Raw genomic sequence first — 72,089 nt, forward strand, 5'->3', positions numbered from 1 at the left:
TACAAGAAAATGCTGCTACATTGGCTATTGCTATGCCTGAGTAAGGAAGTCCTCTGTCTCTGATCCAGGATACTCCTGTCTTTTACTAGCATTCATGCAACCAGGGCAAGCTACCTTGGTAGATTGTATTCTGAGTATATATCCAGGACATTTCACCATTCTTGACAATTACTCACCTTGCTGCTCAGCTCACTGATGGATGTCTATGAAGCTACAGCTAAATGTTACATCTTATTTACCTACTTTCAGAGATTCAGATGTTTTGCAGAGAGCTTCTTCCAAGAATACATACCCTTATTACATGATGTGAATCCGTGTACCAGCACCACTTATCTAGTCCACAAAGAGGCCCATCCATCATTGGACAACATAAGATATCAAGATAGAGGAGATCATTAGCATCATCACTTTCCTAGTCTGCCTGATGTTCTTTTATATTTGAGACCTGATCCCAAGTCATCTGTAGTGACCACTGGGGTCCCAGAGCAGACGCTCTCAATAAATATGAGGACTTTTCAGATCTCCCAAATACCAGCCCTAAGGCTTTCAGGTCAGGTCTTCTGACCATGACCTCTGCCACAATACAACAATATTATTCTGAAGTCCATCAATGCCTACCCACACACCCCCACACTGTGAAGTACTTTTTTTTTTGAACTTCAAGTATAAATTTTAATTTTTAAAGAAAAGAGTTTTAAAAAATTCTAGCTATTATAGATAAGACTAGCTTCTTTTAATATTTCTCTTTTTATTACTATGTTTAAGTAACTATAATTATTACTATGTTTAAGTAACTATAATTTACATTTTGCTTTTATGATTTTAAACAGTTGAAATAAATGTTCTGGTTAATTTTATTTATATCTGGTATCTTTGCTCCTGTACCCTTGGTGGTCTTTGAGCATAAGTTTGGAAATTTTATTTTTGCCAAAATTAAAAATGGTATGGTTTTCATGATCACTTCACCAGAGCTTATTTTAAAGCTTTTTTGAACTTGAACCTTTTCCCTCATCCTACAACTACAATCCAGTACATGCTGAATCTCAGTCATTCAAAAAGGAAAAACTAGAGACTGAGAATCAAGGTTTGTATATTTAAGGAAGGCCTTCTCCTTTCTTTCTGTATGTTTCACTTGTTTGAAATAAATCTTTTTTTTAACATATTTATTGGAGTATATTGCTTTACAATGGTGTGTTAGTTTCCGCTTTATAACAAAGTGAATCAGTTATACATATACATATATCCCCATATCTCTTCCCTCTTGTATCTCCCTCCCTCCCACGCTCCCTATCCCACCCCTCTAGGTGGTCACAAAGCACCTAGCTTATCTCCCTGTGCTATGCGGCTACTTCCCACTAGCTATCTATTTTACGTTTGGTAGTGTACATATGTCCATGCCACTCTCTCGCTTTGTCCCAGCTTACCCTTCCCCCTGCCCGTATCCACAAGTCCATTCTCTAGTAGGTCTGTGTGTTTATTCCCGTCTTGCCCCTAGGTTCTTCATGACCTTTTTTTTTTTTTTAGATTCCATATATATGTGTTAGCATACGGTATTTCTTTTTCTCTTTCTGACTTACTTCACTCTGTATGACAGACTCTAGATCCATCCACCTCACTACAAATAATTCAATTTCATTTCTTTTTATGGCTAATATTCCATTGTATATATGTGCCACATCTTCTTTATCCATTCATCTGTTAATGGACACTTAGGTTGCTTCCATGTCCTGGCTATTGTGAATAGAGCTGCAGTGAAAATTGGGGTGCATGTGTCTTTTTGAAGTATGGTTTTCTCAGGGTATATGCCCAGTAGTGGGATTGCTGGGTCATATGGTAGTTCTATTTTTAGTTTTATAAGGAACCTCCATACTGTTCTCCATAGTAGCTGTATAAATTTACATTCCCAATAACAGTGCAAGAGGTTTCCCTTTTCTCCACACCCTCTCCAGCATTTACTGTTTGTAGATTTTTTGATGATGGCCATTCTGACTGGTGTGACATGATACTTGCATTTCTCTAATGATTAATGATGTTGAGCATTCTTTCATGTGTTTGTTGGCAATCTGTATATCTTCTTTGGAGAAATGTCTATTTAGGTCTTCTGCCCATTATTGGATTGGTTGTTTGTTGTTTTGATACTGAGCTGCCTGAGCTGCTTGTAAATTTTGGAGATTAATCCTTTGTCGGTTGCTTCATTTGCAAATATTTTCTCCCATTCTGAGGGCTGTCTTTTGGTCTTGTTTATGGTTTCCTTTGCTGTGCAAAAGCTTTTAAGTTTCATTAGGTCCCATTTGTTTATTTTTGTTTTTACTTCCATTTCTCTAGGAGGTGGGTCAAAAAGGATCTTGCTGTGATTTATGTCATAGAGTGTTCTGCCTATGTTTTCCTCTAAGAGTTTGATGGTGTCCGGCCTTCCATTTAGGTCTTTACTCCATTTTGAGTTTATTTTTGTGTATGGTGTTAGGGAGTGTTCTAATTTCATTCTTTTACATGTAGCTGTCCAGTTTTCCCAGCACCACTTATTGAAGAGGCTGTCTTTTCTCTACTGTATATTCTTGCCTCCTTTATCAAAGATAAGGTGACCATATGTGTGTGGATACCATACTGTCTTAATTACTGTAGCTTTGTAGTATAGTGTGAAGTCAGGGAGCCTGATTTCTCCAGCTTCATTTTTCTTTCTCAAGATTGCTTTGAATATTCAGGGTCTTTTGTGTTTCCATACAAATTGTGAAATTTTTTATTCTAGTTCTGTGAAAAATGCCAGTGGTAGTTTGATAGGGATTGCGTTGAATCTGTAGATTGCTTTGGGTAGTAGAGTCATTTTCACAATGTTGATTCTTCCAATCCAAGAACATGGTATATCTCTCCATTTATTTGTATCATCTTTAATTTATTTCATCAGTGTCTTATAATTTTCTTCATACAGGTCTTTCATCTCCTTATATAGGTTTATTCCTAAATATTTTATTCTTTTTGTTGCAATGGTAAGTGGGAATGTTTTCTTGATTTCACTTTCAGATTTTTCATCATTAGTGTATAGGAATGCAAGAGATTTCTGTGCAGTAATTTTGTATCCTGCTACTTTACCAAATTCATTGATTAGCTCTAGTAGTTTTCTGGTAGCATCTTTAGGATTCTCTATGTATAGTATCATGTCATCTGCAAACAGTGACAGCTTTACTTCTTCTTTTCCGATTTGGATTCCTTTTATTTCTTTTTCTTCTCTTAATACTGTGGCTAAAACTTCCAAAACTATGTTGAATAATAATGGTGAGAGTGGGCAACCTTGTCTTGTTCCTGATCTTAGTGGAAATGGTTTCAATTTTTCACCATTGAGGACGATGTTGGCTGTGGGTTTGTCATATATGGCCTTTATTATGTTGAGGAAAGTTCCCTCTATTCCTACTTTCTGGAAGGTTTTTATCATAAATGGGTGTTGAATTTTGTCAAAAGCTTTCTCTGCATCTAATGAGATGATCATATGATTTTTCTCCTTCAATTTGTTAATATGGTGTATCACATAGATTGATTTGCATATATTGAAGAATCCTTGCATTCCTGGGATAAACCCCACTTGATCATATTGTATGATCCTTTTAATGTGCTGTTGGATTCTGTTTGCTAGTATTTTGTTGAGGATTTTTGCATCTATGTTCCTCAGTGATATTGGCCTGTAGTTTTCTTTCTTTGTGACACCTTTGTCTGTTTTTGCTATCAGGGTGATGGTGGCCTTGTAGAATGAGTTTGGGAGTGTTCCTCCCTCTGCTATATTTTGGAAGAGTTTGAGAAGGATAGGTGTTAGCTCTTCTCTAAATGTTTGATACAATTGGCCTGTGAAGCCATCTGGTCCTGAGCTTTTGTTTGTTGGAAGATTCTTTTTTTTTTTTTTTTTTTTTTTTGCGGTACACGGGCCTCTCACTGTTGTGGCCTCTACCGTTGCGGAGCACAGGCTCCGGACAAGCAGGCTCAGCGGCCATGGCTTACGGGCCCAGCCGCTCCGCGGCATGTGGGGTCTTCCCGGACTGGGGCACGAACCTGTGTCCCCTGCATCGGCAGGCGGACTCAACCACAGCACCACCACAGAAGCCCTGTTGGAAGATTTTTAATCACAGTTTCAAATTCAGTGCTTGTGATTGGTCTGTTCATATTTTCTATTTCTTCCTGGTTCAGTCTCGGAAGGTTGTGCATTTCTACTTATTTGTGCATTTCTTCCAGGTTGTCCATTTTATTGGCATATAGTTGTTTATCTCATGATCCTTTGTATTTCTGCTGTGTCAGTTGCTACTTCTCCTTTTTCATTTCTAATTCTACTGATTTGAGTCTTCTCCTTTTTTTCTTCATGAGTCTAGCTAATGGTTTATCAATTTTGTTCATCTTCTCAGAATACCAGCTTTTAGTTTTATTGATCTTTGCTATCATTTCTTTTTTATTTATTTCTGATCTGATCTTTATGATTTCTTTCCTTCCGCTTACTTTGGGTTTTTTTCTGTTCTTTCTCTAATTGCTTTAGTTGTAAGGTTAGGTTGTTTATTTGAGATGTTTCTTGTTTCTTAAGGTAGGATTGCATTTCTATAAACTTCCCTTTTAGAACTGCTTTTGCTGCATCTCATATGTTTTGGGTCATCGTGTTTTTCATTGTCATTTGTTTCTAGGTATTTTTTGATTTTTTCAGTGATCTCTTGGTTATTAAGTAGTGTGTTGTTTAGCCTCCATGTGTTTGTATTATTTACAGATTTTTTCCTACATTTGCTATCTAGTCTCATAGCGTTGTGGTTGGAAAAGATACTTGATATGATTTCAATTTTCTTAAATTTACCAAGGCTTGATTTGTGACCCAAGATATGATCTATCCTGGAGAATGTTCCATGAGCACTTGAGAAGAATGTGTATTCTGTTGTTGGATGGAATGTCCTATAAATATCAATTAAGTCCATCTTGTTTAATGTATCATTTAAAGCTTGTGTTTCCTTACTTATTTTCATTTTGGATGATCTGTCCATTGGAGAAAGTGGGGTTTTAAAGTCCCCTACTGTGATTGTGTTACTTTTTATTTCCTCTTTTATGGTTGTTAGTATTTGCCTTATGTATTGAGGTGCTCCTATGTTGAGTGCATAAATATTTACAATTGTTATATCTTCTTCTTGGATTGATCCCTTGATCATTATGTTATGTCCTTCTTCATCTCTTGTAATAGTCTTCATTTTAAAGTCTGTTTTGTCTGATATGAGAATTGCTACTCCAGCTTTCTTTTGATTTCCATTTGCATGGAATATCTTTTTCCATCCCCGCACTTTCAGTCTGTATGTGTCCCTATGTCTGAAGTGGGTCTCTTGTAGACAGCATATATAGGGGTCTTGTTTTTGTATCCATTCAGCAAGCCTGTTTCTTTTGGTTGGAGCATTTAATCTATTTACATTTAAGGTAATTATTGATATGTATGTTCCTATTACCATTTTCTTAATTCTTTTGGGTTTGTTATTGTAAGTCTTTTCCTTCACATGTGTTTCCTGCCTAGAGAAGTTTCTTTAGCATTTGTTGTAAAGCTAGTTTGGTGGTGCTGAACTCTTTCAGCTTTTGCTTTTCTGTAAAGGTTTTAATTTCTCTCTCATATCTGAATGAGATCCTTGCTGTTTAGAGTAATCTTGGTTGCAGGTTTTTCTCCGTCATCACTTTAAATATGTCCTGCCACTCCCTTCTGGCTTGCAGAGTTTTGCTGAAAGATCAGCTGTTAAACTTATGGGGATTCCCTTGTGTGTTATTTGTTGTTTTTCCCTTGCTGCTTTTAATATGTTTTCTTTGTATTTAATTTTTTGTAGTTTGATTAATATGTGTCTTGGCATGTTTCTCCTTGGATTTATCCTGTATGGGACTCTCTGTGCCTCCTGTACTTGATTAACCATATTAGGGAAGTTTTAACTATAATCTCTTCAAATATTTTCTCAGTCCCTTTCTTTTTCTCTTCTTCTTCTGGGACCCCTATAATTCAAATGTTTGTGCATTTTATGTTGTCCCAGAGGTCTTTGAGACTGTCCTCAGTTCTTTTCATTCTTTTTTCTTTATTCTGCTCTGCAATAATTATTTCCATTATTTTATCTTCCAGGTCACTTATCTGTTCTTCTGCCTCAGTTATTCTGCTATTGATCCCTTCTAGAGAATTTTTAATTTCATTTATTTTGTTGTTCATCTCTGTTTGTTTGCTCTTTAGTTCTTCTAGGTCCCTTTTAAATGTTTCTTGTATTTTCTCCATTCTATTTCCAAGATTTTGAATCATCTTTACTATCATTTTTCTGAATTCCTTTTCAGGTAGACTGCCTATTTCCTCTTCATTTGTTAGGTCTGGTGGGTTTTTACTTTGCTTCTTCATTTGCTGTGTGTTTCTCTGTCTTCTAATTTTCCTTAACTTACTGTGTTTGGGGTCTCGTTTTCCCAAGCTGCAGGTTCGTAGTTCCCGTTGTTTTTGGTGTCTGTCCCGAGTGGCTAAGGTTGGTTCAATGGGTTTTGTAAGCTTCCTTGTCAAGCAGAGTAGTGCCTGTGTTCTTGTGGATGAGGCTGGATCTTGTCTCTCTGGTGGGCTGGTCCACATCTGGTGGTGTATTTTCGGGTGTCTATGACCTTATTATGATTTTAGGCAGCCTCTCTGCTAATGGATGGCATTGTGTTCCTGTCTTGCTAGTTGTTTAGCATATGGTGTCCAGCATTGTAGCTTGCTGGTCATTGAGTGGGGCTGGGTCTTGGCGTTGAGATGGAGATCTCTGGGAGATTTTCACCATTTGATATTACGTGCAGCTGGGAGGTCTGTTGTGGACCAGTGTCCTGAACTTGGATCTCCCCCCTCAAAGGCACAGCCTTGATGCCTGGCTGGAGCACCAAGAGCCTGTCATTCACACGGCTCAGAATAAAAGGGAGAAAAGAAAGAAAGAAAGAAAGGAAAAGATAAAATAAAATAATTTAAATTAAAATTAATTATTAAAAAATTTTTTTAAGTAATAAAAATAAAAAAGAAAGAGAGAGGAACCAAACCAAAAAACAAATCCACCAATGATAACAAGTGCTAAAAACTGTACTAAAAAACAAACAAACAAAAAACAGACAGAGAGCACCTTAATACAAATGGTAAAAGCAGAGCTATACAGACAAAATCACACACAGAAGCATACACATACACCCTCAAAAAAAGAGAAAAAGTGGAAAAAAAATATATCGTTGTTCCCAAAGTCCACCTCCTCAATTTGGTATGATTCCTTGTCTATTCAGTTATTCCACAGATGCAGGCTATATCAAGCTGATTGTGGAGATTTAATCTGCTGCTCCTGAGGCTCCTTGGAGAGATTTCCCTTCCTCTTCTTTGTTCGCACAGCTCCTGGGGTTCAACTTTGGATTTGGATCCGTCTCTAAGTGTAGGTCACCTGAGGGCATCTGTTCTTCACTCACACAGGATGGGGTTAAAGGAGCAGCTGATTCGGGAGCTCTGGCTCAGTCAGGCCGTGGGGAGGAAGGGGTACAGAATGCAGGGCGAGCCTGCGGCAGCAGAGGCTGGCATGACATTGCACAGCCTGAGGTGTGCTGTGCGTTCTCCCGGGGACGTTGTCCCTGGATCACGGGACTGTGGTAGTGGCGGGATGCACAGGCTCCCAGGAGGGGATGTGTGCATACTAACCTGTGCTTGCACACAGACTTCTTGGTGGCGGCAGCAGCAGCCTTAGCATCTCATGCCCGTCTCTGGGGTTCACGCTGTTAGCCGCAGCTCGCGCCCATCTCTGGAGCTCCTTTAAGCAGCGCTCTTATTCCCCTCTCCTCACGCACCAGGAAACAAAGAGGCAAGAAAAAGTCTCTTGCCTCTTCATCAGTTCCAGACTTTTTCCCGGACTCCCTCCCGGCTAGCCTTGGTGCACTAACCCCCTGCAGGCTGTGTTCACGCTGCCAACCCCAGTCCTCTCCCTGCATCCGACCAAAGACCAAGCCTCAGCTCCCAGCCCCGCCCACCCCAGCTGGTGAGCAGACAAGCCTCTTGGGCTGGTGAGTGCTGGTCGGCACCGATCTTTTGTGTGGGAATCTCTCCGCTGTGCCCTGAGCACCCCTGTTGCTGCGCTCTCCTCCATGGCTCCGAAGCTTGCCCCCTCTGCCACCCGCAGTCTCCGCCTGCGAAGGGGCTTCTAGTGTGTGGAAACATTTCCTCCTTCACAGCTCCCTCCCACTGGTGCAGGTCCCGTTCCTATTATTTTGTCTCTGTTTTTTTTTAATCTTTTTCCCTTCCCAGGTACCTGGGGTGTTTCTTCCCTTTTGGGAGGTCTGAGGTCTTCTGCCAGCATTCAGTAGGTGTTCTGTAGGAGCTGTTGCACATGTAGATGCATTTCTGGTGTATTTGTGGGGAGGAAGGTGATCTCTGCCTCTTACTCTTCTGCCATCTTGAAGCTAACTATCTGAAGTACTTCTTATTGCAAACCCAAGAGCAAAGAAGACCTTGGGGTCCAGAGGAGCATCCGCCACTCAATCTTCTGAGAAATTTTCTGCAGTAGAACCCACCTTTAGCCACCTCATTCCTATTAATATCTGGATCAAGCTAGAAACTTCCTAAGGCAGTTGAAATGCTCCTGCCATCTGCCACATCTTTGAACAGTCTAGGCTTTAAATTATTTTAATCCCTTCCTGCTAAGGTCCTAGTTGCCTCTCTCATCCTTAAGGGCTGAGCCGAGGATATAGTGACTATTTCCAAGGAGCATGCTGCTGGGAAGATACTGACAGTGAGGTTTTCTCTAAAATGGAATGTGCTATTCTGATGAGGTAGCAAGTGACCTCACTCCTACAGTTCATCAGCCAAATGACCATCCCCATGATATTGTGTAGAATACGGCTTTGGTGGGAGATCGGACTGGGAAGGTACCTGAGGCTTCTTCCGTTGCTCCTGGTTCCTGATGGCCCTCATATATACTCTCTCCCACACACAGATGCATGCACATGAACATGTACAGTCACAAAATCCAAACTGATTGTTTTTACAAGTAATGTATATGCACACACGTGTCCTTGAACATAGGTGTGCACTGATTTTCTAAGCCCAGTAGTTTGAGATTTAGGTCTTAGAATATTCTGGCAATTTTTGAAAGTTACAGTCTTAATCACTAGTACTGGCATCACTTATCAGTTGTCATGGAATTGATATAAATGCTTCACTTTACCAAACAGTTCACCGAAACTGTTTTGTTGAACATAGTATTTATTTTGTTAGACATAGAAAATGGGGTCATTTTTCTTGTAAGGATCTTAAAAGCAATAAACTATATATAATTTATATTATGTTTCAGATCATCTAGAAATATCAATGGAACATAGTAGGCTTGTTCATGTCTACCAAATTAATAGAAAGTAGATTGACAAAAAGAAAAATTTGTGTTTAAAAATGGAAAATAAGACAAAGCAACAATAACAACAAACAATCAAAATAAAGAATATTCTTTCAGTTCTTTCATATATTAACTATAATATTAGTAAAATATAGTTATTATAGTTTAGAACATTGAGAGTTAATTATCTTTTTAAAATTATCTTTATCTTTAAAACAGTCATTAATAACTAGTTTCACCAAAAAGGAGACTTAAAGATCTAAAAGTCAATTATGCCATATTGAATAGTGTCCCCTCAAAATTCATGTCCACCAGGAACCTCAGAATATGATTTTATTTTGAAATAGGGTCTTTGCAGGTATAATTAGCTAAGATTAGATCATATTGGATTTGGGTGGGCACAAAATCCAATGACTGGTGTTTTTATAAGAAAACTGTGGGAAGACACAGATATACACACAGGGCGAGTGCCATGGGGGGATGGAGGCAGAGATTGCAGTAATGAGTCTGCAATTCAAGGAAAGCCAAGATTGCTAGCCATCATCAGAAGCTAAAAGTGAGACATGAAACAAATTCTCTCTAGAACATGTAGAAAGAATCAACCCTGCTGATACCTTGATTTCAGAATTTTGGCCTCCTGAATTGTGAGAGAATAAATTTATTTTAAGCCATCCCATTTGTACTTTGTTTGAACAGCCCTAGGAAACGAATACACAAACTAAGGAAATCAGAATTGGCATTTTGGAAAAATTAGTCATTATATTTGACAAACTGACACAAACTCTAAATAGTAAGAAATCTACACATAGAATCTGGGTTTTCAAATCTAGACAGAACCATATAATATTGCTATGTTTTCTGTTAGTTATAAAGCTTATCATTGAGGAAAGAGTTCTCCCTCCTGTTTGAGTTTGCCATTTATCCTTGTTGTTGTCATCATCATCGTTATCATTGTTATTATCATTATATCCATTATGGTTATCTTCAACAACACTATAAACAAATATCAAACTGCTTAATCACTTCACTTAGCTTATCATAGTTTTAGATGTATGATCCCTGTCATAAAGGGCATCAGGAGCAACTAAGTATTGAACAAGCACATAAATAATTAAGAGTGCACTTCCTTTCTTAAACCCATTTGTAGCAAACATCATTACAAAGAAATGTTCTTTTTAACCATGTTATTTCTACCATGGGCAGATGGCCAGTACTGAGTAAACTCCACTAATGTGATTGAATTGAACCCTCAATGATGAATCAGATTACATTGTGGATGATTCCTATGGTCCTAACCCAGCAACAGCCATTTTCAAAACCAAATATAAGTGTAATTTGCATTACCAGAGTAAGTCCAGTGGGTCCAAGCTCAGAATATTTGAGACAAAAAAAGTTGAAGCAAAGATTACATTAACAATTTCTTAACTGTCCTTTACCCAAATTCACATTATATACCCTTGAAACTCAAATATTTCCAATTCATCACCCAAAGGCCTCCTACAAGCTTAAACCATCCACACACACTAAATGTTTAGGGTCCTTCCAGAAGAGAGAGGAAGAGAAAGTGGGAAGAGGAGAAAGGGGGAAATAGGAAAAGACGGAAGGGGCATGAGAAGGAAACACTGGCAAGAAGAGGGTTCTCTCCCCAGTTCACTGAATACGAATGGCAGTTAATATTTCTCTTTTTCCTCCCCTGAGTTCAAAGCTTTTTTTTTTTCTATGCTAATGAATTAGAGAGACTGGGCATCAATTCAAGTTTTACTGTAATTCTGCTGACTGGAAATTTGATACCAAATAAAAGATTTATTATAAGATAAGCTTATAACAGCAAAACAGTGTGGAAATACTGCATTTCATCATAATGGAATTTTACCTCTAAAAGCTTCCTCACACTAATGAATTGCAAAATAAAAGTACAAGTATTTGAAGTTCAGAGAAAATTTTGTTCAAAATGATGTGATGATTACACATTTGGATTAGACAGTGGGTACTTATTTTATTCATTATTATAAGTAGACTGCACTACCATGATATATAATGTAATTACCATGAATTATTTTTTAATGTGAAACATACATTCACTAGTCTAATGTAAGATAATTAATGCATTGGTGTTAAAAGCAATGGGCATAGATTTAGTTTTTTCCAAGATAAGAAATGAGAAGTTTCAGAACACATAATGGTCTTTACCATTGAAAGGGCAATTTTATTGTCTTGTTGTGTTTTACACAAAACAATACTACACAAAATTTACATTTTATCAGAGTTCTCAAAATTCTTCTTATGAGATTTTTTTTTCTCCCTGGATGTCTGAGCAGGTCCAGATTGCTGACATATTTTTGGTGGCAGACCCAAAGGGTCTCCCTTGGTACCTTTTGGAGAAGTGGGTGGCATCCTAGACTTCCTACCAGCTCTGCTAGGGCACAGAAGGTTAGAAATAAAGTCCATCTAATATGATTAATTAATATGTATGTTTTTTTCTGGTTTTGTCGGAACAAAGATCTTTCACAGGAATTTTGAAAATTGTACTTGTCTTATTTCTTACAAAAATGTGCAGTTCACTTTTCTGAAATAGATGCAAAAGGATATTAATGTGACTTCATGAAAATAATTATAAAAAGTCATAGTTTCTTATTTCTATGTTTATCTGAAAAGAAGGGGGTGACATTAAATACAGAGCAAAAGGAAGCTTCGGGACTAACAATTTGAGCAACTGTCTCCTACACTATTTAATAACCTGTGTCTTAGCCTTGACCTAATACGACACCTTAATAATAATCATAACCATGCATAATTATGTAACCTTACAGTTCACAGTGACCTTTCAAATCTATCATTTTATCAATATAGCACTACTGCTGAAGTAGGCATTGTAACCTATTTTTTTACTTGCCAGAAAACTGACACTAATTCTCCCGTGTAAGTAAATAAGACTCATCGTTTGGATTTAGGAATCCTCAGACCAAGTTCTGTGCTGAATAAAAAAGTGAAAAATAGTAAAGTCCACAGTAGTAACATCTGTCCTATTGCAGACTGTGGGAGGGCCACTGAATATTGAGCATTAAAAAAAAAAAAAAAATGACCTGCCATTGCAGTGGGATTTCAGAGAAAAACCCTTCTGTTGTTTTTCTTTCCCTCCCCATACTGAAAGAGATTCTCAGCCACTGATCGTGCAATTGCTCAGAGATTTAAAAGCAATGTCATTGTTGTGCTTCATGGACAGACGTTCCTCAAAATCCTATTTCCTCTTCTTTCATTCCCTAGTGTTACTTGTATACATACACCCTCTTCCAATCAGATAAGCCCTGATTTCAGACTCTGTTTAATTTTTCTTATATACTTGCATCAGTGCCTAGGCTGATATAAATTTTAAGAGGTCTTCTGAGAACAGTATGGGTACTTTCTCTAAGGGATCATTCCCTCTTTGTCATAATAAGCTCAGGCTGCTATAACAGAACATCATAGACTGGGTGAGTTAACTAACACCTAAAATCAAGGTACCAGCTGATTTGGTTCCCGATGAGGACACACTTGCTGGCCTGCAGATGGCTACCTTTTGGTTGTGTCCTCACATTGCAGATTTATATAAAGAGACCTCTGGCCTCTCTTCTCTTTTTATAAAGGAACTAATACCCTCATGTAGGCCTCACCTTATGACCTCATCTAAACCCGATTACCTCCTAAAGACCTCACCACTAAATACCACCACCTTGGGAATTTAGATTCAACATAAGAATTTTGGAGGGACACAAACGTTCATTCTATAATACTCTTTAACCTAAGTCTTCACATTTTGAGAAATAAAACATATAACTTTTTTTTCCTACATGTTTCAGTACCAGATCCTTGGACAATGATCAGGTATTTCTAAAAGGAGATCTCTGTCTGGCGGGCATAGTGGTAGAAAAGGTTACTGACAATGAAGAAAGGTAATTTCTGTTTGCCAAGCATGTCCAGGAGGCAGAAATAAGATAGGCATATCCCATTCTTTATATGGTTTAATCCTTACAGCAATTCTATAAAGTATATTATCTTACCTCAGTTTTGTATATGAAGATATCACTGTTTATGAAGTTTGAGTAAATCTTCCAAATTACTCATCTTTTAAGTAGCACAGACCAGACTAGAAATATACATCTATATATATTTAAGTATCTGCTTTTATCATTTGTTGCATACTATATAAAGTGGGACTCAACTTAGGGTTTTGGCTTCTATGAGTATAGTTTATAGTTTTCAGGTCACAGCAATCTCTCTAATGCAGCCATGTCTTAGTAGCAGTAGGAATTTGTACAGGGTACAATGGACAGAGTGGAACTGATGAGTTATCAGAGTAGACTTTTTGGAGAAGGCTGACTCTGAGATGGAATTTAAGCAAAAAATGGAGGGACTCCATTCCACATTGTAAGTGGAAGTAATGTCGTGAGCAGAGGCATAGAACTTTCTAGCATATTTTCTAACAAAACAAGCACATTTTTCATAATGATGGGGGTAGTGCTGACAAAAGAAAAATTTCAGAAAGTTACCAAGTTCCAGTGATTATACTTCTATAGCAAAAGGGGGAATATATATCTGGGAGAAAAACAAAAAACAGAAAAAGAGATGAAACAAATCCTGGAAATGCAGTCATGACGTCCGTGTCAGGATAGTATCTTATTAGTGTTATCACAGGAAGAAGCAATAATCACAAGTGGTTTTTCATATTTTTTAAAAATAAAATAAGATGAATAAAATATTAAGATTTAAACTAATTAAGCACAAAGTGTTAATAGGTTTTGTTAGCATTTTTTCTCAGATTTTTATAAATTTAAATACATGCAGAAATAGATTTTGCTTTTGTAATTTTAATATGTTTAGGAAATGAAGGTTTAAAATGCATAAAGAAATAGAAACTAATTTTCTTAACAGTTCATCATCTAGAATGGCCAAATATTCATTTGGTCGTTTTACTTGCAACTTCTTTTTCTTACTAAAAGAATAAATATGATGGGTAACTCTTTGTTCCTTTTTTCTACTCTTCTATACCATTTCTCCATGGCCCTTAAGGGCAGTTCTCAAACTGACACATATATGGGTTTTTTCAGTCTTTGTTTCTAAATTTTATAGTCTTACTACTTATATGTATTAATAAAAACATTTGATACAATATTGCTTGAAATGTAGATAGGTGATAAATACAGGAAATTTCCTTTCTTCCCTCCTTTCCATCTCTTTTCTTTTCTACCCAAAACCCTAAAACTAAAGCCTCTCCTTTGATTCTCTTTGGAGTAAAAAGAGAAATGAAAGACAGAGATTTTCTGACAGCAAAGAGACCTATCTAATAAAGGAGTAAGAGCAAAATATCTAAAAGAAAAAAAAAAATGGATGGAAACATCTTAAATTTACAATGGCCTGGTAAGAAATATTCAGATGACTATCCATCCATATGTAAGATAGTAAAGGCCAAATTATGAGACACTCAAGATGAGTCAGGATGAATAGGTCAAGGCGAAAATGAGGTAACTTTTTTTTTTAACATCTTTATTGGGGTATAATTGCTTTACAATGGTGTGTTAGTTTCTGCTTTATAACAAAGTGAATCAGTTATACATATACATATGTTCCCATATCTCTTCCCGAGGTAACTCTTTTTGAAGTCTAATTCAGGTAGTTAATTTATTCAAATGTATTATAAGGGACCTTATAAACACCAAATTCTTTTGAATTTAGAAAAGCCCATTTTTCAGTGAAGTGCCTGGGTCTTCCTGGCATATGTTGCAGTTAATAAAAGGCTACAAAATTGAGAAATACTTTTATAACTTGGCTGCGACCTACTGAAATCAATATTCCCTTGTCGAAAACATGGCATTTAATTTCTTCATTGTTTTGTAAAAAGAGTTCTATATTGTTGTTTAAATCCCATAATAAATACTGTTTAAGAAAATGAAGAGGGTACATAAAATACCTGGAACTCTAGATATCTGAGCCATAACAACTTAGAGACACAATTCAATAAAACTTGTGTGGATACACGTTTCTTCTGACTTATTGAAACAGCATTTGCAACTAATTAAGAAATTATTAACACTCATTAGTGTAGCCTATGATATGTCTTTTAGGGCTAATTCCTATGGAATTAATTTACTTCACAAATACTTATTGAGTGCTCTCTAGGTACTAGGCACCATTTAAGGTGTTGATCACACCACAGAAAATAATAATAACACAACAATGGTAATAAATATATTTCAATCCTTGTGCAAGTCTATTGTTGCATAATAGGTTTGCAAATTCAAATACTTTCATACTTCCATAAAGGTTAGTGCATTTGTACAGATTTCACCTAACTAAAATGTAATGTTGAATGATTGAAAGAGCAGTTCCTCTACCGTATGTCCAGTACTAAGATATATGAATATAGGAACAAATAAGTCATTGTTATTTGGGCATTATTAAAGTAAAATAAATTTATTGCAATATTTCCTAATATATTTTCTTAAACACTGTTTTTTTAATGCTCCTACAAAATTTTTTCTCAAGGAAATACTGCCACAATATCATTCTCTAAAGGTTACATTGCACAATAGTAGACTAAATCCTTAAAGGAAACATGCAGGAAAAAATGTACATTTTTTTTCTTTATACCAGTATTTCCCAAATATCTTACCCTGGGATCTTTTGCGTACGTATCAGCAATCTCAGGATATCACTAATCCACAAAAATTTTGAAGACTGTTTCTCCAAACTAAACCAAACTTTGGGATCCTTATAGCTTTAGTAACAAATGTCATTTGCATGGACCCTACTAATATCCACAATATGCATTCTTGCCATTAAAAAAAAAATTCCTTGAGTTTTACCTAGAAGCTTGGATGCTCAGCCAGGATGCACATTTCTCAGCATTCCTTGCAGCATTTTATTGCCATATGCAGTAACTAAATTTGGGCCATGTGACTGAGGTTGGGCCAATAGGATTTATTTTAAAAAGTAACGGGTACAGTTTCATGACATATGTTTAAAGACAACACTGCTTATCCTAGACTTTCTCCTTTTATTCCTGCTGGTTGTGAAGTGGTAGCGAGAATAGCCTCTAGCTGCAGAGAGGATGATAAAATTGTCTAACTAGACCGAGTCCATTGATGAACTTGTGGAAGAACTTGCTCTTGATGCACTGTGATGAAAGAAAGAAGTATATTAACATCAATGTTATGTGAGCCATTATATTTTTATGTATCATTGTTTTAGCAATTTTGTATTTAACCTAAATATTATAGTAATAATCTTTGATTCTTTATTTTCAACATTTTTTTTCACTTTGACATTAAGCCCAGTCTTTCATTCCCATGTGGGTTAGCTTGTTTAAAAAATTGGCTACTGGGCTTCCCTGGTGGTGCAGTGGTTCAGAGTCCGCCTGCCAATGCAGGGGACACGGGTTCGTGCCCCGGTCTGGGAAGATCCCACATGCCGCGGAGCGGCTGGCCCCATGAGCCATGGCCGCTGAGCCTGCGCGTCCGGAGCCTGTGCTCCGCAACGGGAGAGGCCACAACAGTAAGAGGCCCGCGTACAGCAAAAAAAAAAAAAAAAAATGTGAGTGGGAAAACATTAATTTGGATGAGTTTATTAGCAGTGGTAAAAGTTAGCTAAAGTTATAAAGAAAGAGAATATATAAATGATTAGAAACAATGAGAGTGCATCAGTGTACAATAGGAAAGGATTATTAGAGAGATGCCAGCAGACATGATAAGAGGATACTAATTCCTGTACTGGAGCAAAACTAGGTAAGAATTCAGCCACATGAAGATGGCTCTACATAACAGGAATTCTGACAGTATTGTCAGTCAGAGGCGATCTTTCTTGACTCCAGTCCCCATGGTATCCATCCTGCTGATAATGATGCCACCTAATTGGGTTAAGGATTTTGATTTTGTTAGGTTTTGTTGAGAAATTACATTTTCTATTTGCATAGAATAAGTCCCTCCTCACCCTTCAAAATGGTTCTGGAGATTTGGGTTAGGTTCCTACTTCCCATGATGTGCACTAATGTGGCCCAGAGTATGCTATGTTCTTACTTAGAGACTGGTCCATTTCCAATGTCACTAGCAATTGCAGAAGTTACGCCATTCTAAGTTTATTCCTAAAATAAGCCTTAGCATTATTGTAGATTCCATCCAGCAGGTTTAGAGCAGGATCCGTTTAGTAGGTTTAGGTTGTTTGTTTGTTCTTTAAAAATTAACTATAACAAATCAGGCACAAGTCAAACATCACTACTACAGTTACTTCTTGAATGGCTCAACTAAGAAAATGTAGCATACTGGACTTCCCTGGTGGTGCAGTGGTTAAGAATCCTCCTGCCAATGCAGGGGACACAGGTTTGAGCCCTGATCCAGGAAGATCCCACATGCCGCGGAGAAACTAAGCACGTGCGCCACAACTACTGAGGCTGTGTTCTAGAGCCCACAAGCCACAACTACTGAGCCTGTGCTCCACAACAAGAAGCCACCACAGTGAGAAGCCCGCACACTGCAACGAAGAGAAGCCCCACTCACTGCAACTAGAGAAAGCCTGCACGCAGCAATGAAGACCCAATGCAGCCAAAGATTAATTAATTAAAAAAAGAAAATGTAGCATATTAAGTAAACCAGTCTGTATATAATAAGTCCCTTTTTAATCCTTAGTTCAAGAATATTGGGATGACTCCAAAATATACAGAGAGTAATAATACTGCTCAGCATCATATCAACATCAATTATCTACCTAGAAAACCAAAATTCTCAGTAAGGGAATGATATGCACTAGCAGGCATATACAATTAACAGAAAATAGCAGTGAAAGGGACAAGATATTAAAATACAAGCATTTGATATTTGCCTACATTCTCCTATTATATGTATTTATCTCTTTATTTTTAAACACGGGCAACAAGGGTTTTTTTTTTTTTTTTAACAGTTTTTACTTTTATTTTTTAATTCTATTTATTTATCCTTTTTTTTTTTGGCTGTGCCACGTGGCATGTGGGATGTTAGTTCCCAAACCAGTGATCAAACCCACACCCCCGCACTGGAAGCGCAGAGTCTTAACCATTGCACCACTGGGGAAATCCCCAAACTTTTTTTTTTTTTTTTTACAGATTTTAAAAGCCTTTGGATAAATGTGATATTAATATCTATTATACCATTCCAAATTTCTAAAAGTTTATTGAGAAGACAGAAAAGTACAACATTACTGTCAGGAATCATCATAGATCTTTAAGACAATCCATAAATTTCAAGTGGAATATTTTCTATCTATATTTTAAAAAGATTTTCTGGGATTCTATAAGCACCAAGGCTCAAAGTCCAAGTTTCAGGTTGGATTATCACAAGTTCTAGGTGCACATTTTATTCCTCTTGCATTTATATAGTGCCCTCATACTTTAAAAATTAACATCTAGCTATATCATATCCATTTTCATAAGTTTTGTTCTAACACAAAACATAATTCAGCAAGTGATTACTATAAAGTGTTTCAGAGTAAATAACTCTTGAGGTCAATTAAAGGTAAGCTCTAGAGTCTTTATAGATTCTTGGACTTTCCTGTCATTGACATTTGGAGGATGGGGGTGCTAAATTCCCCTCTCTACCCCTTTTCTTTCCTATGTCAGAAACCATAGTTTTAAATCAACTTGCATTTATTCCTTAAGGCCTAGATGTGCTATTTTGGAGCAGCTAAACTGGACAGTTATTTCAATAACTTCTCTTATTATTTCACTTGGCTTTAGCTCAGGAAGGAATAAAGACAATCTCCATAAAAAAATAATGGTTGTTGTAGCAATCTTCACAGTTGTAAGGATGATAGTGAGGTGATGACAGATATGTTCAGTGCAAAGAACTCAACAGTAACAAAGGACACATGTTCCTTTACTGTAAGAAAATGATAAAAAATTACTTAATTGTATGAAAATGGTTCTGCATATTACTAAAAATTTACAAATTAGAAAGTAGCCTCTCTGATCTTTAAATTCTATTAACACACCCAGTTATGGAAGTATAATAGCAATCAAATACTTCAGGAACCTTCCTTTGCAATGTTTACCCTCTTGGTTCTATCAGACTATCCTGAGGGCTAAACAGAATATTGGCTCTAGAATACAGGCCCTGCAGACTCCTGTATTACTTTGCTTGTATTTGGAATGCCTTTGTCTGGATCTGTATAAATGTGTCAGTGCTCCAGGATAAATTTCAGTAAAAGTTTTGGACAACTGTGTGAACATATCTTAATCCCTTCTTTTCTTTTTTTAAGTAAAATGATCAAAAACTATAAAACAAGGAAAATCTTACATCAGTAATGAACTTGAGACACAAAATGTTGCTATCTGCCTCTCTGAAACAGTAAAAAAATTATCTTGATAAAATGCAGATGGAATCTGATAGAAGGGGATATTTAAAGCTGACACCAAGTTCTTCCTGCAGCTGAAAGATGAGTGTACCTCAGCAATAAATAGATGACACATCTGCCACATAGCACTAGTACTTCTAACACCAGAAGCTGATATGGCAGAGGACTTATTCCAGGAAAATCCTGTGAAAAGCAAGCAGACTCTTCCTGAAGTGACAGTCTCAATAATTGGACAAAATTGGCTCGAAATAGTATCTTAAGCTTTAAGTGGAAAAAAACTCAGTATCCCTTATCTGAACCATATAGTGTCTGACATAACATAGATGCACAAAAAATATCTACTGACTATATGTATTGAATAAACTCTATTCAAAATGGTATGCCAAAAGTTTGAAATCCCATATTGTGGAACATTTTTTAACATCGTAATAGGAGGATGTAAACTAAATAAACTGTCATAATTTTAACAGAAAATAGTGTGGTTAGGAAAAATTTCACAGTATGAAATGAGAGACAGCATTTTTGTTTTGAATACTGAAATAAACAAGTTCCACTGTCCAAAACATATAATTTGATAGGAAATATCACTAAAAGTCTCATGGTAAATTTGAAAGTACTGCAATCATCCACCATCTGGTGATTGTTTATAAGATTAGCTGTACAGGGAGCTAGGCATTTCTATTGGGATTCAATGAGTTAGTTAGAAGGAATAAGAAAGCACAGAATATTTTCTACAAATATTATAATGAGGTGGTGTACCAGTTTCACACAATAAATGTTACTTGCATGTGGATAAAATGATACAATACTATTCGACTTTGTTTCAGCTTTGTAATATGTATGGCTATTACATCATTCATGTTTCAGACCCCAATGCCTTTACAGAAGTTTGTGTTTGTGAAAGGGTTGAGTGGGTGGGATATTCAGAGAAATATTTAAGGACTGTGAAATTCCACTTTGAAAAATCCTGGTCAAGATTAAGTAACAATCATGCCATAAAATTAAATAATTTTGTTCTGGCAAAATGATAAAGATGGGTTTTCAATATTGAAAATTTTCAATGTTGAAACATTAATTTATTGAAATTTACATTTTGTCTATTTTTCCTTTTCTCTGCTAGAAAAGAATTCTCCATGTTCTCTAATTAAATCATTAAAAAAATAGCAGTAAATTTGACTGCTTCTATGAATAACTTGAGCCTCTTTAACTTTATGCTTTTCAGTTAATGTTAGAGTCAGAAATTATGTTTACCCAGAGGATAGCTGGAAAAATTAACATTGCTCTCTTTCACTACCATTGTGAATTTATCAGTGATTATAGAATGAAAAAAAATACATAAACATTTTGGCAAGTGTCTCCAGGCATCTGATGATAACTGACATAAGATGTATTAAGTTTTGTCTCCAATTTATCAGTCAAATCATGCCAACTTTAATATCCTTTATTAACTTCTCTGAGCAAACATAATGTAAGAATGGGGTTATACCTAAGGTAAAAATTATTCCGTTTAAAATTCTTTGCCTCTTTTACAAACTTAGCTATTTATACCAACATAACTAATTTTACAGGAAAATGAGGGAACATGCATATAGGTTACAAGAAGAAAATGATTATTAAAAATAGTAGATACAGTAGAATCAAGACGTGTAGAGAAGGAATAAATCTATTATGAACTAATTAGCAATGTGAAAATATTAAATATCACTGTGTGTATGTATTCTGTCGACATCATGATTATTTATTAATTAAATCTTAATATTTGGCGTATGGCCTATTCTCTTCCCCTCAGGAATTTCTTCCATTTGAATGAATATGAATTAAAATGGAATTGCGTTGAGTAGCACTGAGACAAAATATTACATTGTGGGGCCTTGTGGGTCTGGAATGAAGCTCTACTTTGGGACCATGGGAGTGACAGTGCTAGGACTACTTGTCTGACAGTGGAAGATATTATCAACTGAGCTTTATCACCTCAGATGTTGCATAGTCTACATAAATGGGCCTAGTAGAGAATTTTCCTCTGTATTATTTTACAAGCCATTGTTGCTTCCTAAGTCTATGTCTAAGGATGTTGATAATGATATTATAACTATTTAAATATACCTAACAAATTTGTTTTATATTTAAACAGGGAATAAAGCTATTTCAATTTGTTCTTTTTTTGGAGACAAAATGTGATTATGCCTTCCCAATTTATTTCAGATAAATTTTACGCCTTGCTGAGCATCTATGTTTCCAGTAAGCTGCACATGTGCAAAACAAACAAATCTCTGTGTACTGTTACACTTGTCTGATTTTAGAATTACAGATAAACAGAGTCAGCCTAAGGCAAATTTGTGATGAAAGAGATGAAAGTCTACATCTACTGATCCATTTCCTTCTGTTTGCTTCCAGAATGAAACATCTCTCTTTCTAAGCTTTGACACCCCTCTTTCTCTTTTCTATGCTCCCTATCATGAGACGGATTGACATACTTGTGAATCCCACAGTTTAATATTTGAAATGAAAGAACATAAATAGAATAATTAATGGAGAACACCTGTTGCTTTGTTCTGTAGCCTTAGGTGTACTTACTATGCAATTAATAAAGTTAAGAAATACTACGTCAAAAATCTGTCTTGGGAATTAGAGGTCATGAGAGTGGTCTCACAGAGTCCTGGATTGTAGTAAAGTTTGTATGTGTACGTGAGAAGGACTTAATAGACCTGAACTTTACCTTCTCCTAGCCTCTTCAAAATTGCCCTATGTTATGAAGTACAATAACTTTATCACTATTAGTATATAACCTAAACACCTTTATTTACTAAAGAGTTTCTTAAAGTGGGATTTGCATAGGACTGGTGGGCCTAGAGATCTTTGTCAAGATGTCCACAAGCTCAAAGCTATTTTTATAGTAATACTAACAGGTTGTCTTTTCTACTCTGTTAACATCTCCACTGATGGTGCAAAAACAATGGTGCATAAAACTACCAGTGGCTTAGTACAAATCAAGGTAGTGGCCCCAAACCACTTGTAACATATTCTTCACTGTCAGGAACTTGCTGTAAAAGAAAAATAGTTCAGTTTAAGACTATCCTTGTTGAAAAAGAAAAATTACTAAGTGTATTTAACCACAATTTCCTTAATATAGGAAATTTGATTATTAATTAAAATAAAGTGGGTTTTTTCATAATATACACGGTGAAGATTTTATGGATTACTCAGTATTGCCAAGTAATAGAAGGGCAACCTAACAGAAGGCAATAAGATATTGCATCAAGTGTTTTTGAAAAAAGATATTTATAAGTTATACATGGATTAACCCCCAAGCTGTATGAATCTACTGTATATATTGTGAGTAGGAATTTGTATTCATCAATCAATGTGTTTTCAATTGTCTAAATAATTCATGTTATTTTTTAAATAAATAGTACCATTAAAATAAAAAGAAGTTTAGTAGGCCTCGGTTCTTCAAGAGAGTAGAAGAAATAACACAAATATGGATAATATATGCACAAAAATGTGCAATGCATCCACCTTACATGGTGAAGAGATGAAGAGTTCTCATTGTAAATGCATTTTTCCCCCATTGGCTTCCCCTGCATAAAAGGTACAAAAGACCATTTTATGTCAAACTGAAATAAAGCAAAAAGTTTTTAATTTATAGTCATTTTTCTCATGTATCTCTGACGCTTTCTCCTTGTAAAGGACACAGAGTAACGCTTTGTATTGGGTCACATTGTTGTAAAAATTTAAAAAGTGATGGTAACAGATAGGATATTTTGTGCCTGATTAATTCTGCTTCCATCATGTAGGTACAGGCTTACTGTGTCGATCAATTGTGCGGCAAACTAGGTGAGGTGCAACTTATTCTGCCCCCTACAGGGATGCAACATCAGTCCCTCAAGTTAAACCCAACAGAGAACCTAGTACCCCCTTTTTAATCTGGGGTGCAATTATTTGTCTTTCCGTAATACAGTGTTTCTCAACTGGGAAGATTTTGCTTAAATAATGCCTATAGACATTTTTGGATGTCTCAGTTGAAGGTAGGGGTGTTGCTACCAGCATCTAATGGGTAGAGGCCAGGAATGCGGCAGAGGACAGCCTATAGTGCACAGGACAGCCCTCCCAACAGAGAATGACATGTTCCACAATGTTAACAGTGACGAGGTTTGGGAAATGCTGCCCTAGTAGGCTGTGAGTTGTCTGTAGGAATTTGAGATGTTTCTTGTTGCATCTACAGAACCTAGTGCAATATCTGCCATGGCTAGTGCATCTAAAAACACCTGTTGATTTTTGATGTTTCTCTGCAGACAGTTTAGAAAGAGGCCTTCTGGTACATATGAAGCTAAAGGGATTATTCCCATTATACTCTAAAAGCTCTTCTTTAAATAGATTGCTTTATTCAAAATCTCAATCCCTATCAAACCATGATTAAAAGTGTTCAGCAGTTTCCTTTAACCTCGGGATAAAAAATGTTCCAATATACTCCCTCTTTCACCTCATCTTTTACTACTGTCTGCTATTCTGTCTCCACTTCATGTACGCTAACCTTCTTTCAACTCCTCAAATGCTCAAACTGAATCTAGAAAGACTGATATAAGCAGTCCATGCACAATTAATAATGTACGATTTTTCATTAGTCCCATGTGTTAAGTAGCACTTTAAACACACGCACACATTTGTGTGAAGTCATAGTTAATAACTGCAAAAATCGGATATGATGGTGCATTATTATCTCCATGCCTAGAATTAGTAAACAGCAGCATAGAAAATTTGAAAGTGACTTGCCTGAGGATACTCACAGAATGTAAACAAAGAAGCTCTTAAAGCACGGGAGGAGATTAATGCATTCCAGTTTGAGGGGAGACACAAGGAAAGACAGAATGACACAGGGAACATAGTCAATTTGAAAAACTGCATGTAATGAATATGACTGAAGTAAAATAGGACCCACTGGAGCATGTATCACAAATAATTATAGAATGATACACATGCTCACTTCATTGTAGACTGTCCTGTCCAATACCTACTCCCTTGACTATCAAGACCCAAATAACCAAAGATAGACAATATAATATATCATATTATATACAGGCATCTTTCTTCATTTCGAAATACATGTCCTAAAATGTTTAAAGATTATAGAAAAAGATTTTCTGAAAATTTGCTCACATGCAACCAATGTTGAACTAACTGGAATTCTCAGCTATCACTGAGAATTATCACTGAAATTATCCCTATATTTAGTAATGTCTATTTCAACTCTGAATAGCCATGCCAGTTTTTTGCTGTTGGGTCCAATTGTTTTATGAATGAGATAGTGTCAATAAATAAAACATCACTGATAGCCATTTTAGGCCTTTTGAGGAATGAGGTAATTTATATTTATAATTGAATGCATTAAATGAAATCCAACAAGTATACGATTTTATAATTTAGTCATGATGATAACACATTCTGAGAACTGACCAAAAATGGTTAGTCTGAGAAAATGGATTGTTTATGGGTGAGAAATTTTATTAAGTTCCTAATGTAATGAAATTTATACTGTCTTTTAGTGTATGACTGTAATGATACTGTGTGAAAATTAATTGTGTAGATGAAATGAAGTGATTCCATGTAATTTATTAAATTAGAAATATATAAGTAAAATCTTAGAATAGCAACATAAATTTCTTTGAAGTTATTTTTCTGATTTTCACTGAATGGATGTTCAGCTTGAATATGATAACTTCCCAGTACAAATTAAATAAGATATCATAGAAATGAAAAATCAATCCGAGTAAGCTTTACAGCTGTTTCCTTTTGAACCATATTTACTGTTCACATACAGTAAGCTTGCACTTAATGTGATCAATTGATTAAAATATTTTGGACATAAACTTCACAATTGTGGGAACTTAAAAATTAGTAATATTCTTGGGAGAGGAAAACTAAAAATAGTTATTCAGAAAATACCAGACTACTCTGAAAACAATGTAGTTTCTCAGAGTTGTCTCTTTCATCTTATGTGTGATGAAAATTTGCTGAGTGCCTACCTAGCATCTATTTCCTCTTTCATATACACATAAGAGTATCCAGATATTTTCCTTGGGTTGCCTTCTCTTCCAGCACTGTCCTCATGCTGGCTGACCCCAGTTCTGGGGATGAGCCTTGATTAGCCTAAGCCAACTGGTAATTCAACCTTAAGTGTTACACTCAGTGTGATTTCAGATTCTTTTTTTTTTTTAAATTAATTTTTATTGGAGTATAGTTGCTTTACAATGCCATGTTAGTTTCTGCTGTACAGCACAGTGAATCAGTTATATGTATACATATATTCCCTCTTTTTTAGATTTCCTTCCCATTTAGGTCACCACAGAGCACTGAGTAGAGTTCCCTGTGTTATACAGCAAGTTCTCATTAGTTATCTGTTTTATACATAGTACAGTATATATGTCCATCCCAATCTCCCAATTCATTCCTCCCCTCCCCCCTTGGTATTCATAAATTTGTTCTCTCCATCTGTGTCTAAATTTCTGCTTTGCAAATAAGTTCATCTGTACCATTTTTCTAGATTCCACATATAAGCGATATTATATATTTGTTTTTTCTTTCTGACTTACTTCACTCTGTTATGATAGTCCTAAATAGACATTTCTCCAAAGAACACATACAGATAGCCAACAAACACATGAAAAAGATGCTCAACATCACTAATTATTAGAGAAATGCAAATCAAAACTACAATGAAGTATCACCTCACACCAGTCAGAATGGCTATCATCAAAAAATCTACAAACAATAAATTGCTGGAGAGGGTGTGGAGAAAAGGGAACCTCCTACACTGTTGGTGGGATAGCACTATGGAGAACAGCATGGAGGTTCCTCAAAAAACTAAAAATAGAGCTACCATATGACCCAGAAATCCCACTCCTGGGCATATACCTGGAGAAAACCATAAATCAAAAATATACATGCAAAAAAAAAAAAAAGAAAAAGATACATGCACCTCAATGTTCACTGCAACACTATTTACAATAGCCAGGATATGGAAGCAAATAATGTCCATCAGTAGAGGAATGGATTAAGAAGATGTAGTACATATATACATGGAATATTACTCAGCCATAAAAAGGAACAAAATAGTGCCATTTGCAGAGGCATGCATAGACCTAGAGGCTGCCATATAGAGTGAAGTAAGTCAGAAAGAGATTTCAAGACTATTGCTTGGGTATTTCATTTTAGTTGTTTTGTATGTGTTGATAGGAAGCCTGAATGAAACTATTTTGCCAATATGAAGGAAAGGTAGCTTAAGACAAGCTAACACTGAGGAGGGCAGACATGGCAGATGAAAAGAAATTTGGTCCTTGAAGACACTGAGCTGCTGAAACAAAGCAAATTAATTTTCAGACTTTTTGGTTTTTCAGCCAATAGCAGCTCACCACCCCCCACCACCACCCTGTTTTCTGTTTCTTGACACAGATCTTCCTGACTGATATATAATATAATGATAAAATAATGCTTGTGGTATTGGGATTTTAGAAATGAATTTGTGCATGTACAAGTGATGAACTGTGAGAATAATTAATTATATGATCAAGAAATAGAAAAGGTAAATTTCACAAAGACAGAGTGGTTCTTGAACAATCTAGAAAGATAGCCCACCTCTATAGCATAATTTTACCCATCAGGTGGGCTGCAAATTATGCAAGAATCAAGATGATAAAATTAGGGAATCCAAATCGTAAGAGATAAATTCCACTTAGGCAATGAGAGATACTAACATGTAATGTAAAGGTAGAATAAGGTAAACAATAAATTATAATGAATTCCTTCTGTTGTCCTAGAATAATGACTAAGTGATACATACATGGTAGTACACACACAGATAAAGTAAGGTCACACGGATAGGAGGTTACCAAATAAGTCTGTTGTGCTTTGAATTGCTCCTATTCTATTTTCAATTAATCTGGGACACTCAGGTAAACAACCAGTACGTGTTTGGTAAATCAGAGATGAGCACGTAGAGTACATGTTTACTAAAATCTTTAGTATTATTGTGTGTCAACAATGTGCACAACTGATTATGAGTACTCTGATTTTACTCTAGATAGAACATGTATAGAGCATTATAATGCTTTATTTTCCCATTATCATCATTATTATATATGTTTTCTGATTAAATGGCACTAAATAAATTGGGAATAGTTTGGTATTGGGGACAATAATGCTTGAATTCATACTGTCCTTAGGAAGTGGGAAATCTAATGGCAAGTTTAACAAGTTAAAATCTAGAGGTAAATCATGTGAGATTATTCTCTTAGGTAAGAAATACATTATCTACAAATAAATCAGATATTATCTATACTAGGATTTACTGTGATTTTCTCATTTCAAATACACGTAGCTTATGCTACTTGAAGAAAAGCCAGCACAGCCTTGCTTTTTTGTTTTCTTTCCCTGAATAGAGGGCAAATTAATTAAAGTGTTTACTTCTATTTTTTGTTATCAGATACAGGCGTGGAGAAGAATTCATACGCATAAATCAATATATTTGGAAATGTGAGCCATAAATATATATTTAATGGAAATTTTAATCATAGAATCATAAATTCAATTATTCAAAAATCTTGCAGCAGAGAGTTGAAGCTTTAGACCAAGGAAAGGCAACCGGGTCTGCTCTACTTGGTTAGGTACAGTCAAAAAAAAAAAGAAAAAAAATTCAGAAGCCCCAAAAAATAGTCTTGCAGCAAACAGAGGTGCAGAGAAATCTTCTGAATTCTGGTCATTGTGCATTTCTGCATGGGACCTTGTTGTATAGAAAGGTTTTCATATACACATATAAGGATTGTCTTCATCTGCATGAGATATTTCAGTATCTATCTATATATATATGTCTTTCTGTAGCTGTTGCATTTAAAGACTTCTTCTATTGAAAGACCTGTAGCCAAGTTGTAATTCTCCTACTTACTGATAAAATGATTTTATCGTCAATCTCCCTTTAACAATGATCCAGTGGGATAGTAAATGTGACTCTAATTTCCCTGGACTTTTAACCACAAATGATAGCTTCAAGATCATTTGCATAAGACAATCTAAGAAATTACGAAACCTACTGTGTGGCTCTTAGTTTATCACCCATTTCTAAAGATTATAAAATAACTGAGAAGATTGATTAAGAAATAACAGTAGTGGGGATTCCTTACAGGGAATGCTCAAAATAACTAGGGTGAGCTTCAGAAAAATTTCAAGGCAGCTTGACATTTGTTTCCTTGAATTTGAGTGAATCATATGAACTGGCTCTTAGTCAAATTTTCAAAAGGCTAAAGATCAAGGGCTGGCTAAAGCTATCCATGATTTCAGTGAGAAGGAAGAAGACTAGAATGAAAGTACAGCCATCATAACAGCATGACAAAGACTTCTATTTCCTATAGGCAGTATATAGATACCAAGGATGAATGCTGAATTGAGTTGTTTTGAAAAGGACTTTCAACCAAGGGTATAAAGGAGATATAAGTGACAGTAAAAAGAAAGTTTGTGTGGTATGATTAGCCAGATTGTTGGGTGTTTGGGGGGGTGAGGTTGGGGGAGGGAGGAGTAGTAAATAGTCAGCAGTGAGAATAATCAACTGCACGACCAAGAAGTAGAATATGCAAGTTTCTCAAAGACAGGGTTTCTTTTTTTTTTTGCGGTACACGGGCCTCTCACTGTTGTGGCCTCTCCTGTTGCGGAGCACAGGCTCTGCAGCCTCCACGGCATGTGAGATCTTCCCGGACCAGGGCACGAACCCGTGTCCCCTGCATCAGCAGGCAGACTCTCAACCACTGCGCCACCAGAGAAGCCCAAAGACTGGGTTTCTTAATAATCCACAAAAGCTTTTGGGGTGAGGAAAAAGATTGCACTTGAAGAGCTACCGTATCTGAGGGTGTTTGACTGCCAAGAGAGAACCATTGACATGTTGCAACATAGTGAATTGTTTTTTTTTTTTTGCTCTTTCCCCCTTTTTTGTACCTATCCATTCTTTGACAGCACAGAGAATGGGGGTAAACGGTAAAGTCAAAAAAAGAAAGAAAGGAAAAAGAAAGGGAGCACACCCATTTTCTGTCTATCCCCTGTAGCCTTTGGAGCCTGGTTAAGCCTGAACTTGAAGGGAGAAAATACTTAAAATAGATAAGAGGTAGATATTAGATTGTACTAGACTTTTAGGAAGTGAAAAAAAAACGCAAGTTGGTATTACTGTGAACTTATTCGAAAGTCTTGCTTAGATACAGCTATCAGCAGTGATAAGAAAGACTAATGTTGCTTTGTAGTTTATACATAATAAAATAGTACAGTATTTCTCCCACACATACTCTCCTCTTGAAAGATTTAGTCCGTTGGTTTTGATAATAATAACAAAACAGACCTTTATTAATTGTTTTCTGTTGCTTATTAACATAAATGCTTTATTATATGTATATTGATCTTTCAAAAATCATAAAGAGGTGAATATGATTAATATCGCATTTGACAGAAGTACAGACTGAGACTTGGAGTGATTAAGTAATACTTCTGAAGGTGTACAGCCAGCAACAGAGAGTGCCTGCATTTTAATCAAAGTCCATTTGACTCCAAAGTATCGATGACTATACTCCATTAGGTCATTTCTCAGTCTCACTTAATGTACTCTCTATCCAAATACACTACTAGCCAAACTTTACAACTAGAATAATTTATACTATTCTAACCTGACTCCAGAGTAAAATTTTAAAAGGGGCACAATCTTACTGGCATCACTTTTATGCATGCCTTTCTCCAGGGCTGACTTACAAGCTTATTATAGGGAAGAGATACGGGGTGGGACACGATAAATGTCAGCTGGGAACCTCCATATCAGTGCAACATAAAAATTCTACTGAGGAACTTCTTTTAGAAGCAGAGCCAAGAGGACAATGTGGAAATATTTATGTTAATAGATCATGGTTTAGGAAAAATATCAACCCATGCAGCAGGTTTGGAAAGTTGTATTAGTCTATATTTCTACTTGATCCAGTATTGCTGTAAATAAAATCTCAGACTTCATCACTGAAACTTAGTAAATGATAATTAGGTTTTGAAGCAATTTTCTCAGTTTACTCTCTTACCCATCATTGACATAAAACCAACATGGTGCAGTATTTCACCTTTCTAGTGTACTTTTGCCAAAGATGACTTCAAATGGAACTAAGTTCATTTCAATATTCAAGGGATATTTTAATTGAAGTAATCAGACAGTCTTTTCCAAACTTTTACAGCAGGTATCCTTCAGAGTATTGTGCAATCAAGACATATTGTTACAACATAAATTTCTGAAATAATACCACTAAAAGTCTAATTTACAAACCTGCACGATACTTTAAAAATTTTTCTTTTTAAGGATTTCAGGTGCACAGAATTGGCTTAATCAAAATCCTTTCTTCCTGAAAGATATACTCATTTTCCATGAACGGTGTTATTTCATTTCATTGTGTTTTATTTTATTTTTTTAGTTATAGAATGAATACCTATGTATCCCAAACCAGAACAGAACTGATAATTTGTATACACTTGTGTGCTCATTTTACCATCTCCTTGCATCTCTCTCATGCTAACCATTAGTCTAAAATTTGCTTTTATCATTTCCTTGCTTTGTTCCTTTTTCAGATTTATCTCACATGCATGCATGTTTATATGATATATGTAGTTATTGCTTTTTGTTGTTTTTAAACTATATATAAAGTCTCTAAAACTGAGTCCTGTCCACAGGACTCCTTTTCACTAAATATTATGCTATAAAATTTGATCACTGCTATCATGTGTCATTTAAAATCACTGATTTTCATGGCTGTGTAATAGTTCATTATATACATATAATTTTGTAATTAAATTTTCTGATTTTTAAAAATATTTATTTTTGCCTGCATTGGGTCTTCGTTGCTGCATGTGGGCTTTCTCTAGTTGCAGTGCGTGGGGGCTACTCTTCTTTGTGGTGCATGGGCTTCTCAATGCAATGGCTTCTCTTGTAGCAGAGCATGGGCTTTAGGCACATGGTCTTCAGTAGTTATGGCATGTGGGCTCAGTAGTTGTGGCACGCGGGCTCTAGAGCGCAAGCTCAGTAGTTGTGGCACACGGGCTTAGTTGTTCCGCAGCATGTGGGATCTTCCCGGACAAAGGATTGAACCCATGTCACCTATGGTGATTCTTAACCACTGTGCCACCAGAGAAGTCTCTGATTTTTTTTTACTATTGCAAAAGTAATTATAAGAATGTTATCATATATATCCCCTGATGTATATGCACAAGGAGATATGTGCCTAAAAGTGGAATTGCTGAGTTGTATGGTAGGCAATATCCAATATTATTCAAAGATATTGGATATTATTCAAAGCAACTTTCAAATATGCAGTGCAGTGTTGTTAACTATAGTCACCATGCTGTATATTACATCCTCAGAACTTACTTATAACTGGAAGTTTGTACCCTTTTTAGTTTAATTCTTTTGAAATATTTGATATAGTAAGATTTCTGAAATTTTTCCAGCTGACTAGATGTAGAATATTACATCATTGTGATCTTGATTTGCATTTTCCTGATCACGGTGAAGGCTTAGCATCTCTGTAAATTGATTTGCCATGTATTTTATTTTTGGCAATTTTTATTCACTTCATGTAAAAATTCTAATAATTATACAGAATTATTCAAAACTTGTCAGAATCTGGTGATTCTCCAAACACATATTAAATGTTTGGATTAAGTAATGCAGAAAACAACTAAATATGAAATAGTCTTCAGGTAAAGTAAAGGAAAATTACTTTACTTTTTTGGCTGCTCACTGGGCCAACAAAATACTTCCATTATTTTCTGTAAATGTACTTGTTATTTGAGGGAATATATACCATCATTATAAAGGCAGTTTATAATAATTCAAATATAGCTATATGAATCAGCAGAATAGATGAGAATGGAAAGTATCTTGTATGATAATGTTTAGATTTGAATAAAGAAAGCACTGCAAACACATGGTTAAGTGAAGCTGTATTAGTAGAGGATACTGAGAGGTCTTGCTTGAGATATGAAAAACTGAATTGGATTCCCTCTTTTTTCAGACCTAATGTTAACCTTAATTTAAAGAGATTAAATAGATAACTATTTGAAAATTAACAAAGCTATTAGTAAAAGAAGGAAATGATTTGATAGTATTAGATATGTGTGATTATTTTATTGTTTTTTTATATGTTACTGAAGTATAGTTGATTTAGAATGTTGTGTTAATTTATGCTATACAGCATATTGACTCATTTATACATATATGTATTCTTTTTCATATTATTTTCCATTATGGTTTATTACAGGATATTGAATATAGTTTCCTGTGCTATACAGTAGGACCTTGTTGTTTATCCATCCTATATATACTAGTTTGCATCTACTAATCCCACACTCCCAGTCCTTCCTTCCCCCACCACGCCTCCCCCCTGGCAACCGCAAGTCTTTTCTCTATGTCTGTGAGTCTGTTTGTGTTTCATAGATATGTTCATTTTTGTACTATTTTAGATTCCACATATAAGTGATATCTCGTGATATTTGTTATTCTTTTTCTGACTTACTTCACTTAGTATGATAACCTCTAGGTCTATCCTTCTTGCTGCAAATGACATTATTTAATCCTTTTCTATGGCTGAGTAGTATTGGATGGTATATATATATATACATACCACATCATCTTAATCCATTCATCTGTCCATGGACATTTAGGTTGTTTGCATGTCTTGGCTCTTGTAAATAGCACTGCTATGAACATAAAAGGTTCATGTATCTTTTCCAATTATAGTTTTGTCTGGGTATATGCCCAGGGGTGGGATTGCTGGATCATATGGCAACTCTATTTTTAGTTTTTCGAGGAACCTCCATACTATTTTCCATAATGGCTGCACCGATTTATATTCCCACCAACAGTGTAAGAGGGTTCCTTTTTCTCCACACCTTCTCCAACATTTATTATTTGTAGATTTTTAATGATGACCATTCTGACTCATGTGAGGTGGTACCTCATTGTAGTTTTGATATGCATTTCTCTTATAATTAGTGATGCTGAGCATCTTTTCAAGGTTCTACTGGTCATTTGTATGTCTTCTTTGGAGAAATGTCTATTTATGTCTTCTGCCCATTTATCGAGCGGGTTGTTTGTTTGTTGTTGTTGTTATTGAGTTGTATGAGCTGTTTGTATATTTTGGAAATTAAGCCCTTGTCAGTTACATCATTTGAAACTTTTTTATCCCAGCCTGTAGTTTGTCTTTTCGTTTTGTTTATGGTTTCCTTTGCTGTAAAGAAGCTTGTAAGTTAGATTAGGTCCAATTTGTTTATTTATGCTTTTATTTCTATTGCCCTGGGAGAGTCACCTAAGAAAATATTGGTACAATTTATGTTGGAGAATGTTTTGCCTTTGTTCTATTCTAGGCGTTTTATGGTGTCAGATCTTATATTTAACTCTTTAAGCCATTTTGAGTTTATTTTTTTGTGTGGTGTGAGGGAGTGTTCTAACTTCATTGATTTATATGCAGCTGCCCAACTTTTCCAACACCAATTGCTGAAGAGATGGTCTTTTCCCCATTGTATATTCTTGCCTCTTTTGTTGAAGATTAATTGTCCATAGGTGTGGAGGTTTAGTTATGGGCTCTCTATTCTGTTCCATTGATCCATACGTCTGTTGTGTCAATAGCATGCTGTTTTGATTACTGCAGCTTTGAAGTATTGTCTGAAGTCTGGGAGGGTTATGCCTTCCACTTTGTTCTTTTCCTTAAGTATTGCTTTGGCAATTCTGGGTCTTTTATGGTTCCATACAAATTTAAGATTATTTGTTCTGGTTCTGTGAAAAATGTCATGGGTAATTTGGTAGGGATCACATTAAATCTGTAGATTACTTTGATTAGTATGGCCACGTTAACATATTAATTCTTTCAATTCAAGAGCATGGAATAACTTTCCATCACTTTGAATCATTTTCAATTTCCTTTATTAATATTTTGTATTTCTCGTCATATAAATCTTTCATGTCCTTGGTGAGGTTTCTTCTCAAGTATTTTATTTTATTTTTTGCTGTGATTTTAGAAAGGATTGTTTTTTTACTTTCCTTTTCCAATATTTCATTGTTAGTGTAAAGAAATGCAACAGATTTCTCTCTGTTAATCTTGTATCCTGCTACCTTGCTGAATTTGTTTATCAGTTCTAGTAGTTTTTGTGTGGAGTCTTTTCTATATGTAGTATCACGTCATCTGCATATAATGGCAATTTTACCCCTTCCCTACCAATTTGAATACCTTCTACTTCTTTTTCTTGTCTGATTGCTGTGACTAGGAGTTCCAATACTATGTTGCATAGAAGTGGTGAGGGTGGGCATCCTTATCTTGTTCCAGAATTTAACAGGAAGGCTTTCAGCTTTTCACCATTGAGTACTATATTGGCTGTGGGTTTGTCATAAATGGATTTTATTATGTTTAGATATGTTCCCTTTATACCCACTTTTGTAAGAATTTTTATCCTGAATGTTGAATTTTATCTCGTGCTTTTTCTGCACCTATTGAGATGATCATCTGATTTTTGTCTTTTGTCTTGTTGATGTGGTGTATCACACTGATTGATTTACCTATGTTGAGCAATCCTTGTGACCCTGGGATGAATCCATTTTGGTCGTGGTGTATAATCTTTTTTATGTGTTGTTGAATTAGGTTTGCTAATGTTTTGCTGAGAATTTTTGCAACTATATTCATCAGATATATTGGCCTGTAGTTTTCTTTTTTGGTAGTGCCTTTGTCTGGTTTTGGTATCAGGGTGATTGTGGCTTCATAGAATATCTTTGGGAGTGTTCCTTCCTTGTCAGTCTTTTTGGAGGAATTTGAGAAAGATTGGTATAAGTTCTTCTTTGCATGTTTGGAAGAATTGGCCTGTGAAACTATCTGGCCCTGGACTTTTGTTTGTAGGGAGTTTTTGGTTTTTTTTTTAAGTACAAATTCTATTTCACTTCTAGTGATGCATCTGTTTAAATTATCTGTTTCTTCTCGATTCAGTTTTGGTAAGCTGTCTGTTTCAAGCAAGTTGTCTGTTTCTTCTAGGTTATCAAATTTGTTGGCATATAATTGTTCATAGTATTCTCTTAATTTTGTTGTTGTTGTTTTTCTGTTTTTTGTTTTGTTTTGTTTTGTTTTTGTATTTCTGCAGTATCACTTGTGATTTCTCCTCCTTCATTTCTCATTTTGTTTACTTGGGCTTCTGTCTTTTCTTCTTGGTGAGCCTGGCCAGAGGTTTGTCAATTTTGTTTACCATTTCAAAGAACCAGCTCTTGGTTTTTTGTTTTTTTTTTCCTGTTTTTTTTTAAATCTCTATTTTACTGATTTCCTCTCTGATCTTTACTATCTCCTTCCTTCTGCTGACTTTAGGTTTTGTTATTTCTTCTTTTTCTAATTCCTTTAGGTGGTGAGTTAGGTTGTTTATTTGAGATTTTTTTTTATTTCTTAAAGAAGGCCTGTATCAATATGAACTTCCCTCTAAGAACTGCTTTTGCTGCATCCAATGCATTTTGTATGGCTGTGTTTTCATTGTTATTTGCTTCCAGGTATTTTTTAATTTCTTCTTTGATTTTATCATTGACCCATTGGTTTTTTAGTAGCATGTTGTTTATTCTCCATGTAATCATTTTTTCTCATTTCTCTTTCTGTGGTTGATTTCTAGTTTCATGCTGTTGTGGTCAGAAAAGATGCTTGAAATAATGTCTATCCCCTTAAATTTGTTGAGGTTTGTTCTGTGTCATAGTAGGTTGTCTGTCCTAGAGAATGTTCCATGTGCACTTGAAAATAATGTGTTTTCTGATTTTTTTCAATATAATTTCCTGAAAATATTAATTAAATCAGTCTAACTGTAAGGATCTTTTTTGCATTATTTTTTTTCTGTCTGGAAGATCTGTCCATGGATGTGAGTGGGTGTTAAAGTCTCCTACTATCATTATATTCCCATCAGTTTCCCTTTTATGTCTGTTAATATTTCTTTTATGTATTTGGGTACTCCTGTATTTGGTGTATATATGTTGGTGAGTGTAATATCCTCTCCTTGTGTTGATCCTTTTATCACTACATAGTGTCCTTCTTTATCTTTCTTTATAGAGTTTGTTTTAAAGTCTGTTTTGTCTGATATTGAATGTGATTATTTTGAAGCATGAATTTATAAAGAATTACATTGAAATTATTAATATAAATTATTAGTAGTTATCTGCATTTAATAAAAATTTGTATATTTTTAAAGAACATAATAAGTGCCTAGTAGATGAGTAACAGAGGAGATAAATAGGCAATTTTCAAAGAGAAAATCAAAACAAAACTAACAAAAGGAGGTGAGTGATTAATGTTTATAGTCATCAAATAAAATGCAAACTAAGCACAAAGTATAATTTTATGCTTATTTAGAAAAATGGATCCTAAGACTCACTGTAAGCAGATATTAGTCAAGCAGGTATTTGTATATTGTTATTGCTGGCTCCTGGGTGCATAATATTGGAAGGAAAGCATGTTATTGATATAAATTAGGAACAGTAAATATTTCATAACCTTGGTATAGGAACTGATTCCTGGAGACTATCTTAAAAACATAATTTAAGGAAAGAGAAAAACTGTTTGCAGGGTAAAACATATCATGGTTTTAATTTAATTATGAACAACTATATATAAATAGCTTAGATATCAGAAAATATATGCAAAATTAAAAAGTTAAATTATCCCTTTAGGCAGAATCCTTCCCTTCATTCTTCAACTATGTAATTTCAGTTATGTCTAGCATCATTTAACTCAGGAGTGGTTTTCTGACATCCTCAACCCATTTCAATCCTTTGTCCCAAACCTGATTTACCTGTCTTTTCTATATGGCCTCATGGTAATCTGTAAATGACTTATGTTCTTTACAGTTCTCATGGGACTTTCTTGAAAATAATGCAGATGACAGCTGGGTCCTTCTTGTTCTTTTATATCTAGGTAGAATTATCATTTTTTTCAGTTTCTCTACTTGGAGATGCAAAACAGTTCTCAAAATTTAGGGAGAAACTTACTTTCTCATGGTTAGTTGTAGACTGCTGCCCCAGGTAAGCCATCTCTGGACAGAAACTAATATAAATCCTTGATTTCACAAATTTCCACTAATCATCTAGTATATTTTTCAGGAGTTGTGAGTTTACATTTCAGGGAAGAAAATATTTCAAATTGTTCACAAGAAATTCCTATTCTGCCTTCCTGCCATTCTGTCAAGGAATTTCCACAACCTCTTCCTTCAGTCAACCTAGTCATCTGACTGTTAATCTACCTAGCTTTCTCTTAATGTTTTTATCACTGCCTTTTTCTTCTCAGGATCAAAAACTACATTGCTCTTATTGTTCCATTTTACCAGGCCAAGTAACTTTGCCATCTCTTTTCTTACCTTAGATACTCATATATCCATATCCTGGGGTGGGGGGGGGGGTGTCTCACGTTTTGTCCCAATTAGCTTATAAAGTTATTTTTCTAAACAGACAACTGTTAAAAAGTAATGTTTTTTACTCTATGCTTATAAATATATGTTTACCTGTCCATTTCTCTTATTCATTATGAATTCCATGAAGTCAGGTAGCACTACTCTTTTGATATTCATGACAACTGCAAATATCTTTTTTGTATAATAGGTGCTCAATAATTATTCATAGATAATAAATAAATGAGCAATGTTTGGGGTGATTTTTTCATTTAATTTTAATTTTATTTCATGTTTATTTTATTGATCTCCAGGCTGATTCCATGTGTGCTTTGTTATATAATATAAATTAATGATTAACATGTAATGATTAAATATACATGTCATAGTAAATGCTATGGAGAATTCACAGAAAAGCAAGTTTCAGAGAAAATTACCATCCTCTGGTGGATGACATATACAGCATTGTGTAATGATTCACTACTTTTTTTCAAAAAACTGATTTCATAACTATTAAATAGTAAGTGTGGTATCATTGACATATATACCTGCTAAGTTCAACTGAAAAACTACCTAGAGTTTGAACCTATTAGCTGAAACCCATCTTTATTGAGATTTCATGTGATAGAAAATAACATTAACCTACAACTGAGAAGACCTTTATTTTATGTCTAATTAAAAGACATTATAAATTAGTATAGGTCAGTACTTTCTATTTTGGACTAAAATTCTCTATTTAAATAGCATAGAATTAGATAAGAGATTGAAACAGAAACTGGTTCAAGAAGGCGCTTAGAGAATGCCTGTGTGACACATGACTAAATTAGAGCACAGAGCTTCCATTTCTTCTAAAGAGATACATTTGTTGTAAGAATTAAGGGAAGAGAAGTTTATGTAAAAGCATTTTCCAAGATTATAAGGACATACAGGTTTAAAGGAAGAGGCATTAAAAAGAGCATGTAAGTAAGGACAAACATGGACTGGGAGCTTGGAATTGGTAGATGCAAACTATTACACTTAGAATGGATAAACAACAAGGTCCTAATGTATAGCACAGGGAACTATATTCAATATCCTGTGATAAGCCATAATGGAAAAGAATATAAAAAATGTCTGTATGTGTATAACTTTCACTTTTCTGTACAGCAGAGACTGGCACAACATTGTAAATCAACTATACTTCAATAAAAAAAAAGTTAAAAAAGGTAGTGGGGAGAAACAAATGACATCATGGCAGGAGAGTAATATAGGAGTCCTGGCAAGATGCAGAAGGAGGCTCATATGCACTTAGCATAAAGTCCTCCAGGTTCATCCATGTTGTTGTAAACGGCAAGATTTCCTTCTTTTTATGGTTGAATAATATTCCATTGTACAGAAAGACAAATGCTTTATGATCACACTTATGAATGGAATCTACAAAGGTCAAACTCATAGAACTAAAGAGTAGAATAGTAGTTGATCAGGGTTTAGAGGGTAGTGGAAATGGGAAGATGTTGGTGAAACGTTACAAACCTTCAGTTATAAGATGAATAAGTTCTGGGATCTAGTATACAGAATAGTGATTATAGTTAATAATACTGCATTATATACTTGAAATTTTCTAAGGGAATAGATCATGTGTTCTTACCACACACATGCACACAAAAATGGTAAAGATGTGAGATGATGGATGTAATTAACTTGATTGTGGTATCATTTCACAATGTATACATGTTAAATAATCATATTACAAACCTTAATCATGTTGTTCAACCTAAATATATCCCATTTTTTAATTTGTGAATCATACCTCAGTAAAACTTAGGAAAAAAATAGCCTCATATTTCCCAAATCAGAGCACTCAATTGCCATGGAAGCAAAGGAAATATTTGCAGGGTTTCAACTTGCTGTATATCACGACACTAAAAGCAGGGAGTTTAGAAAAATTGATGAATTGCATTTTTGAGAATTTCATTTAATTTAAAACAATATATCTGTGAGATTGCTATTTTAGGTTTCTCATTAACAAAGATGAAAACTTCAGTGAGATTGAAAAATACCAGGGAGCTCTATTTCCAGGCTAGGTTCTAACATTAAATAATTGACCTTGATCAAGGGCATAAGCTTTTTGGGCCTACGTCTTTTCATCTTAAAATGAAAATGTTGGATTTTTACTATTTTAATGTTTTTTAGCTCTCTCATAATTCTTAGTAAATTATGCTTAATATGTATATGCATATTTCTCTGTTTTTCTCTCCCTTATTAAAACTTTGAAAAAGGGTGATATTTGGCAATTATGTGCCTGGTGAATAAAATTTTGTAGAATTAATAATAAAGAATAACAATTTAACTATTGAATTATTAGCACTTTGTAAACATAGGAATATCTGTATTATATAAAGAGTATTTTAAATTGGGAATTTTACCCACAGTTGCGTCGTTTTAATTTTATTTTTTCTGTTGAACTAGATCTAATTCATTTATTTACATGTCATTCACAAATATTTTAGATACTATGAATTCTATTTGAAGAAACATTCTAGCACATATTCTAGATTAAGGTTTCTGTTAGCTTTCTATTTTTTTTTTCATATCCAAACGTATAAAGACATTACTCATATACAAATTTATATAGGGGACCTTGAATGACATAATGGAAAATGTCCTCAGCAACAGTTGTAAAATAGATGCTGAAATAGTTCCCATAGGGCTGTTCCTTATAAAATTCTTAATAAAAGCAGAGTGTATAATTTATTATTACTCAATAAAGGTGATTATGATGTGGAAGAAAATAGTATTTATTGGCCATTATGTGTCCGGCATTCTACATTCATTACCTTAACTTTCAATATCATTGAGACATGGGTGGGATATCCCAAGAGAGTAGTGGAGAGATGCTAGGGGTAACAGATAGAATGTTGGCCAATTTGGGGCTTGAATCCAGATCTATCTAACTCCAAAGTACCTTCTTTTTTCCATACAGTCAAAGTACATCCACTTCCCTGACCTAAAGCAATGTTCTCCTTCTGACATCCTAGTTAGTTAAAGATCATTAATTTCTGGAGGAGTGGATGACTTTATTCTACTAATAATGAATTTTGGATTCCATCAGGGCTTGTGGAAACACCGACTGCTGGACTGGACCTCACTTTCAGAGGTCTGGTTCAGTAAGTGAATGGTGGGGTTCTTGAATTTTCATTTTTTACAAGTTCCCAAAGGTTGGTGCTGTTGCTGTTATGGGGACTATGCTTTTAGGACCACTGGTCTAAATTAATGCACTCCATTGTGTAGCAGGTGACTCCAAAGAAAGGAACTTAGAATTCTTAAAGGAATTGATCATTCTTTATGGAAGTAGAGAACTCAAATCAATAAAATAATAGTAATAACAATAAAAACAGCAAGGAAATGATTACTCCCTTTATTGTAATACATAGAGTAAGGATTAGTTTCTCTTGAGCACTTACCAGGTAAAAGGTACTAAATGTTTTACATGAAAGATGACGTCCTCAAGGTATATACAAAGTAAATAAGTGTAGAGAAAATGACAGTCACAGCATGAGTGTAATCTTTGCAAAGTGTGGAGTTTGTCAGCTAAAGGTCCATTTGCACAAAGGAATTGGCTGATGCTCTTTGCAGGAGCCAGAAGCACAGCTTCATCCAAGGCCTCACTATTTGGATGAGATGGCTTATTTTGATAGACACTTGACTGCAATATTCTGATTTGTCTTCTGGTCCAACATTAGTTTTGTTTCTTTTTTGTTTTTCTTCACTTCCTAGAAAAAGGAGTGAAAAAAAATTAAGTAGTTGTTCTTCCTAAAATATATATTCTTATTTTCCTCTTACACTTCTGTAACACTCTCCTCTCCTTATTCTCAAAAGCTTTTCATTTTTCTTGTCTCCCTAAACCTTAAATTAATCATGTTCTCTAGAGTTTTATGTTCAACCCTTTTCTATTTTCTCAATAAACCTCTCACACCTCTAACAGATCTAAAATATGATTCTTTCATGATCATTCACGTATTTATGCCTTTGAACTTTCTGAATAATGTTCCTGGGATGACCTTTTTTCTTTCTATTCATCCAGCATATTACTCTTCAGCTCAATTCTCACTCCTACAATGCCACTCCAAACTCCTTTAAAAATTTCCTCTGTAATTCCAACTACATTAGCATATATCTTGAATATTATCTACATTAATTTATATTATACTTATTTATTTATGTCTTTGTCTCTTCCAAATGACCCTGAAGAGTGATTCTCATGCCTTCTTAGTCTTTGTGTCCTTCCCTTCATGGCCTCTGAGAATATTTGTTCCACTCCAGTAATGAAATGAATAAACGATTGATATTGTTTGCAAATTGCAAATAATATATAAACATGCTCTCACTACGACATGAGTAAAGCCCTTAAATAGGAATAACTAGCATATTGAAGGTGGTCACTTATTTTACCACTCATTTGGTGATAGACTGACTGCTGTCCAGAATATTCCTCTACATGACTCTAAATCTCTCTATACTGTGTTTTCTCTTTCGTTGTCAGATTTGTTCTACTGGTGCAGGAGCCCTGGGAAAAACCCTGTTTGTGGTGAGGGGATGTATTTCTAACACTTAATGTCCATTTTTCAAAGGATTATGCTAGTAAGTCAAGTCACAACTGAGATGAAAGGAAATCTAGATATATAGGGAAACTATTAATGAAAACCCAACAAGTCTAATGTAGGACCAAGTCCCTGAGTATGCACCAAGTATATACTCATACATAGATGAAGCAGGAGGTACAGCAGTGGGTAGCAGAGTTCCAGAAATGGTAGTAGGGATCTAGAACCAGATATTCTAGACCAAAGTTAAGAGTAGAGACTGCAGTAGAGGAACAAAAACATGGTGATCAAATGAAGCTGGTCTTGTTTTGTGGCTCACAAGTGAATCTCTCCTATCTAATATTAGCACGTGTCCTGGATTTGTATGCAGAAGTTGAGTGAGATGAACCTTCTGAATAATGGCCAGAGGAGAGGAATGTCAGACAACCTCAGACATATCTTGGCATCTTTTCTTTAGTTGTTATGTGTACACCACAAGGGTTTAAGCTAGAAAGATCTATAACTTTTCATTTTTATGGTTTAGTATACAGCATATGGAAGGTTCTCAACAAATATTGTATTAAAATAAATAAGTAATTGAATAATAAAAGTACTTGGCTTCTCACACTAATGCATTCACCTCAGTCTTTTCATATACAGGTCCAACAAGCCCCTCAACCGAGCATTTTGTTTGTTTTTAATTTTGTACTTTCATGCTGAAAGCAGTGCCTTAGGAAACATGCTATTTTCTGTGAATTATAGGCTTGAGATGACTTTGAGAGTTCCTCGGATCCATTATTGTGCCTCAAGGCAGCACTAGGACTAAATAGACTGAAAGAAAGTATGGAACATTCTTAGTCTTGTGTAAAAACTTAGTAGTTTTACCTGGAAAAATAGTGTACTTCACACTTTTCTTTTCTTTTTGATTGGTGTTAAAATCATTTTCAACATCACCAATCAATTGCCTATGTTCAGTGGCCCAAACCGTGTTACTATAAAATGAATGCTATTTTTTATCTGACTTTAGACATTGTTTTCTCATGGCTAAATTTCAAGTTTTATAATATTAAATACCTCATCTTGCAGAGACATAATTTCATTTCATATCAACATTTAATTTGATCTGCATTTCTCTTGACAACACAATATCAGTGATCCAGTGTGTTAAGTTACTGCAAAATAATTGTTTCTAAATGGCACTGATCACTTTAAAAAACTGTTTCTTCTCTATATGTTCTGAAATGACTATATGACATGCTCAGTTGCACAGGAACTAGCTAAAACTGCAAAAAAAATTTTGGCAATAATTTTAGAAGTAATTAAGAATTACATGAAGATTGAGAATTGATTATTTCAAGAAATTTTTATGGAGGTACATACATATATATATATAGAGAGAGAGAGAGAGAGAGAGAGAGAAAGTGTATAAATTTTATATCCATAGAACTTATTTGTGATTATGTACACATTCAAAATATTAGTTGCAACTATCATCAACTAAAATGTTTAAGCATTTTGGAAGAATATAATTTTTTTTTTTTTTAGTTTCTAAATTTTTACTCAGTTCCAAATACTGTGCTTGACCCCAGGGATATAGGTTCAGGTAAGACCAAATTCCTGATCTCAATGATCATAATGTATGAAAATATACACATAGGTAATTTTCATATAATATTATAAATAAATCACAACTATATGTATAAATTCCTAAGCCAGCACAGGAGTTCTTAAATTATCCTGGGTTAGGGTAGGTAGGTAGAGATAGATCAAGTAGATTTCAAGGAAAATGGTAATCCAGAGTGGAATGTTGAATGAGTATTAGGAGGTAACCAAAAATGACGAAACCCTTCTATCCACTTTTCCATGTTTGCATGTTTACTGCCACTATCCTAGCCCACATCCTCATGTACCTGTATTATTTTGAAAGGTTTTTGGTCTCTTGCCACCCTACACCTCATTAATTCTATGGCTGCCAAAAAATAAATGATATTGTTAAAATGTAAATAAGACAATGTTTCTACCCTATGTTTTCCAGTAACTTCCTGGAACTTCAAATAGAATCTGAATGCTTTATGGACTACTTAATGGCCTAAAATATTCTAAAAAATTATGGTCTCTGCCTACTACTCATTTCTCCCTATACTTAAGCAATTTGAATTTTTTTTCTCCTTCTCAAAGTTAACACGTGTTTCCTACTTTGAGACTCTAGACTTATTTCTTCCTCTGTGTTAATTTATGATTTCCTCAAGGCTGACTTTTGGAGGTTTTAAAATATGGCCCACTTTTTTTTTTTTTTTTGGCATTCCTTCTATAAATAAGTCTATGTCTTGACCTCCCAAATCAAAGGGCTTGTTTGACCAACAGAGTGTGCCAGAAGTGAAGCTATGTAACACTCCAGTTTGGGTCTTGAGTTGTCATGTAAGAAGTCCAACTATTTAGAGACTGCCTTGCTGTGAGGAAGCCATTTAAAATTGGGCGCCATCACCAAATTTTATTAAACATAATAGTCATAACCATACTATCTGTAGCTCAAATCTGGAAATAACCCAAATGTTTATCTATAGTTGATATATTTACACAGTGGCAGATTATACGGTACTTAGAATGGAGGATCTATATTCACATGCAAAGTCATTAATGATTCTCCAAATAAAATTTTGAACAAAAAAAAATCAGGTGCGAAAGAGTACTTTTCGTGTGAATTCTTTTATATAAAGTAAAAAAACAGGTGAAACACCCCCTGTACTCTTTTTAAAAATGACAAGAGGGCAGCTTCTGGGGTGCTGGTAATATTGTGACCTGAGTACTGGCTGCAATTTGTACACTGTATGCATAAAATACAAGTCTAAGTATTGGCCTTCAGTTATTTCCCACTTTTATAATACAGTTTTGTTTTTCTTTATAATTTAAATTATTGAGAATTATCTGGTATTATCAATATAATTATTCAGTTATAACTGTTGTCACCCTTCCAGAATGCATTGAGAACAGAACCTAGTCCTGTTTACTTTTTTATGTCTTTTGTCAGATGAAGTGAATTAGTGTCAACCTGTAGAATATTAATATTATATAATTATTTGTAAATTATATTATAAGATTCTGTTATATTATTTGATATTAATTTAGAAACATTTAAAGGAAAGAGCTTTTTGGAGTGAATCATAATAGATTCTGGAATTGAATTCAAGAGTACTTACCTTTTAAAATCAGAAAAACATATAAGCTGGAAACTACTGTGTCCTATCATAATTAAACAAAGCTAAAGCACTCTTTTACACTGAAATTGCAGGTTTTAAGAGAAATATAACAAACTAGGGTATCTTCAGAGAAAAATAACTAGAGGATTAAAAAAGTTCCAGAACTTATACTGTGCAAAAAGATTGAAGGTCACCTGCTCTCACTTGAAAATCTGTCTCTTATTTTGTGCTTCTATGAATCCTACTTCTTTTAAAAACATAGCAGAGTTTTCTGTTTCTTCTTGTAAACAGAAAACCCATAGTGAGTTATTAATTCAATCATTCATTAAAGATAAAATCTCCAGACACTCAGCACGTGAAGTTTGATCTCTGTCTCCTCATCTCAGTGAGAGAGAGAATGCTGGACTCTGCTTGGTTTCCCTCTCTTTCCTCTATATTCTCAAGACTACCACTGGGCTATAAGATGGAGCAAAATTGGACTCACTCTGTTTATTTCCCAACTCTCAGGGACCAAAATCCTGTGGTGCCTTTCCAATATGTGAAAACAGTTTTCTAGTTGTTTATAGTGGGAGGACAAGTTTAGTACCCATTATTATATCACAGTTGGATGCAGAATCATGGCCAAAATATTCAATTAAAGATGTATTTTTTGCATTTACTTAATATCTGCTTCCATCCTTAGATTGCAGTCTCCAGGAGACTAGATTCCTACCCATCTTTAGAAATCAAAACAAACAAACGAATAAAAATACTTCTTAGCCTGTGTCTAGTACACTGCCTACTGTGTAATTGGTGAAAAGTAAATATATGCTGAAATAACGAGTTAGTTGCTAAAATATATATATAAACCCAAAGAAAGACTCCTTTTACACCATTATTCCTTTGGTTATCACAGGCACAAATACTTTGAAGAGGATAAGTAATATATCTAGATATTTTATGTAATTATTAGTTACCAAGATTTACCTTCCTACAAAGCAAAAGAAATGAATATATATCCTTCCACATTAAAAATTTTATTTAGTTCCACAATAGCCCTATGTAGAATTACTATACTCCAAGAAAAGCGAGAGCCAGAGAATTTAAATTTGAATAATTAATGGATCAAAACTTTAACATGAACTTATTTCTTTTTGCTTCAGTATGCTACCAAACATATCTCTTACTGCAGTAACATGATTTGATGTATCAACTATACCATTCACTGTTTTTATATTGAAGTTAATTTTTATACATCAGTTATTTCTTAGGAGTAGTACAGAGTATGAATGTGAACATATTGGATAAATTTATAATTATTTTTGCAACCATATTGTAACTCTTTCAATGGCAAGAATCATTCCTTAATAGCCATATACCTATATAAAATGTGTGTATGATATATAAGCAGTTACTAAGTATTTTGTTTAACTGATCATGTAACATTATATTAGAACTGTTATACTATTCTTCATTGATGCTATATATCTTTTGCAGTAAACTATGTATCTTTGGCTCTCACATTTACCCACAACTGATGAAATTCCATTCACCTCACCCCTCAGAAAAAGAAATTGAGGTGTCTGATGTGCTTAAACTAGGGAGACTGGGGGTATACCATGTGTGCATACTATATCTACTTTTCCAGCTTTAATGTAGCATCTGCCCTTTTTCCATACTGATCTAGACTTCTTTCATGGTATATCTGCCAAGAGCTTTTTTACTAGCAGGAGCCCTTTTACCCTGATGACCACTGTCACTGCACACCATAAGCATGCTAATGTTTCAGATGAGAGATCCTGTCTCCTAATACCCAAATGCTACTTGTTTTGCCTTTCTTCTTTAACACTGATTATTACTGATGCAAAATTCATGCTGAACTAAGATATGTGCGATAATTCCTCTACCCATATGGTGGTTTTCTCCTAAATGTCTGTCCAGGCTCTTGTTCATTTAGACACTGGCTTTCTTACTATTGAATCAGACAAGTGGGAATTACAAAAGTATACAGTTTAGATTTAAACTGGGAATCTAAGTGCCTTTCGTATAAACAGAGTGATAGCTGCCAATATGTCATTCTCCATCATGCCTTTGTCTAGATTCATTTTCTTGTACTCGTTTTTATAACAGACATAGTCAAAATAGAGCAGTGAGACAAAGGTAATTAAAAAGTGACAAAGATAGATGAGTAGGGTTCAGTGTGGCTTTCTTCTCTTATTTAAATATTTCTTTTTCTACAAAGCAAAATTGGAAATATCATCCATCAGATTATCTCAAACTTGTCATCTGACTTAATTAGTTAGTTAATATGGACTTCTAAATGGGCATACTTCTATTTTTACAGGAAGGGTTTATATAAAAGAAGCTCTCTATTTAAATTAACTAAAGTCTTTCATCAATCTCTGCCCAAATGTGCACAAGAGAACACTAAAACAAATAGCCTTTATGTGATAGTTCCATGAATTCTGGAGAGAATCAATAAATATTCATTGCAGTATTAATTGAGTCATTTGAGGTGAACACACATAGGGCACTTTCCTGGGTGTCACTTGCTTAAGCTATTCATTTATTGTCAACCCAGGATTTAAAAAAAAAAAAAAGGTTGACAGGTCAGCTGCAAAACAGAAGCACAGTACATGACAAATACTTGAGCACTCTTCTAGGCAAAATTAAATAGGTTCTTGTGGATACCTAGGCATATGTGAACTGACTGCAAGAAGTCTGTGAACTCTCTAAAAATGCATGTAAGTTTTTAGTTATAAGCAAGTGCTTACATGCATATTTCTTAAAAGAGCTTCCATTGCTTTTAACGCATTCTCAAAAAGGGTCATGAATCATTATTCTACTTTGATTCTGGTATAATCCCATCTAGAAGTGTTTCAACAACTCATATATGCTCCCTATATATAAGAATAAATCAAAAATAGGATATGTTTATTACTTTAATTGTAGTGATGATTTTGTGGGTATATGTATATATCCAAACTCACCAAATTGTATACATTAAATATGTGCTGTATTTTGTGTGTGTGTGTGTATATATATATATATATATATATATCAATACAGCTGATAAAAGAATCAAAAAAAATAGGATGCTTGCATTTTTTTAGAAATAGGAGAATGGAGAAAGTCCTAGTCCCATGCAATTTTTTGTTTCTCACATTTGTGTTTCTTGTCATTGGGAAGACCTCAAATAGGGATTGCTGATTTAGTGCATATACCATGACCAATAGAATAGGCTATATACTTTTTAATATACAGAACCCCAGCAATTCCATGGAGAGTAAAAGAAGAAATAAAAAGAATATCAAGGCCACTTTTGAAGTAAATAGATATAGATAAATAAAATCATTAGAGACGTTATGGATAGGCTTAAGTAGTGCTATAAAGCAAACAGATAAAATTGTTTTTGACAAAATGATATTTACTGGAAACAGAAGAAGATCTCATGAAAAGAATATCTCATTTAACAATAACTGGTAATTGAGTTGAAGAAATGGAACTGAAAACTATATAAACATGTAATAGTAATCTGAATAAATTCCTGAGTTACTAATATGAGGAAGGAATTCAATAGCACTGCTAAACAGAAGCCTTCTTTGAGAATACTGCAATGTTAGAACTTTGAAGGAGTGTTCTACCTTGATTTAGAAAGAGGGACTTTTATAGGACAGGAAAATTTCAGCTGGTATCAGGAAGAGTTGCTAAAAAATGGTTTGGGGAAGAGGTTAAATTTTTCTTGTGATTTAGCAGCCATTGTTTGTGCAATTTGATTTTAGCAGCATTGTTTGTGCAATTTGATTTCATTGACAGCTTTGAGGAAGAGTTAAGGTCATGTGCAAGAGGGTGGGGAGAAGCAGCTGCAGAGGCCAAGGGAACGTGAAGGCCTCTGTGGATACCTCTCTTGGTTAACAGGGAGATGAGTCCCATCAGTTTACTGTACTTTGGTTTGTTTAGAATTCCAGATCTAGTGCTGATGGCAGTCTAGGACTCACTGGAGATGACTGCTGTTGTGGCTTCCTGTGACTTTTGTCTTTGCGTTTCAGTCATGTATCATGAGGGGCTAGAAACATTTAAAAATTTGGAGAAAACCTAACAACAGACAGTAGAGAAAACAAGTATTAACTGGAGAATTGCTAGCAAGTCTTGAACAGTACCTCTTAGCCAAAATCCTGCTATTGTTGGTATTAGGTAGGTTCTTGTCACCACCTTGATCAGTAGAGAAGGGCACTTTGATATTTATGGATTTGCAAAAACTTTGTTTACCTTCTTGAATTACTCAGAGAATTAAGATTAGTGGAAAAAATATTTAAAAACCACACTTCTGCATTGAAAATTTTTAAGGCAAATCAGTAGGAAACTAATATTCTCAGAAAGCAAGCAAAAAATGATAAAAAGAATGCAGAATCAGTGACAGAATCATGTGTGGGTCTTATTCCAAAGTCTTGGGCAGAGTTATGCTATCAGCAAGTCTGCTGCTTGATCTGAGGTTTTGGGAAAGCTTCTTCTTTCATGATGGTGACTTCTGGAAAAACTTGAGACAGTCTCAGTTTTAGATCTCCTATTGACATAGAAGTCCAGGATATCCTTTTGACTGGAAAATGTGAATACAAAGGTTGATTTTCAGTTTCACTGGATTGTTTGTGGCTAACAGCACATGATAATATATCTCCTAGTGAGGTTACTGAAACTCCTGCTATTCAGAGTTGATGTGGAGATCTTAAGATTTAGGTTGGCAGAAGTCTCCATTAACTTGGAGGTTGCTGCAATTGTGCAAAAATAGGAGGGTAGACTTCACTCCAGATTCAATAAACAGTGGTGTCTTATTTTTATTGTCCTGTTGAGATAGAACCCCAAATCTTATCATGATCTTTTTATGTACAAATAGAAAGAAAGATTCATGGCAATGGGTAAATACAGAATAAGGAAGTTTTCAAAGGGAGTCTTTCATGTTACAGATAGAGCTTTTATTAAGTCTGTCCAGGGCAAGGACTTAGGTGTTACTGTTTTTGTCAGATCAAATATAGGCCTAGCCTGCTCAGGAAAGTTAAGAATCCAATGTCAACAGTGTCCTATGAGACTAAGCAATCCTCTAAGGTGTCTTTTGGTAATTAGCCAAGAAAAGTCAAGAATAACTTGCGATCTTTGAGCACAAAGAAACACTCCAATATGTGTGGCAGAGGGTGGCAGTACGGTGGGCTTTAGTCCTTTAATTGTCTTGTTTTTAAATGAGTAATGGGCCAGTTTCAATAATGAATAGCCAGATTAGTTGAGATCTTTAAGGGTTTACTGTCCCTTATACATCCCATATCTGTTTTCTTTAGCTCCAGTGTTATTGTGGCAAGATTTAAAGTGTAAGATATTGGTAGGGGAGGCATCAGATAGTAAAAATCAGACTGTGACATTATTCAATTATAGTCTGGGGATTCTTTTCCTGGACATTCCAGAAAGAGGCCTTCTGGTCTATATTTAGTAGTAGTACATGTATGCAAAATAGGTCTACTCTTTAAAGATTTAGCAGATAGTGATAGTTGATAAACTAGTGAGAAAGCCCAGAGAGACAGGAAGTAGCTGAGACAAATACAGTCTGAGAGTCATTTGACATACCTACCTATAATACCTGTTTGTTACTCCAAGGGCAAATAGTGGAAAAGTAATAAGGTTTATGATGGAGAGGGTGGACACAGTATCAAGTAGAAACAGAACATGTTGTGTTTGCAATTGTACAGAAATGTTTGCCTTTTTTATGAAGGAAAATTGTGGGCTGACCAGAGCAGCTAATTCCTCAGAGGGGTGTCATCCTGTCAGACAAGTCTGTTCCTTGTGTACTTAGATTCTGTCTTTCAAGTGCAGGCAGGATAATTGCTCTTTCAGTGAGTATGTTCTTTACAATAACTACAGGTATATATGTCTATAATGATTTAGACATGTACATGAGTTTATTTAGATGCTTAATCAGAAAAGCTACTAATTAGAGCTTACTATTTCTTTCTAAATCAAAGTATTTTCAAAGTGCTCAGCAATCTCTTGTCATTTCTGGATTAAGACCATCGACAAAGAAGGTAGATAGGCCAGTTGTAATATGTTCTCCCTCAATCAGAGTAGAATATTCTCTGAAGGTAGAAATGAGATGGCCTCTAAAATCCTGAAGCTACTTTTTCCCTGTTTACAGCATTGGGTATTGATCAATTAATACTGACAGTAAAGATCTCAGTGTTAGATACTAAGAGGTCTTCTCCTACTTTTATACTTGTCTTATAGCCCACCTGTGGTCAAATTTTAATATATATATTTAGTGTCATTTTGGTTATCAATTCATCTTGCCTTCTCTAACCAGCTTTTTTTTTTTTTTTCTATATCTCTTGTGCCTGTAAGATTATGGATTCATTTTAAGACTTTCTCTAAACTGCTAGGACAATCCTGTATTCTTTTGTGAACTTCTATCCTTCCACGTGAGAGTTTGAGAAGTTCTTAACTAAATTACAGAAATCTAATTTAACCAAGATTTAATGTTGTAAGACAAGGAAGGTAGGTTATCATCTCTGACTACATTATAGGACATTGGGAGGAGATATTGTCTACTGAGAGGGTACAGTGGAGGAAGGGGGAAAAAGCCAGGTGAAAATGCTGAAGAAGTTGGAGTTACAAAGCAATGTATGTAAGAGGCAGAATTCTAGATGGCTCACATGAACTCCTGTTGTTACTTCTGTGATTATATTATGTTACATGGCAAAAGAAATTTTGAAGATGTAATTAAGGTGGCTAATCACTTGACTTTAGAATAGAGAGTGTATTAAGGTTGGCTTAATCTAATTACATGAGCCCTTGAAAAATAATTTTCTTTGGCTAGTGACAGAAGAGGAAATCAGAGACATTTGAAGCATGAGAGATATGGATGTGCCATTGCTGAGTTGGAGATGGAAGTCACCTTGAGAAAGGAAAGTAGGTGGCCATTAGAAGCTGAGAACAGCCCCCAGCTGATAGCCAGCAAGGAAATGGGGACTCATTCTTCCAATTGTAAAGAACTGAATTCTGCCATAGCCTCAATAAATTTGGGAATGGATCCTTCTCCAGAACTTCCAAATAAAAGTGCAGCCTGGCAGACAACCTGACTTTGGCCTTGTGTGACTATAACAAGTGGAACCCACCTGGGTCTTACAGATCAGTGAAATTATAAATGAACATTGTTTTAAATGGATGTACTTGTGGTAATTTGTTATGCAGTGATAGAAAATTAATATGAATAGGCAGAGAAAGTTGAGTTATAGAGGTATGGTGGGAGGCGAGTCTGGAGTTGAGTCAGAAGAGGGAAGGGAGAGTTTGAGTTTTGACTTTAGATCCTCCATATTTGTGTTAGCCTTTTGTCAGGAGTCCTTCAGGGAAGCAACTTGAGAATTTGCCCATCTTTTAGAGGCCTCTTCGTATCAAAAAGCAATTATGCTATCCATGGAATATTTGGAGTCTTTGTGTTACCAAACCAAACTTGGGTCTGCTCACCCACGTGCAGTAAAGCCAATAGTGACACTGAGTTTTGGTGAAGGAAAGTGCAGCGTTTATTGTAAGCACCAAAGAAAGAACACAAGAGGCTAATGCTCACAAGACTCCAATTCCCTGTCAGTTATCAGGGAAAGGTTTTTAAAGACAGGGTGAGGAAGATGGTTGCAAGGTGCATGATCAGCTGGTGGACATTCTTCTGACTGGTTAGTGGTGAGGTACTCAGGAGTCAACATCTTCAACCTTCTGGTTCCAACCTGTCTGGGGTCTACATGCTGGTGGTCAGCATGCTTGTCATTTCTTCCACCTGGTAGGAGTTTCAGTATCTGCAGAAAAGTTTAAAGGATATGGTTCAGAAAATCACCTCTAGCCCCTGAGGAGGAACTAAAGGTTCTTGAATTTGTTTAATGGCTAAACTATTATTATTTTGCTTTGTTTGACTATTTTCCTTTGTTTCTGCATTTTCTCACTTTTCTGATTAAATTTGTTCTTTGGAACAATGGGAAGGCCTAGATAGCTAAAGTTTTTCTATAAATAAGAGGCAGGAGGAGGACATGGGTGCAGGGGTCTGTCCAGGAAAGGCCTCTGCTCAGTTACATTTGAACTCTTTAAATCTGTGACTTATGTGAATTACTTTATTCATATCTGAAGTTCTCCAAAGTGGCCACTGTAATTCTAAATTGTTGGTAAAATCCTGTAAGAGCTTCAATATTTAGTGCTGTGGCACTAAAATGTTTGTACATGTAAGATGCTAGGCACTGAATGGGAGTTTCACTGAATGACTGTTGATCACCCATAATTAAATAAAGAAAAAAAGAGGGATAGATAAGAAGATCCCATTAATACCAATTCAACTTCTTACTTCATCTGTGGGAGTCCTGAGTAGTGAAAATGATTTAAACAAAGAGATCCATACCAAGAACTGTAAAGAGGAGGAGGAAAGGTTTAGGTGGTGCCCAACGGGAAGAGGTAGGGCACTGGTCAGAAGGTCTGAGAAAGGAAGATAACAAGGGTATATTGAAGAAGTGACCTGGCTTAGAAGCAGCAGATCTAGTCCCCTCCCAGTCACATCACAAGCTGTAAAAGCGTATTAACTAGAGCATATGCCTCTAGGCATAAGCTTTTGTTCAGAATGCCAGGACATCCTGACAACGCCTAGAAAGACTGATCTACCTTTGGGAAGAAAGGTAGATTTTAGCCAGAGGGGTAAGCTGAAGTTCAGCCAGTTTCTGTAACAGTTCTTCAAAAACAGTGCTCAGAAGAGGATTTTCTTCTGAAAATCCTCTCTTCAGAAAAGAGATTTTCTTCTCTTTTTATCTCTTTCTTAACATGTGAATAAACTGATATCTGGAATAAAGTTCACTAAATATTGAGGTTAGTTATTTTGGCTTAGGATGTCATTTGTTGTTTTTTTCTTAGTTTCTATGTGATTGAAGGGTCTATTTTTATTATTAAGTATGCATCACTATTAAAGCAATAATATTTTAATAAAATTATATTGATGGATATAGTATGTAATCATTTATAATGATTTAGCCAATAAATGATGCCTAATTACATTATTTTGATTTCAGTTTTTCTTTTGAATTTTGTCACTTTTGTGCATTTAAAATTTTTTTCTGTTTAAATTTTTTGGTCTTTCTTTTCTACATTCTTTTAATGGAATACTTTTCCATCTATGCTGTTTACAACAATGGAAAGTTAGAATTTTAGTTATCCATAAAAAGGGATTACATAGAAACATGCACAGCTTCTAGAATTGGTATACATCTTTCATATATTAAAACAGCACACATAGCAGTATAATTCTATAATCCATTTCTGGGAGAAAATAGTAATATATTCATAGGCTTCCCTGTGGTAACAATGGAAATTCTTCTCTGATGTCCACAGTTGTGGGGAATTAAAATGCCTAAAAAGAAGCATCATTTTTACCCTTAAAGTTATATTTCCTCTAATGAATTCTGATCCAGTCTTAAGAATGCATTTCTTTCATTCTATCTCTACTCTCTCTTTCTCTCTCTCATATATATATATATATATATATATATATATATATATGTTTAATATGTATTTAATGAAAATGAATGACGAATAAGCACTTAATGCTTATTTATAGAAAGATATTTAAAAAGTTATATGTCAATGTTACTAGTAGTTGTTTCTAAAGAGTAAGATTATTGATTTTCAAACATCTTTTAATTTTATAATTTTATATAAAAAGAAGGTATTGTTTTTGCAAAAGTTATAAGATAAATAATAAATAAAAGAAAATGAGAAATTACATTTTTAAATAGTTTTTTTCTGAATACATGAAAATCCAAACGTGCTTTTTCACCATTTTTGTTAGAAATTAGTTCACTCCAAATAATTTTCTTTGTTGAACATTCAGAGTTTATAGATTTCTTTAATCACTCAGGGTTTTCAGAACATTTAGGATAATAAAGATGATAAACAGAAATATTTGGTTGAAAATAAATTAAAACCAAAGGAAATAAAAATAGTGTGAAATTTCCAAAATTATTAAAGTGAGCACAGTACATACAGATGAATGAAGAGTTATGAAACTGCTCCATGTTAGACACACACACACACACACACACACATTGAAATACAAAAAACAAATCATAATTTTTACCAAATTGCCCTATTTATCAATGTATTATTTTTATTCAATTTTTAAAATTTAAGCCAAAAAAAATATTAAGGCTATCTTTTAAAAGCAAACTGTAGCACGAAACTTTTAATATGTAAATTATTTCTAGTGGTGTTATTTTCCTTACAAGCAGTCAATATTTAAGATCTGGTACCAGCCATCTTAGTAGCTGTATGAATGATATACCATTAATTGAATGTCATTATGCTCAAAACTGAGTAACTAGTATGTTAGCAACATTTTAATCCTATCATTTCTGCAATGACATACTACAAATAAAATTAAGGCAAGAAACATACTGAGAAGGGGAATTCATAATAAAGAAGTATCTGGATTTTGCTTTGATTTTATTTGCCCTTCATTTTCAGTATATTACCCAAACTACTTGTCCCCATACAGTGTGAAAATTGTGTTAGATTCTCCATTTGTGAATTCCCTGCTTATATAGTAAGATACTTACTGATTCTCTATTAATATCAATCAGATTTTTAAACATGTATTAGAAGTTACCTCTCCTGATTTTCTGTTTATTTTGACTTAAGAAGTTTCATTTTAAAAAAGCTTCTTTTCTTAAACTGATTAATGTCAAAATAAGAAAGGTTTTAATGAACGACATGTAAAATTTTGGAAAACAAGAAACAATGAGATACTGGATCAGTTTTTTTTCCCATTATAAAAGAGCCTTTATCATCTCTGATAAGTGGGGCATAGACTACATTGAGTAATCAAAAACTTAACAAGAAATGACTGGGCTGCTTGTTTTCTAGGGAGCTGAAGATACATGATAACAATTGGCATGAGGGATACTTCACAGAATATTGTAGTTTAAGGGGGCAACTGACATGTTATCAAAGCTAAAGTAAGAATATAAAAATTGGGATGTGTCATTTTAACTTGACTGAACCAACTTTCAGGAATGTGAACAATCCAAAAGCTTGTTCAGATACATTATTTCTAGCGTGTTTCCATCACTAATAGCTTTTTAGGTTTATAGAGTCCTTAGTGGAGCATCAAATATTTTCACATACATTATTATCATCACAAACATCTGCTTCTGATATAATCATAGGTGGCCCCAACTTAAAGCTGAGGGCATGGACCAGAGAGAAAGATTGACTGCTGCAATATCACTCTACCCACCTACCCACCCAAACAAACAAACAAAACCTTGATTTGAAGTAGATTTTTTGCTTCTAGGGCTAATAATCTTGAATTGACCTTATATGTCACTCAGTATTCCCCTAATTGTTTGAAAATGACCCAGGTCTCTTCATTTCTTTTAATCTGGCCCTGAGTCATACTGTGGCTGGCATCACCATCAGTAAGAAATTGCAAAATCCTTTCTTTTTTTCCTACTTTTTCCCCTTTCTTTCTTTTTGAAAGCACTGCTCATTAACAACTTATCCCTACTAAAGGACCTTGATTATAGATATTTATATAAAACAACTTATGCAAGTAGACACCATTATACAAACCATTCAAAAGCATTCTCATGAGCAAATTGATATGACATTCACACAAGCTTCAGTGTTATCTTTTGAATAACTAAAATCTTTGTAGGGGTATTTATATTTGCCTTAATAGTTCTGCCTAGGCAGTAAAAATATAAACTATGGATGGTTCATTTGCAGCAGAAATTACCCACCCATTCACCAATCCTTGCCATCCCCAGAAAAAAGTTTAATCACTTACTGGCCAGGCTAGGTTTCCCCTGGAGAAGTGCTTTTAAAGTGGTCTTCTGTTCTATACAACTGTACAGAAGTACCATGGGGACTTCTTTGGAATGGGACATTGGACAAAGTTCTGGGGACCCTTTATTTAAATCATAAGTTCTGAATGTGTTCTTGTTGGGAGGAGAGGAAGAATTCTACTGCTAAAATAAAATTTGGAAATAATGCCTTATAACATAGATTGAAAATAAAGACAAGATGATAAATCAAACTTTAATTTCCTAAAATATATGGATGGCATTTTTTAAAATTTTTCATTAGCCTTCATCAGTTTATTTCTATAATCAATATGGGTGCAATGTAAGAATGTATCAATTTAAGTGTTTTTTAAAAGCAATACAAATATAAAATACTTAATTTATTTTTTTTTTTGCGGTACGCGGGCCTCTCACTGCTGTGGCCTCTCCCGTTGCGGAGCACAGGCTCCGGACGCGCAGGCCCAGCGGCCATGGCTCACGGGCCCAGCCGCTCCACGTCACGTGGGATCCGCCCGGACCGGGGCACGAACCCATGTCCCCTACATCGGCCGGCGGACTCTCTACCACTGCGCCACTAGGGAAGCCCTAAAATACTTAATTTTCATTTGAGTCGAACAGACTCAAATATTTATTCCTCATTATAGTTCATTACTTTTCAGGAAAAGATTATATGTTTTTATGAAATGTTCTCCTCTGCATCACTGTCCACTTGAATCACATCTTGAAATAATAATTTGATCATTTTAAACAGGGGAGGTCCAGTGGGAATGTGTATGACACCTTACTCTCAGGTGTCAAATGGTCCTCTGAGAACACTGCCATCTTGTGGTTACTCTCTTAAAAAGCTTCCTGCCTGTCTGTATAGGTTGCAAAACTACCAGTAAAGACCAACTTCAGTTAAAATGGCCAAGAGTACTAGAATTTTCAAGTGAATTAGCTCGTTACTCAGTAGTAATTTAAACAATATCAATGCTAAAGAGAGTGACAAAGGTCGACAAAATACATTTTTTTTTCAAGACAAAGCTAGTTACTTAAATACAGTCTAAAAGTGTAAATGAGGAGAACGTAGCCAGAATATGTATCTAAATATGAAGACACTGGTAGATTTCTACTATCTGTATAATAACAATAATAGCTAATGTTTATTTAGTGCTTATTGTTTATGATGCTGAGTTCTAGGTTCTTTATAGCCAATAACACATGTAATCCTCAAGTCCCTTAGTAAGGTAGTTCTCTCTCTCTCTCTCTCTCTCTCTCTCTCTCACACACACACACTACACGCTTTATGTTAATATAGCATTAGATATTCTTAAGTATAATAGTTAATGTATATATTATCAAGAAACAATGTTATCAGAGTCTTATAATACACACACATATGTGAAAATAATTGGATATATTTGAATTTACTTGGTAGCAATTTTAATTAATACAAAAAGTGTATAATGTTTCTCTCATTCCTGCTCTTCAGTTTCCCTTATCATAAATGACCACTCTTACAATTTCTTGGTATGTTTATTGTGGATAATACATACTCATATGTGTGTCTAATTATATATAATACTCATATGTATATGTGTGAGTACACATGTATGCACTTGCATGTGTATAATACCTGGGAAAACACACTTATTTATTTTTTTATATGTTGAACTTTACTTTCTAGCTCTGGGCTATATACCTAATATTTCTATGCCTTATCTTCCTTTTCTGCAAGATGAAACTAAAAAAGTTACCTACCCCATGGAATTATTGAAAGAATTAAATAGTAAAATTCACATAATGGTAAGCTCTCAGCCTATCTCCTGGCATTTGAGTGAATTCTTATATTAATAGATACATTTTGCTGCTGCTGCTGTTGTTGTTATTATTTTCTTAACTACTATTAAGGTAATAGAAAAGGACTTTCAAGTAATTTTCTCACATCAATCTGATTATAGGAAACACATCATAGAACTACCTATTTTATCAAAAGGACTTTTCTGTGTAGTTGCACAGGACAGTCTACCATTTCACATGTGATTTTCTTATTGTTCGGGGCTGTTGTTAACACGTTAACTCTAGAAACTTGGAACCACCAATGTTGAAACCCCTTATAAATATTTCCTTCCATTATATAGAGATAAAAACACTTGTGTGGATGATATGGCAAGGATTTTTTTCAAAATTATGTGTGTTTAAGTCATATAATAATATCAATTTAAAATTATTATTTTAAATAGTGTAACTTCTTTCTGATTATGACTGTAGCTTTTTAAAATTTATTTTTAATAAAGATAGGAAAAGATTTTGAAGTTACTATAATGCACATCTCTTCATAAACGTATAATGTGTTGATGGCAAATTACTGATTATACAAAATCATGAAAAAATGTTCTGACCGTCTCCTTAACCATGGTCTTAACTATCTCTAACTTTTATGAGGTGTTTTTATTTCTGATGTTAGCAAATGTGTCATTGCATCATCTCTAAAGTCTCACCAGGGATGCCAGAGCCTGCCAAGAGGGCACATTAATTTCCGGGAATCAAATCAAGGTCTTACTAAGGTTATCAGGAATTGCTAACAACTAGAAAATGGTGCAGTGTCTATATGTATACCTGTGGTTCTTATTTTAAATAGGTCTTATTAAATCTTGTCTGTCAGTCTTATTTAAACACCATGATAACCCTTGTGTACTTGACCAGTCACAAGCACACTTCCAATTCCATAAATTACAGTTTTTTTCACTACACAGGTTTCTGACATATGCATCATTTTGCCATTTTGTTATAAAACTGGGACATTTCAAAACATGAAATTTCAACATTCATTTCAATAATTAGCATTAAATGTTTAATAATATCAATTGGCATAGAAAAAGTAAAAACAAAGCAAAAAGGGATTATTCTTTTCACAAAATTGAAAAATGATTATAAAATTAATTAATTTCCCTGGAGTCTAGTTTTCCCAACTGTGTCCTGTGCAGCTATGTTACCTTAGCACAAGTATCAAAGCAATTCTGAAAAATAAAATATAAACAAAATACACCTTTCAAATACAGCTTATGATATATTATTTTTACTGTTCCAAAAGGCAGGAATCTCCATGGTCACACACAGTTGTATTTCTAGAAAAATATTTTGTGGATGATTAATGCTGAACAAGCTTTAGATTCCAATTGTGAAAATTATCAAAATACTATGGAAGTTTGTCTCATTGACATAATTCCCCAGCCTATCCATTTGTAGATATTTTTAATCCAGTTAATATGTAATATATTATTTTTTTAGTTCGGACTGATATATATTCATATTATACATTATTTCAATAGACTTTATATTAAACTGGAAGTGGACTGTTCCTCAAAATATTTACAAAGATAATGAATGACCACGTAACACCACATATTGTTTAGAGTTGAAATAAACATCACACCTAATTCACACAGATCTCGTTGAAATCACTCAGCAGCTGTGTTAGAAAATTGTCTCTCAAGTGGCCCTGGCTGATTATGACTTTACACTGAACACTCTGCAGAGTGTACAGCATTCCATTTACTCTGAAAGAATTCAAGATGAAAAGCAAAAAGTAAGATATGTCTCCTCATCTAGTTATGGGATTCTGAGATATCGTAAGAAAGTCAAACCAACATATGTGGAAAATGACTTCAAATATAGCAGAGATATTTGACCTGTTGTATATATATTTTTGTCTCCTTTTGTTTTCAAGTACAATATTTTATGGTTACTTAATTATCATGTTTCAAGTGACTGAAAGTCATAAATGCTGAAACTAAAATAACTTTCCTCAAACTATTAGACATCTTTGGAAATAACTTTTGACAGTGCTTTTCCAGGGGAATGTTTTGGGACACTAAAGTTACTTGTAAAGGGATTTATAAAAAGGTGACATACTTAGAGATAAATATTTGGCATCTTAATTCTACTGGCCGTCTGATCTATTCATTCAACAAGTCCTATCACAGATTATTTCTTCTGCAGGGAATTTGATGACACAAAATATTGGCATAAAGTTCAAATTATTAGAAAGAAGCTTTTTTTCTATCATTCATCTGTAAATTACAGATTATGTAACAAAGCCATTTCAATGACACCATCTATGTTCCACCTGTATCTGAAGGGGTTTGCCTTTTGATAACATTAGCAAAGGGGTGATTGAACAGACAAAAGAGGAAAACTAATGGAGGATGAAGAGTTTTGAAGGTAATACCTCAAGCCAAGATCCAAATAACCTACTCCAAACCATGTCCCTTAATATCTAGCCTTGTTTTGTCTGTTAAGAGTGTATTAGGATTTAGCTGTGACTTTCCAATCAAAATGAGAATGCCACATTACTTAGGATAATTAAAGTCTTACTCTTACATACCCCTGTAAAGTAATGATCTAATTCTCACTTCTTTAGTGAAAAAAAAAAAAAAAAGTCTGAAATATACATCAATGAGAGTGTGTTTTTATTTAAAGATAAACAAGATTAAACTTCAAATCCAACAGTTTTCAAATAATTATTGAAACTTCTAAGGCCCTCCTCTCTTAATTTTCTCTTTCTCTGATCTCTGGTTCCCCTGTATCCTGTCTGCCCACCCAAAATGACCGCACCCCTAGGGTTGTCATAACACAAGGCAGACTCACTGCCAGGAGTGCATTCTTAAAATTTAAATGATGCCTTGGTTATCAGAGAAGAAATAATTGGTCAATAATATGAAGTCGATTCACTCTTTGGAAGATTTTAACTTTTATTTGTTATTTACTAGCTCACAAAATGTACCATCTTTCCCCACGTCTACAACTAGCAGGATCCTAAAATGCAATGGTAGTCGGGCAATGTTGTTACATCTTTGTTGAAGTTTTCTGGCAGCTGGATTTCTTTTAACTGTAAAAGGAAGAGAATCCCGTTGATTCACCGGAAAGCAGAAATAACTCATATAAACACTAGTGTCAAATTGAATAATAGGTTTCAGGCTAAAATGCTCAAAAACACAATTTAAAATAATGAAATATTTAGTCAATTTACAACTCACATTATAAGTAGAAATTTATATTTTTTAGCTAATTCACTTACTTTTTATTATATGTATCTAATACTGTGCTTTTCAGAAAGAATTTTATCAAATAACATAAAATATTAATTTTTAAAATTTTGTATTTAGTTTAGGATTTTTTTCTGTTGTTGCTGTTAACAACTCACCATTTTGGTGAAAAGACAATAATAGTACTTATTTCTGGCAGTGTCTATAGTTCTCTCTATGTCAAAAATTCCAACTACTTCTAATTGGTAATTTAGGGATTAAAACATTGTACGTATTTTGTATCTCACTTCTTTGCTTTGATAACCAAGTTTTCAATTATCATACCCTCCAATTTAGAAATATCTGGTGATATGAAAATTAAGAGCAGTTGTTAAAATTATGTAGAAATATTTCATGCTTGGTAAACTTATATTTGAAAGCAAAATTACACTGTTGAAGTACCTAAACAATTGAATTAATACAGAAGTAAATTATTTCCAGTAACAAGTAAATTTTTTATAAATATGTTGTTACCAGAATACTTCTATTAAACAAATAACTCTTTGAGAAGCACCAGGAAAGTGATTTGGTTTCTCTCTTTCAGGGTTTGTTTCACTGTATACTATGGGGCAGAAAACATTTATCTTAGGAAAATTAATGGCTTAGAAAAAAATATATATAACACCTATCTGGCAGTTTTATTTAATATATTAATAATGGTGGGATTAGAAAATGAATACAATATTTTCAAACTTTTAGCCACTAATATAAAATATTTAACCCTCCTTTGTAGAAATGTAAATGCATTAACTAAAAGGGAAACCACTTTATTTAATTAAGTAATAAAATAAAGAACCTCAGGAATTTATGCTGTACTCTATGAATATCATTTGAAATATCCCATATTCCACTACTTTGTCATTATTTTTCTAAGTTTGTTTTAGTTATCTAGAAATGATTAATTTATGGCCAATATGTGCTTCTCTACAAAGTAGACTAATAGGCAAAAAATAGAAAATATATTTTACACACTATACAGATGGCACATTTTAATAACCTTTTGCTTATCTAATTTAAAATTTACACGAGAAAACTTTTTAAAATGAAGAGTGGAAAAATTTATAGATGGAGGTACTCATTTACACGCAGTTTGTCAGTATGGAGGGATATTACAGTAAAATCACTAGCAAATATCTCTGCAGTGCTTACTATGTGCCAGGCCCTGCTGTTCAGTGCTCCAAATCTTTTAGTTCATTCATTGTTCACAGCAAAACTATGAGTTAGGTATATTTTACTAATAAAAGAAATGCAGTTAAGTAACTTGCTCACTTGGCTAGTAAGTGGCAGAATTTATGTTTTCTACACTATATCATCAAACTTACAGCACATTTGGTCCTGGCTGAAACATCCATAAGACATCTGGTCCATGCCAAAAGGACCTCGAAATCTGGTTCTATCCAAGATGTCTATGAACGTGTTTGGTCCGTGCCATATGGTTTGGACAGGACCAAATACCCAGGGCCTTTTGGCATGAACCAAGTGTTTTCTGGAGGTTTTAGACAGGACCAAACATCTGCTAACCTTTCATAGCTAGTAAAACACAACTTCAAACAAAAGTAAAAATAAACAGTTCCCTTCACTTATGTGAATTTAATAACAATAGCAACAACAAAAAGGAGAGTGTAGTGAAGTACAATGATAGTTAGTGGGCATTAAAAATGTACAGAATTCAAACAAGAAAAAAACTCCATCACTGAAAATTAGAAATAAAAACAAAAATGAAACCAAAATGAAGAGAGACAGAGTTGAAATTACAATTTTGTCAATGTAAATGAATTTAACTTCATGTTTTGCTATTTGATTTAGATTAAAGTCATGTCATTACATCACATTATTGTAGCAGTATCTTTTGGACGCAGTGGATTTTAGAAAATCATTCAAATCACTACAAATTCAACAATATGTTTGGCTAATTAAATGCCATAGAATTTAAAAACAATAATGATATGGAGCACAATCTGTTTCTTACAAGAATCACATTAACAAAATACTCTTGAAAAATAATCATTATGGGTTTCTTTTTTTTTCCAGACTAGCGGCAAAAATTCAGAAAACAGTTAAATTGAAAGGACTATATTACTAAATGTATATAAGGCAACAACTTAAGAATCATCTACTTCAATTGTATTGACTCTTAAGCCCCTGGTTTATTGTCTAATGTGAAGGGAGCACATACTTTCTCAGTCGAGAGTCATTAGTCTGTTTTTATTGTACCACCTCAAGCAGAAGTGGCCATTTGAATATGAATTTTGTGCAGAAGCATATCTACCCTTAGTCCACTAATATTAATATATTTTATAATATGTGCTCAGTAATCTTCTTAAGCCTTAGGATATAGCAATAAATGAAATAAATTCTTTGTCTTCAAAGAACTTTCTCTCCTCTGGGAGAGAACGGCCATGCACACCATGAAGCAATGTGGGCTCTATAAGAGTTGTGTGAAGAGTGTTATGGAAGCAAAAGGATGAATAGGCTGAAGTTCTCTTGATAAGAGGAATGTGGAAATGTTAGGGCAAATATCTTCACTTGGTCATAAAGTAGACATAACAATAGTACTTCACAACCAAGGAGATGGATGTTTTTTAGAAGCCACAGCATATTCAAAAGCAAAGGGAAGTAAAGGGGCATTATAGATTTGGAGAAGAGCAAGACATTTTGTGACAGTGTACAGTGAGTTTTATGACTCATTTCAAATTGTTTAAATCCTCTCAGCCTTAGTTTCCTCAGTTATACAAATTAGAGTAATTCCTGAACTCATATCTTATTTTTGATGAGTATAAATGAGGTATATACCTACAGCATACAACCTGGCTTAATAAGTGTCAGCTATCTTTATTACCACTATATAAGCACAGAGTAATAATCTTCTCTGAAGAGGAAAATTCAAAATGCGATATAATCCTTACACTTAATAAAATTAAAATTCTATCCTAGTTATCTTGATTATGTTTGCATTTATGTAGATTAAAACAGAAGTTTTGATGTAAGTTGATAAGTGGACCGAGGTGAACTTAATGATTCTCTCAGCCTGACTAAACTTCAGACAGGCTTCCTCCTGACTCTAGGCCATGACCTCCTGTTATATAGAGCATTTCTTTAGAAAACTTGTAATTGTGAATTCCTTCTCTGCATATTGAGATGTTGTAAACCTTCTTCAAAGCTTCTTGCCTGTTTCACAGCACAGGAATGCCTTTGCCAGGGACCTGGGAGCCATCTCTCTGAAATGCCATTGTCAGTGGAGATAGCATCCCCAGTTCACAGTCTCTATCCCCAGTTCACAGTGGAGATAGCATCCCCAGTTCACAGTTAGAAGCCTAACTTCTGCAGACGCTTTTCTCCAATTGTAAAACTAACCCTGTCATGAAGATAGGAGCTGCTTACTTTCCTTTGGATAAAACCAATTAGTAAACAAAGATGGCCTAGGGACCCCCAGCCCAGCTCTTAAAAATTCTCCAGCTCATTCTTTCAGAGAAGTTGAATTCAGAATGAGCTCTTGTCTCTCTGCCCTGTTGAAATAGTCTTGAATAGTCATCCTTGCCTGTTTAACTTTGTCTGGTGTAATTTTGGCTTTGACAAAGTGAATAGAGCGTCATTTATAGTCAAAATCAACAGATGATTTTTTTTTTAAATTAGAAAAAAGAAAGAGGTGAAGATGCATATTACTGATTGTATAGAAATAAATGCTGGGAGAAACAGCTAGAAGTTGTAAAAGTAATTGTCTTTAGGGAACAGAATAAAAAATTGTGCAAATTTGGAGCAGGGGACAGGAATTTTTTTTATAATAAGCCTTGTAGAACTATTTTTATTTATAAATTATGAACATGTATTACATGTTGAAATTTATTAAATTAAATTCTAAAGACACCAAAGCAAAAGATTTCAGTTAATTAAGCACGTGGGAAATTAGATTAAAATAATCTCATAAAATTTAACATATATTAAATCATAGTTAAATTTGCATAATACTTTTCTTGCTTACTAATACCTCCCTGTACATACATTCTAATTTATTCTTCTTTTTAAAAACATTCCCAATAATAACAATGCCATCAATTATAATGTGCATTTTCTAGTGCTTTTCATTTTACAATGTGCTTTTATATAAATTTTCATTATAATTATATTGGGTATCTCCTTCACCAAGCTAACAAAACAGAAATATGTTTTAAGAGAGAGAGGGAAAGAGAGACAGAGCAGATAGGTAAGCAGCATATACTGAGAAGGCTACCTTTCTTTCAGTGCATTGCAGGGTAAATGGTGAAATAACTCAAATGTGTGAGTCTGTTTTAGCCACTGTCTGCTTAACACTCCTGCCTCTTTCCTCTGTGGCTTAGTTTTTCAGTATGCTTGAAGTCATTTGGTAGTGTCTGCACAGTCTGAAAGTCCTTGCCTTTGTTTTCTGCCACATATTCACAACTCAGCTGTGGAGAACTCAAATAAATGATCATTGTTACTTGTCTGACATCTCTCTACTCACCCAACAAAAGAAATAAAAAGCAAATGAATGTGTTGCTTTTTAGAATGAAGGCAAAGTAAGTTACAACATGTGCAAATTATTTAGTTTGTTATTAGAAAAATAATTTGGAAGAATTTGATGCTTCTTTTTCAAATAGTAAGCTACAAAGTTTGTTTTATATAGCAAGTTCATACGATTGAATGGTGTGTATGTTCTGTATGCACTTGACTATGATATTATATTTCCCAAAGGCTCAATTTTCCTGTATCTAAAGCTAGCACAAGGAAAGCAATTTATAAGACTTTCAGATAAGTAAAGCTATAACATATTAGGTTTTCTCAACTCTAAGTATACTACATTTAATAAAATCTATTTTTAATTTCCTCATTTGAAATACAATAAAAATATATATCTTACAGGGGTTATTTTGAAACTTGGATTAAATTATATTTTAAAAACCCATTTATAACCTGCCAACTACAAAAATTTTATTGTACTACTGGGTAGGATCCTTCAGTGGAATTCCTTTTGGTGCACCTCAACTGAATACTGCTGTAGAGGAAATAGTATTGTGGAAAATGATGAAGGTAAAAATAATAAATATAGCCTTTGGAAGAAAAAAGTCAACTTTTGTCCTTGAAGCCAATGAAATTAATACATTCATTTATTAGCTCAGAAGGAGTAAAGAGTGTGCTCCACAGTTTAAAACACTTGACATGAACCCATCCTCTTCTAAACTTCCTAATCCCCAATTCTGATATGATTCTTTTTCAACTCTGAAGCCCTATATCTGCAAATTCCTTAATCCTGCCTCAGGCCAAAGCCTTGACTTTTGGATTTAGTACCTCTAAAACTGCTTCAATAGATTTATAATTTATTATGTATTCCTGGACTCTTGGGTAATTAACAGAAAAAAATGGGGATTATTTGAAAGCTACCATGAGAGAAAGATACCATATCTATATATCTATCATCTATACCTATTTATCTATCCATCCATCCATATAGGTGTATATATTTTATATGCTATACATATTATTTTCTCTTAGAATTTGTATCTGCTTGTTTGTATGTCTGTGTACAGCAACTGAAATCAAAAGGCATTATATATAACAAGAAACTAATGCATATATTGTATATATTATATTCATATTCAGGTTCATATGTACACATGTAAGTTTTACATAGCTTAGACTTAGAGACTGTAAGTCAACATTCAAAGAAGGAAGGAATATATTACTGCATATTGTAGATTTAAATATTTGTTTGATGTTCCCATAAAATAATATAAAATAAAATATTCAATACTTTTGAATTTTATAACTGGGGAAAAAACCCTTAATCTACTCTTTGATATCTGCTATCTTTGAACATAGAACTTTTATCACAATATTACTTTAGTATTTTAGAATGATGTTTATGTACAAACTTTAGTATTTTAGAATGAGTTTATGTACAAACAGTGTAATTTACAAATAAAAATGGACCTCAGAGATGCATAGTTATATGTCCAAGGTCAATAGTTAATTAACAAACAAAGCTAAAATTGGAATATATTTTTCCTGACTTCATTCTTTTCTTTTTTTGAGACATGTGGAATATTACAGTGGAGTCTTAGTAACATTAGTACAATAATTTTTCTTCTTCTTGAATGAATGAACTGCAGGACTTAGAAAGCTCATAGACCAAATACAGGCTTAGACACTTACCTTGAAATCCACTCATAATAGATGTTATGAAAGTCTGTGATAGAAAATGTGTTTATAGCTGTCATGCACCTAGCAAGTAGTTACTAGAACTGGAGGCTGTATTTCCTTGTATAATGCATGAACTCTCAGGCTGTCGAACCCATGTATGTCAGAAATGCAGTTATACAAAGTTTTATGCTTTCAGAACATACTGCATAACTCACCTTCACCTTCAGGCATCCTTTAGATGGATTCAAAAAGCTGGAAGAGGAATTTGTTCATACTAATAGTCAACCATCCCACAAGTAATGTGCATCAGGAGATGAAGTTATATAGAAAGAGGTTATTCTCCTCTAGGCATATAACAAAATTGCTTTTCCTTTTTTTCAACCACTGTTAGGCTTAGAGATGATGACATAAGCTGTGTTGTAAACAGTCATAGAGAATATGTTAAGCATTCCATTTTCTCACAATATACAGAACAAATGAAAGTTTCCAAACAATACAATTGATGCTTATTCCCTGCCTAATGACAACATAGATTTTAAGAATTTACCAAAGCATTTGATATTTGGTTTAGCAAAATGGTTAAGTGCATGGACTCTAGAATCAGAGTCTCAGTTCTAAACTTGCCTCTGCAACTTAAATTTTACAACTTTGGGAAAGTTCCTTAAAACTACTCTATCATTTAGTTTTCTCTTCAGGAAAATGGGGCTGATAATATCTACCTCATAAGGTTGACTTAAGTATTGAGTTGTTACCTTTGCAATACTTAGAGGATGTCAGAAATAAAGTAAATGTTCAGAAAATTTTAGTTTTTCTTATGAATATTTAATGAGTCTCTTAACTCAAAAATGTAAGGTAATGTAAACTCAACCACAGCATTTATGCTCAAGGCAGAGCTGTCATTTCCTACTTTAGCACATTGTCTGCTAAAAACCAAAACAATATCAAAAGAAATATAAACACAGAAAATTAAAAAGATATTTATATGCTTAAAAGAAAGATTAACGTATCCATGAGCCAGAAATAAAGTAGAAACTACAGGAAGTGAATGGGTCTGAAAGCACTGCTCTGCAGGTTTCTGAGCTAGAGACCTCCTGGGGACCAGGAGATCATACAGACTAAACTGTACATAAATTACAGCATACTGCAGCCAGATTCACTGCTTTAGGCAAATGTATGTAGAAGGCCTCATGCTTGATGGTGAAAAAATAACATGACTACAAATATAGGGCTTTGATTTTATCAGAAACTGTGGATACAAGATAAGCTAAGGCCAGGAGGGAAAGGCAAAACACATACTTGAAAGACAAATTTAGCCAACTCCTACTAATTTCATGATGACTGATGATTTGTAATAACTATAAATATATAAGACTTCATTCTAGATTGGGAATTTATCAGATAGAAGAATGCAAAATGGCTATCAAGAAGGAAAGAGTAAATCAACTGTACTTCAATAAAATTTTTAAAAAGAAGGAAGAGAGAAAATAAATAATAATAACAATAGCAATACAGAATAAAGACATTTCCCACACAAAATTAATCTGCAAACCAAAACTACAAAACACATGAAAGAACAAAGTGCTACAAACATATCCTACAAAAATCAACACTTGAGACATGAATTTACTTAAGATGAATTTCATTTGCAGGAAGCAATCTGAGAAAGATTTAAAATAAGTATAATTAGCAAACTCAGATTGACAAAGAAGACCATAAAAATAAATGGTGAAACTGACATAATTAGATATGAAGGAAGGACTGATAAGCATGAAAAATTTAATTCTTTTTTCCTGTGAAGAGGTAATTAGTGAATTGAAATATAATATTTAGTAATTAACTCAGAATTTATTACAGAGAACTAAAGATATAAAATATATTAAAGAAAAGGTAAGAGGAACAGAAGAGAGACTGGACTGTGCCTGCATTCTTAAATAAGAGTTCCAGAGAATGTAAGAAATGTCAGAGTTAACAATGTTTAAAGAGATAATTACCAAGAGTTTAGCAGAATTAAAAATCAGAGAAATGAATTTCAAGTGTAGGACAAATATAAATATATATTCACACCAACAACACTGTGGAAACACTGAAGGAAAAAACACATATAAAAGAAGAAAACCTTAAAAAACCTACTTTAGAGAAAACATTATTTTCAAAGGAATTACAAGTACACTGCAGCAGATGGATGAACAGCAATCGGTTTCATTTATCTAATATTCAAATATTTATCAATTTCCTACTGTTGGCCTGACACTGGTATTCATGCCCTGGAGAGAGCTATGAACAAGAGACAGAAATCCCTGCTGTCATGGAACATATTACATTCTAGTAGGAGAACAAGAAAGAATAGAATATATAAACATTCTAGGGCAAATAACTGTGAATCTACTGTGTAAAAAATAAGCCATTATAAAATGATAGGGACAATAAAGATACTTTCAGACATGTGAAAATGAAGATTACATTTTAAAAATAACCAATAAGGAATAACCACATTACAAGAATGATTGTACATTTATAAAATCTACTGAGCCACAGTACCAAGTGAGAAAGAAAAATATGTGGTCACTTCAGCAAACACAGAAAAAAAAATCATTAACATACAATCATTTTTCATGAATTTAAAAATTTTCTAAACTATGTGTTTATTGAAGACTGTAAAGTGATGAAATTGTGGCTGATATGACCAAACTCACAACTTTATAGTATTAAAATACATACAATATCTGACATTGATGTTAAGGTAATAAAACTGATTTTATGTGCCACAAACAAATTAGGCTTCTATTTGATAAAATATGCTTTCAGACTTCTAATATAATTAATACAATAAAGAAAATATGCAATGCCTTGAGGAGAAAAATGCGTGCAACAATCTTTTAAAAATTTTCTCTTCATTTTATTTTTTGTATTGAAATATAGTTGATTTACAATATTACATTAGTTTCCAGTGTACAACTAGTTTTTGAAAGGTAATTGCATGGAATTAATTACACATTATGGAAAAGGCTGAGAAGCTAATCAGGAGACACTGAAGCAACCTTAAAAAATGACCATAATAATCATAATAATAAAAAGCAGGAAGTCATGACTGTCCCTAGATATAGAGGTCAAATGGAGGAGATTGTGTTAACTGAGA

Source organism: Tursiops truncatus, chromosome 17, assembly GCF_011762595.2.
Source record: "Tursiops truncatus isolate mTurTru1 chromosome 17, mTurTru1.mat.Y, whole genome shotgun sequence".
Lineage (NCBI taxonomy): Eukaryota > Metazoa > Chordata > Mammalia > Artiodactyla > Delphinidae > Tursiops > Tursiops truncatus.